This window comes from Dermacentor silvarum, chromosome 7 (assembly GCF_013339745.2).
Source record: "Dermacentor silvarum isolate Dsil-2018 chromosome 7, BIME_Dsil_1.4, whole genome shotgun sequence".
Classification (NCBI taxonomy): Eukaryota; Metazoa; Arthropoda; class Arachnida; order Ixodida; family Ixodidae; genus Dermacentor; species Dermacentor silvarum.
In genome coordinates, this window is record NC_051160.1 from 78,611,133 (window position 1) to 78,683,221 (window position 72,089).

The window sequence follows — 72,089 nt, forward strand, 5'->3', positions numbered from 1 at the left end:
GGCGCCGCAGTCACTGCAACACGTCATCAGCGGACGCAAGTTGCGTTTGCACCAGATTTCCGGCGTACCATGTTCGCCGCGTTCCGGTTTCACGAGGGAAAAAATACTTGATTTTCGCGGGCTGTAGGGCTTTACAGAGTGTCTTTTTCTTTGCTTTAAAAACTTGTACGGCATCGTAGTCTCCGTAGTTACAAACTCGCCATTGGCAATAACCGCCAAACGTCGCTAATTAAAAAGTTCATTAGGCAATTTTAGTTAATTACCTGTGTGATTCACATGTTTCTCATAATTTCTGACGTCCGCCGAACCTGAAAGCTTGCTCCTTAATGTAATTCCTATTTTCCTCAAAAAACCTACCTTTAGGATTTTTTGAAAGTGTTCGCTGAAACACCCTGTATATATATATATATATATATATATATATATATATATATAGTATATGATGCCGACTAACTTAACCAAACTGCAAAATATGAAGCAATCTGAACATGAACTTGAGCAGAACCCGAAAGATTCTTTATTGCACGCCCTGTCCGCCGCTTCACCTTCGCCATAGACAAAAAAAAATGTTCAGCAGATCGTCTCGCAGCATGATTGCCAAAAAAGAGCAGCAGCTGCTCGCTAGCCCTGCCTAAATATCGTAATGAAAGACTTTTTGTTAGCACTATTCATTAACGATTAAGCGTGTGGTGTTTCTGAGCACGGACGATGTCCTTGTTTGCCCCGCAGTTCATATTCAGCCTCACCAAACGACGGGACGAGAGTCATGTTGATTCATTCACTTTCCTTCCAAGTATGGTTAGATACCGTTAGTTACAGTACGGACAGCTCTTTGTGAAACGTTGCACTTGCTGCAGAGTGTATTTATTGGTAACGGCGGTCACGTGGCATTACTTTGGCATGGTGGACCATGGTTGGCGCTCTACGGGGAGTACTGGTAAGGTCAGTTCTGTGCCCGCAGGAACTTTGCGCACCTCAATCTCTGGGAGTGAAGCTTGTGCCCCTCCTGCGGTGGGCAGATTCGGCGCAATACACGCTCATTGTTACACTCTCGCGCACATTCAGGGGACAATATTTGGTACGGGCTTTATTTAACAGAAACTCTGCGAGTGGTACAACATGGTGCAATGTACGAGCCCACAACATGAGGTACAGCAGCGCATAAGAAGATAGTTGTGCGCAATACAAAATAGTTCTTTCGAAGACGGCGATGTCTTCAGTGAGATTGCCCTGCCATCTCAAAACAGAAATTCGCGGCCGCGGCAACTTTTGTGCCTACGAAAATTTCATTTTTGCTCTGGTAATCGTACCCTATCTTCGTTATTGCTTCACTTGTAGTGTAACTTTATGCTTCGAAATAGTCTTTTACTTAGTGCACTGAGAATTGCACACATTACGGCTATTCAAATCTTTTATTGGCTTAGGCAGGATGCGCTCGTACATATTATGGGCTAGAAAGTTAAGAAGGAGGTAGAGCGCAAGATTTGGATTTAAAAATATTTATTATGGGTTTTCTTACGCTTTATAACTAAGCAATGTTTGAACCTGCCCAGAACAACGATTTTAAGCACAGAAGGTGGAAAACACACCTTGGGGAAGAATATTCTCGCAAAATATCGAAGCGATGACAGAACAAAGTGGAAAATATAGTTAATAGAGCCATCTTATCTGAAGCCCTTGGCGAAGGTTTGGGAAGCAAACGCTATTGTTCTAACTAAATTTAAAGGATAGGCTCAGCGGTTAACGGCAATTAAGCATGTCTAACCTATGAAGTGCAAGTCCTGCTACAAGGTATTTATATTTTAAATACATTGGGCTTTAGGAAGGGAGAGGACAAAATGAAGGGAACGCACCGAGCGCTGACTTTTTACTAAGGTTAACTTGACAGTAATAAAAAAAACGCAAAGTACCGGCCATACATGTATGTAGGCACGCTATCATTACCAATATCTTTACATTATGATTCCTTCGAAGCAATCCAGAGAGCGTTATCACTTAAAGGGACAGACGCGTGGCTAACGCTCTTTTATTTTTTCTTGCCAATGTTGGATGCCTTTAGAGGTATTTTGTCTATGGCGTTCGGTCTGTTATTGGGAACCGTCTCTTGGAACTTATGGACGCATTTGCATAAATTGCAGAGCAGCGATGACTTCTTAACCTCATATTTGCACAGAGGCCAGTTTGTCCAATGTTATCGCGTCCACATAGCAAGAATACTAGGTACAAGTCAAATATGGCAGGTGGTAAAATGAACATCTATGCTTATTACTACAACCTGTGGTCACGCTTATTAGCTCTTCTTTTTTTCTTATTCATTTTGTGTCCTATGAGTACCTTTACTCTACTTTCTTCAAGTTGTCTGCCAATATATGCGCATATGTTAGGCGGACTACCTGACATTCTGCTTGGTTTTGCTGGGATTCTCATTCATCTGTCCGACTTCAGTCATGTTATGACTATTCATCAGGTTGAGCTAACAAGAGTATCAGGTACCTATTCTCTGTCTGTGCACATGAAGAGTACGCAGCTGTACAATACATGAAAGCAGATCTTTGCAAGAGCGGCTCCTATGCACACGAATGCTATGCTGTTTTTAGAAAATCTTCGCATGCCCATAATAATAATCTAGCCATGGTTTCTCTTAACTATGAAAGTACCACTAGCACACATGCTCACGACCAAACTTGATCTTACGGTTCAAAATCCTGAGCACGTTCGCCTTTTTATACTTTCTCATGAACCGAGCACCACATTCGTTTTCTTAACAACATTCAAAGTATAACTTGAAGTAGCGCGAGAAAGCCGAGGAAAAGAATCGAAAACAAACGCAACAGGACGAGCGCTGTATGGCCAACTGCAAATTTTATTGAAGCAACAACCAGCTCTATACCTGTACCTTGTTCAGCTCAAGACGTACGCAGTTTTATAGGATTGTGCTCCTATTTCCCACGTTTTATTCGTAATTTCGCCGACATTGCGCGTCCCCTACTGCGCTCCTCAAAAAAGACGTTGCTTTTACATGGGGCTCACGCCAAGCTGCTGCCTTTTCAGCGCTTATAGATGCCCTCACGACTTCCCCTATTTTAGCGCATTTTAATCCGACTGCAACGACGGAACTTCGCACAGATACCAACGGCCATGGAATCGGTGCCGTCCTCGCTCAGTGTCAGAGCGACCACGACTGTGTTATCGCGTACGCTAGCCGCCTCTGGTCCGCACCGGAGAAGAATTACTTCATCACAGAACGAGAGTGTCTTGCTCTTGTCTGGGCCAAGAATACTCGTTTTCAGTGGTGCACAAGTCCGGTCAGCTTCATCAAGATGCCGACTGTCTCTCACGGTATCCCATGGATTCCCCTGACGTCACCGAGCAAGACACCAACGCCTGCGTCTTGTCTATCTCGGACCTCGTTAATATACGGGACGAACAACGCCGCGACTCGACTTTACAGTCTATCATCGCCGTCTCAACTCCGCCACACCCGACCCTTCACCCCACTTGGTCTTCCTTCAGGACGGCACCTTATACCGCCATAATATGCATCCTGAGGGCCCTGAACGCCTCCTCTTCGTGCCTGCCCATCTGCAGTCAGATGTGCTTCGCCAGCTTCACGATGAGCCCACTGCTGGTCACCTTGGTGTCACACGCACTTATGATCGCGTCAGGCGCCGTTTCTTCTGGCCTGGTCTCTATCGCTCCCTCCAACGATTTGTCGCTAGCTGCGACAAATGCCAGCGCCGCAAGAGGCCAGCTATGTTACCTGCCGGTCTGCTTCGTCCTATAGACATTCCCGCCAAACCGTTCTTTCGTGTTGGGCTCGACGTTCTTGGCCCCTTTCCAACCTCGACATCAGGCAACAAGTGGGTCTCCGTCGCGACCGACTACGCGACGCGATACGCCATTACCACGCACCTCCACCAAAAGATGCTACGGGGATAACGTTTATTTAGGGAGTATTTCTATATACAAGGTTTGGACAAGCAGCGGCGATGGATACAAGGCTGTCGCGCGCCTCTGGCCACTTCGTCGCCGTCGTCTTCGTCCGACGGACAGTGGCAGCCCCTTCACTGTCTCGTGGCAATATGTTTTTTTTTGGATTCAAAGTATCCACCGCCAATTTCCTTTAGTTACATAAGCACGTAAATAATTTCGCGTGCGGCAAATGTTAGTTAATTCAGGTTTAATGGCGCAAAAGCGACAAAGGCCATGGTGCGCCAGCCACAAGGTATTAAGAAATGAAATGGTAATGCAGCTAAAGCTGCGTTGCCTTATACTCTATGTGAAAAAAAAAACGGCTTCATCTAAAAACTCGAACAAGTCAGTGAATGGCACTAGCGGATCATCTCCCAATAATAAGGCGGGGTGTATAGGTATGTGTAAGTTACACAGATTCTGCAGAATTTTCTGTCTGTGTGTTTCTATATGCGGACATGTCATAACAATGTGTATTACTGTAAGAGGTTCATGACACTTATAGCAGGTTGGCGGATCTTCTTTTCTAAGAAAGTGTGTGTCAGATAGGTGTGCCCTATTCGAAGTCGACATAGGATCACCTGTTAGAACCGTTGCTGGTAACTGCACGATTTCCACTCGCCAAGCAGGGGTTTGGTTATGTGTACCCTGTGTCCATCTCATTGGGAAGCATGTGGATTAGCGAAACTGGGGTGTTGTACAAATGTGAAGTTAAGGAAGTGCCAAAGAAAGAGGGAGATCCAGATCAATAGGAGCATTTAGTGGAACACGATTCATGCGCGTGCGTTTCTAACTTTTAAAAGACGGTTCTCGCTGAAGGGCATAACAACAAAAATAAAATAATCATTTTGAAGTTTTTGAAGCCCTTTCACAATAGTTGGAACAATGAAATGTGCGTTAGCCACGTGTCTATGACATTGACTAATAAGGAGGCAGAATTCTTCCGCAGCAATCGTAAATGAAAATGTGGTGACAATGACAGTGTTCAGTAGCCTTACGATTCATTTTCTATTTTATTTCTTGTATCCCAAAAATTAGGGGGTTTTAAGTACAAAATCATTATCTGATTATGAGGCACGCCGTAGTGGGGTACTTCGAAATAATTTGGACCACCTGGCGTTCGTTAACGTGCACCTGCACCGTAAATCTAAGCACACGGGTGTTTTCTCATTTTGCCCCCATCTAAATGCAGCACCACAGCCACTAAACAACCACGGCCGGTTCTTATATTCCTAATGTTAAGGTTCGTATGCGCGGAAAGAGAGGGGACGGAGAAGCCTGTTTTTATTACACGTGTAGCTTAGTGGGTCTGCGCCGCTATAGCGTAGAGCTATTTCACTGCGATTGAGCTCGAATCGCCGGCCATCTTATTTACGTAATCGCGGACTCAAGCCTTGTTGGCGCCCACGTACTTTTGTGAACACCCAAACGGAACACTAAACGCTGTCCTCGTTTACACATGGTCTATCTTGCTTGGTACCAATGCTTTGCGAAGTGCAACAGGTTTTCCTCAGAGTAAAATCCGTCAGAAAAACAGCGAAGGATGACGTAACGCCTACCTACAGACATGGTGGCGTCCGATTGTAATTTGTAAAACGTAATTCTGTTACGAGGAACCTCAAACACAGACCCATTTTCCAACATTTCTACCAGGCCTATAGTTGCGCGCTCGGGGAGTTTACTTGTGAAAATGATTTCCAGATGGCGCTCGCATCCTCGGCAGGTCAAATTCGGATTTCACCTGCCCGATGCGTTTTGGACACGCGCGCGCGTCAGGGCAACAGCAAACAATTATTAAAATGATAAAAAAAGGTCCTAGGGCCTTGACATTTTAATATAATAGGACTTATATTGCCCCTGGAAAAACGTCTTCCCAGCAATGCATGTCTACTTAAAAGTGAAGCCCACTTTAAGCTTATTGCTGTAAGCTCGGTCTTTGGAAGCTAGCTTTCCCACGTCCTAGGTTGCAGTGGGAAAGCCAGCTTACAACGGGGCCCGATTACGGCGCTCGAACGTTGCCCGATAACGCTATCGCGTTCAACTCTTAAAGGTGAAGCTTAAGCATCCTCAAATTTTTTATTGTTTTGTAGCGGGCCTGCAACCTTACCCCCAGCGGTCGCCGCCTTCAGTTTCCTCAGGGGGAGGAGGGAGGGGCTGGGTGACCTTCGCCCTTGAAGGTCAGCAAAGTACGCCCAGCAGGCATCTGACGTGGAGGGGTTGGAAGCGCGACCGACGGCCGAAATCAGTCCGATCATTGGCACGGCATCATCATTCCGGTGCATATGGGAAGGCCCTGAAAAGCAGCGTCGTCACGGCGTAGCATGGAGTCATGTGCACGTCGACCATCAGACCACGGACGATGAGGTCGAAACGATGTGTCGCGATGCCAGCAATGACGCGAAATATGGCCGGCACTTCCGCAGTTAAAACAGAGAGGGCGGTTATCGACGTTGCGCCACGCGTCGGATCTCAGAAATTGCGGCCGTCTCGTAGGGTCGTTCTGCGGCACGGACCAAGGCGCGGCAAATGACGGCTGGCGGTATGACTGTATCTGCATCACGGGTGCGCGCCTGAAAGCCTCCTCTTGCTGCGGCGATCAAGGAGCGCCTGTCGGAGGCTGGTGGTACGGCGGTGTAGTTGTAATGGGTGGTGGACATCGGACAGCGGCGGCGTAACTCCTAGGACGCTGTGGTCTTGAATAACGGCAGCCGGGAACACCTGCCTAATTTTGCCGCGTACCACTTCGGCGATTGTCGCATCGGGTGTATCCAGTGTGGGTGTCAGAATCCTGTAGATTTCTTCTCTGACGAGCATCTGATGAATTCACGCAAGGGGATCTGATACTCTGGAGTCAATGCGGCGGTATTGATTGCGGTGCTGGTGGATAGTTGATTGTACTGACTGCATCGTTGATGAAGGGCCCACTCAATAGCCGTAGCCTTTTTGATAAAATCAGCGACGGTGGCTGGTGGATGCCGCACAAGCCCCACCAACAACTGCTCTTTTACACATTGCATGAGGTAGCGCAGCTTCCTATTTTTGATCATTTTCGGGTCGGCTTTACATAAGAGACGGGCATGTCATCGGTGAACATTGTGACCGAGGCATTGGCTTGTGGTACCCGTAACTCAAATAACTGCTGGGTGCGGTCGCGTCGTTGGCACTTGGAAAAGTAGCTCTGATTTTTTGCACAAGGTCATTCCATATTGTTAGGCTAGCTTTGTGGTTATTTTCGGCTATTGTACGGCTATTGTCGACAAGGGCAAAAAAGACATGGCTGAGCTTTTGCTGCTCAGACCACTGTTAATTCTGTGCGACGCGCTCATACTTGTCAAGCCACTCATTGATGTCTTCGAAAGCTGCACCACGATAGCAATCGGGAACCACCGGATGAAGAACGGTTACCTTTTGCGGACTGGGAGACCGGCTGCTTTGGGGTGCTTGCGGTGGGATAGTTTCGGCCATTGCCAGATGTGTTGAGCTCCTGCAAAGAGGTGATGGAAGAGGGGAGAACTGCGGGAAAGGTCTAGCAGTCGACGATTGAAGCGATGCACGGGTGTCGTAACTGGTGGCAATGCGTACGGGCTTCATGAACCACTTCCAGAAGGAGTCCGGAGCATCAGGCGCGGTCAATACCCAGCACCTCCACCAGTGTCGTGGTACAACACGAACGGAAGACAGGGAGACGTTCTTCGAGAACACCAGGACAACCTAGATGTAGATGTAAATGTATAGCATTGGTGGTAGTGGCACACACGCACTGTGGGGCATTGGCCAAGAACCGGTAGTTCGATATAGCAATAAGAAAGGAGAATTATAATATACTGCCAACATAAATTTGGGAATAGGTATGTATATGAGAAGAACAGGTAGATTATATCACATGATTTTATTGGAATAAAGAAATAAATGAAAACTAAAAAATAAACAGCAAGTCATCGATTTGGTAAAAATATAACGAAAGCTTAAGCTCTGATTTTATCGTCTGAATCTTTCTGACCCTGCAATGAAATACTGGATAGCATCGACAATATTCCTGTCGCTGTGCCCAACGGTCGAGGCCCCCAAAGAAAGTAAATTTAACATTTAATTCTTATCTAAGAAGGCGGAATGGTGTTTCTAAGGTTCTTTATTGCTATTCAGTATATCTTTGACAGACAATGAGAAAATGATGTGATGTTTGACGTTGCCGGCAATAGGGACAGTTCGGTGAGGGAACCAGACCAGCTATGTGTAGGTAAAAATTTAGAAATGGAATTCTGGTACATTGTCTAGTGACTCCGACTTCATGTGATAGCGTTTTACAAAGTATATTATTCCGATAATGCGACAATTGCTGAACATCTGAGGAGTTTGTTAAAGAAGGGGCGTAACTTTCACGCAGCTTCATTTGTCTCCGAAATCTATCCCCTATGATGAAAGCTGAAGCTGGTAGGATTTGAATGACGGGGCCATTCAGGGACGCTTTCGACAATGAGTCTGCTATTTAGCTTAGGATTAGGCCCTTATGCCCTGGTACCCAAACCAATCTAGTCAAAGCTAAGTGAGGGGGGTACTAACGACCTGAAAGCTCGTAAAAACGGGGAATAATCGGAAGCCGTGAGGGAGGAGCACAAGGATAAATAATCCGGCACAACCACTGTGGAACGTGCTCATGTATTTAGTTTACGGAGGACTAAAACTACAGCTGAAAATTGTGCTAGAAAGATAGGCATGAAGTCTGGGAGGCGAAGAGAGAACGACCAATCAAGAATAGGAGAAAAGATTCCAACTCCACACTTTTCTTCAATTTTGGTAGCGTCAGTGGCAATAACTGTCTTGATCGGAACGTGCACAATGTAATTATTTAAGATAGAGCTTACCATGCGTTAAGAAAGTGCTTTTGCATTTTAAAGAGAATATTATCGTACTAAATATCGATGGAATTGGTGTTGCATATAGTGTGGTTTGCTGGAGATAGCACCAAACGTGTGTATAACGCTGCTACCCATATTACAAAAATTTTTGGACGATATACCGACCAGCCTAACAGGATTAGATGCCGCGCAATAGCACGGACGTTCTGGTAAAATTGCTTTAAAAGTGACAACGGATAATTACATAAGACCCACCGCGCTTGATGCAAGGTACGTGAATAGCAAAAATTTGATAAAACGCTTTACGTAGAGAGACCTAATTGATGCATATAAGTCATTTTACTTCCACATGACCGTTCAAGTACGTCTCCCATCTCTGATGCCTTGTGTAGTTTAGTTCTGCCTTATCGTACATGCAAATGCTAGTCGACAATTTCAAGAAGACTGTTGCAACTACGTAATGTTTCTTAATGTTTTCTTTGCAGCCAAATATGTTGTCGCATCTTGAAATGACTGGCAGCGTTTGTTATATATTCCCCGCCGGGGTGGCTCAGTCAGCTAAGGCGTTGCGCTGCTGAGCACGAGGTCGCGGGATGGAATCCCAGCCCCGGCGGCCGCATTTCGATGGAGGAGAAATGCAAAAAAGCAGGTGTGCTTGCGTTCTAGTGCACGTTAAAGAACCCCAGGTGGTCAAAATTATTCCGGAACCCTCCACCACGGCATGCCTCATAATGAGAACTGGTTTTGGCTGGTGAAACCCCAGAAAGAAGACGTTTGTTATAAGCAGGTTAGTTCCGAAAACATGGCGGCTTTCTATTTATCGTGTGCTCACTTACTCATTGGACGAGAAGCTGGAGGTTTCAGGTGTGTTAATAATAGATTTTAATAAAAATACAATTTGCATAGCAGAGCGGGGTTTCAAGACGGATAAACATTGAAATTAGAAAAAAAAAAGATACTGTTCAGCATATTGAGATGAAATAGTTTACCATAAAAAATTCAGCAAGGTAACCTTTTTGTGTTTCTACTAAAATTGTAAATTGCAAGAAAGGCATCCCTGTGACTCAATTCCGGCCAAGATGTCCCAAAAGAGAGAATGGTTCGCGAGGTTATATATAACCCAATTTGTCGGAATCAAACTTATAAGAGTTATTTGGTGTATTAAAAATGTCTGGCACGATAGAAAAACGTGCTCAATAAATTCAGGTACATACAAAAATAACATAAAGGGAACACAGCTTGACCAGACCTGTGATATTCAAAATAAAAGTCGGAATATGGCGTCTCAATTTTATAATGGACACTTCAAATGCTTTTGAAGGAGGTTATTTCATGGGGAACAAAGAAAAAAATTGCAGCTGAATCGCAACATGGGCCGGAAATGCCTACTATAGGGTTTTTCAATTGAGGTGGGTCGATGTTGGCAACCTGTGGCGCCTACGTTGTTTTGGTGGCTTCTCTCAAAACTGTTGTTTATTATTCAGTCATTGATGCCTAAATCACCATTGTAAAGTTACACGATCGAGCATCTCCTCCAAATTATACAACTTTATAATCAAAATAACTGTTCTTAGAGCAAACGTTGCGCGCGTTGCGCTCATTTAACGGCAGACGCGGTGACCCTTCAAAGTCGACTCTCCAACCTTTGTTGGACAAACTCGAGACGACCGGTTCGGTAAACAATTGGCTAACACCCGTGCGTCACAGGAACGCCAGATCGGCCGACTACATTGACGCCGGTCCGTGAAAGTGAGCAGAACAAGAACTCTGCCTTTCGCAGACTTCAACTTCGCTAATTTTGCGCCTGGACTTGGGCCTACACCCGTGCAAGAACCAACTGACCCAGAAGCTCAAAGTTAATGACCATCGACAACGTCATTTGTTCGGTGATCGGGCTTCGGAGCGTTTGGAACAGCACCCCAATTGCGGCTGAAAAGTTATGTTAGGCAGGCGGTAGAGGCCAGTGGGGCCCTGGACTGAGGGGCTCCGACCACAGCTCTTTAAAATGTTGTCCACCCAAATAAAGTATCTATATTTAGCGACGAGGCCCATTTTGAGACGAATGGCTAGATTAACACGCATAATTGGCGCATATGAGCTGCTGACGCCAACCCACACGAGGTTCACCAGATGACAATGCATCCACCAAAAGTTACTGTTTGTTGCAGATTTTGGGCTGGCGGCGTCATTGGCCAGTATTTTTTTGAAAACGACGACAACGGCGAGCGCTACAGAACAATGATTATTGATTTCTTTAGGCGCACATTGAACGAAATGGATGTAGACGACATGTGGTCCCAGCAGGAGGGTGGTATACGTGCCACACAGCGGACGCCACGATGGACATTCTGCATGAACGATGTGAGGGTACAGTTATCTCTCGCAGAGGTGACGTGAATTGGCCACCAAGATCGTGCGATTTGACCCCGCTAAACTTTAATAGCGGAGCTGTTTAAGCCGGGCGTAATGTTTCTGCTGAATCCAAAAATGTGGGCCGATTTTGGCGGTTGCATGTGTAGAAAGGGTCCAAGTGCAGTGGCACATATCCCTCTGAACTAGTGAAGCTGAACCTGCCTAAGTCTAGCTAAGCATCATTGGGACCACTTAAGCTTAGTCTGGCATGAATAGACTATCGATAGTGAATTATAATCGATAATCGATCAATAATCAGTAAATTTTAGGAAATGCTGGGGAGGACTTGGTAGTGCTTAGCCTAGCCCAAATACGTGGCCAATACCTTGCCATAACCAATCGATAGCTAATCAATAGCGAATCGATCATAATCAATCAATTTCAGTAAATGCTGGGGATGGCTTGGTAGTGCTTGCATGGCCCAAAAGCCAAAACCGAGAAGCTTAGCCGCTAGGTGCCCATCAGTTCCGCTGTCTCTTTAGCATTGCGCCTCCAGTGCAGAGTACTCTCATTTTACTGCTTGTTTCTTGTGGAGTTTCCTGAAGTCGCAGGTATATGCCAATAAGCCGCAATCGACCGATGCCCTTTAAGTCAACATAACCCAGGCCATCGCTGAAATTCAGCCGGATCTATGCGGCAGAGTTATTGAAAATTCGACCACTCGGATCCATGCCACCTTGAGAAGCCGTGGCAGACATGATATATTCCACACATAATGGTATACATGGCTCTTTCAAATAAAAAAAAGGATTTCCTTAATACATCACACACATCTTGTTTTATTTCATTTCAACGTAGACCCACCCTTATTGAAAAGCCCTTTATATGTCATTAATCAAAACAGGGACTGGCAGATGAAGGAGCACAAGTGGTATAAAGGTTATAAACAGGGATAAGGTGCCTCGAAAAGGTTGCCCAACGTTTCGATAGGAAGACCTATCTTTATAAAAGGTGGGTTCGTCATTGTAGGCAAGTTAGTAGAGTGACGTCACTAAATGAGCGACGTCAAAAAAAAATGAGCTCTGCCGTTTGACGTCTACGGACGTCAGACGTCAAATGACAGCGCTCATTTTCTTTTCGTAATAACAAAAATTACAATAGTTATCATATAATAATATTAACAATAATAATTAGGATATAGTTAAAACGATTACTAAAATTATTGAACCTAATAATAAACATTTGTCTTTCGAGTGTCACTGAGCTACACTTAACAATTTCACCGAGCGCCGTTTGATAAGGTTACAGTGAAAATATTCACCAGGCATGCTAAGAAACACTGTTGCGTGTTGCCTAATTGCTGCTTGTCTTCTGACCTCAAAGCAGGTTTTATCTACGTCCCCTACGTGCTTTGGGATGCCGTGTAAATTGCGTCATCGCCGAAAAAGGCGAAACCTGGCTATTCTATGGCTTCCCGCTTCAGGATGACGGAGTAATCATTCACGGAACGCTATTTGTGCAGACCATCACTCTGCTTTATCTCACGTCACCGGAAAAGTTTGGGCGTTCTCCAAGTGTGTTTTTTTTTCGAAATTGGTTAGATAAATGAGGGAAGGCAGGCACCTCCCTGTTTCACTGCAATGGAATGCAGGCGCCATCCGTCACCACAACTGCAAAAAACGGTGGAATACCGAGGTGACAAAGAAAATACTTGGTTTGATTTCAGAAAAAAAAAACGGTATCTTCTGAGCAGTGTCGCTGTAGATGACACGCAGCTGAGATTGCGTGAGATGAGCGTTGCGTCACGCAGCATACTCCCTCCTATCTCCTTTTCACGGTTATGTATAAATAGCTAGGCGCGTCAAATTTATTATGTCTTTATTTCAAAATTGAAACACGCCTTATACATGAGTGAGCTTCTCGTGGCTAAGCTTCATATTATGATTCGGTGAGGTGTGGGAGAACAATACAAATAATGCGAGGGCTGCTTTGGAGCGGTGGCCGCATCGACGGTAAATAATTCTACGGAGCGCCCTCTGTTGCACTGCCAGAGGTAGTGACGACTTTCTATGTCCTTCCAAATGAGCAAGAAATGGTGGAACCGAACTAGTTACTATATATATGCAGATCTGTCACTACATATATATTTTATTATTCCAATACATATTTCATTGCCGTAAACTTTCACTGTTCCTACGGAAATAGTGGCCGTACATTCGTTCGTAAGCTACTTGGTTCCGAAACCCAATACCCCGATTTCTTTTTCGTCCATCCAAGCGCGCGTGATGCGTATAATAAATTAATTTTTTCAAGACGCTTGCTTTACTATGGTTTCCCATTCCACTCCCTGGGTTGTGAATCAGGCCCCGTATTCGATGCTGAAACGTTATTTCATTTATTTCATTTGATTTATTTCCTCCGAAGCACACATACACACTGCGAAGAATATATTGGGCCAATAGCCAAAGCTAGTTAGGCCCGTATTCGCGTACAATTAGCAGCAGAAAAAAAAAAACGAAGAAAACAGTAAAGGTATTGTAAGCTTTAACACATAGAGTCATTGTACATTAAGTCAAAATAATTGTAAAACGACATGAAACATACAGGAAATCTATTTTCTCACGAAGTCATCTAGCGCAAATATTAAAAGCAAGAAAAATATTTTGCGCAGAAATGGTGAACGCTCAACAGAAAAACAAAAATGATTGAAGTATATTTCTATTCACGTTTTGTACAATGTTACATCATTCAATCTTTGCGAAATCAAATATTTTAATGGTGTCTGCTATGTTGTTCACCAGCTTTATCTCCAGTGACACCAAATTCCATGTCTTTGATCCGTGGCGAAGCAACAAGCATCGTGCGTACATTAGCAGTGTTTTTAGAGCTCCTGGATGGGAAAATGAACAGGGTAATCGGAGGTGGGTGATTGTTTTGAATTTTGATTACTGTATACACATTTTCCTGTCACAAACGATCAATAAAAGATAATACGTGAAGTTGTTTGAACAGCCGCACCGATGGTGTAGAGACGATCTGTAACGTCATTAAGCGCAGAGCTCTGATATGAAGGCGAATAACAGGTTCTAAATGTGTTTTAACAATCACCGTCCACGATGTGCAGCAGTAGATCAAATTGCAATGTAACAAGGGAAAATAGATTATTTTTAACGCAGAAACACCAATGGAAGTCATTGTTGAAAGCAATAAAATGCAACCCAATTTATGCTTAGAGCACGTCTTCATCATACGTGGCTTTCACTTCAAGTTACCAGTCAAATGTACCACCTAGGTACTCGATAGAATCTACCTGTTCGAGTTGACTAGTATTTAAATTAAGTGTAATCGCGACGGGGTTGAAGAATGTGTACTGTGAGTTTGTATGAATGTTGCTGGATTCGAGCCCTGGTTATGTAAACGAGGGCTCTAATCCAGCAACATTGATGCCTTAAGGTAGCTTATGTGGGTTTATTGACCAGTTGCCATCACCCAGAAAGATCACGTACTCGTGACGCCTGTGGCGGAAAGGCTGTTCCGTATCCGGTGCCTAGGTTTGTGAGTGGTGGCGCTGGCTAACACTCCCAGGATTAGTTCTAGTTGTAAAAACACAAATACCCCAAAAAGTGGTTGGGAAAACGGCGCCGCGGTAGCTCAATGCTAAGAGCATGGCAGGCGTAATGCGAAGAGGTGGGGATCGTTCCCCACCTGCGGCAAATAGTTTTTAATACACCTAGCTTAATTTGAAATATTTATAATTTCTTTAATTCACTTAGTAAGTACAAGTAATTTTCCATATGTTGTCCTTGGTGTAATTGTTTGTTGGTTTCTTATGATATGGCTGTATTATCTGGAAGATTATTTTAAATGCGTTAGTGTGACCGTGTAGACACTCAGGCTGAGGCTTTTGTGCAAACGGCGATAACAGCAATAAGGTCTAAGAAGCGGTAACAAAGATGAACGTTTGCTGCTGATTTTAGTGCAGACTACGGAAAAGCGAAATGTTTCTGTTTAAGTCCAACAAAGGGAGTGGTAGCGATGGCTTGGTTCTAGTCACACTGGAATGTCTGCTGTGAAACGTGCGGCGTGATCTTTGAACTGATTCTCAACATGTGATTAAATGGTCTTGTTTGGTTGATCATATGGGACGTGCGCATTTGAGGTTAGGATGTACAAATGGTTGTTAGGCGAACTTCCGCATGGAAGGGGTTATGAAGTTCCTTTTAACAGACATCATAACAGACAGCTGTTATGAAAGACTTTTACAGCGAAGCTTTTAATGGCTCACCTTTTGAACGTCGCGTCCGGAAATAGCAAAAAATACTCTCATTGGCCGCATGCTGTATGTGCGAGTGAAAGTGAGCGAGGGCGAGGAACGCGCGCTTTCACGGGGAGTGAACGCACGGCGGAAAGCAAACGTGACTTCCCAGTGGAAGGGGAAGGGTAGGCGAGGAGGGCATCGAGGCACCCTTTACTGTGCGTGAGCGGGTCCGCTCTCCCGCTGCAGCGCTGACGCGCAGCCTTGCCGGCCCCCGCAACCCCTCCTAGAAAGCTTTTCAAGCCGGCGCCCTGTCACACAAACAACGCGCACGACTCTTGTCGACGGTGGCGGCGTTTTGCCCTCATTCGCACCGAACGCGCGCGGAGTTGCTAACGAGTTTATGAAGAACGTGCCAACCTTTGCCGTACACCCTATGGTGGTGTACCAGAGCGATCATAAGGCCACGATCCCTGTGGTCACGGAATAAGAAAAAAGCCGCCGGATCTTGTATATTTCTGATTCTTTATTAGTTCAAATAACCAATCACACCATCACTTGTCAATAGCCATAATTGTAAATACATAATTCCCACCACAGTACAACTTCGCTGGTCTTCCATCTCCACCCCTGACGAAGGGCTGACAGTTTTTTTTTTTTTCGACTTTTACACCGCTTGTTCCAGACTATTTCTTAACGCCAGACTGATAGCTTACTCAAGCAGTTAACTTAATAATACTAGATCAGCAAGGCACGAGAACATGCGTGATCAAACGACAAGTTCACCAACAGTTCAGAAGTTCGTGGAACAAAAAAGACATTTCGCAAAATGTTCACGCAAATAGTGACGTGACATTCGTTTCGCTTGGTTAGGTCAGCATGTTGATCTATCATATTATACACAGCATGTCATATGCATCTATTATTCATATTGAAGAAGGGGGACCCGCTGCTGGGAATGACAGTGACCTGTCACTTCACAGGAGACTCCTTCAACAAGTGGCTTCCCAAGAAAAGTGGCAGGACGGACACTTTTCTGTCCATTCTTCTTTTTTCCACTTGACGCATTGGGAACCTATGCTCTATACATATTTGTTTGTTGAAGTAGGGTAATTGAAATTGCCGAGAGAAATTCAACTTTATTGATAAGAAAAACAACTAAAATATGTTTACAAACCTTCCTAAAAGCGATAAAGAACTAGGTTGAAAATTTCGTGGCCAGCCATTTTCTGCCTCAATATAGTGCGCCTACGAATGTGTATGGCCGTATATTCGAAGCTCCTACAGTCATATATTTAATTTCTGGAAATGTTACAATCCGAAAAAACGCATTTCCTCTTTACAGAGAACAATGCCCCGGAATGTTCTCGCTAAAGGCAACTGCTGACGGCAGGAACCTTACAGGGGTCCTCAACCTTATTTGGTATTCTACGGCGTTTTAGCAGAGTTAGTGTGCATATGAAAATTCAGGCACAATGAAATTGCTACCCTTCGAGAAGATTTCAAATGAAGACTGAAATTATTGCGTCTGGGTTCCACATAAACGTTAGCAGCATCTGCTTGCTAAAGGCTGCCCATCCGCTCTGCAACGGTTATCAATACCTGTGTATTAGTGGTAGTTGCTATAAAAAGTTGCCGTCAATAGAGCGTTCATTGAGCGTTCAGCTTGCCAGCGATTTTGCTGTATAGAGGCATGAAAACACCTATTGAGACCTAAAGTACGATGACAGAATACAAGAATGCTGAAGGTACTGGTTCATGTCTCTCTACATAATAAACGAATATTCATATATTACGTGTGACGTAGCACTTCCGGCCGACCTTTCACTGAGCCAAAGAAACATGGCGAAGGCTCCCAGGCACAGTCGCCGCTAAGGATGCGTCCACACAGGCGCTGAAGAAGGGCACACGTATAGTTATGATGATATACAGATGAGGAAGAAGTTTATAATAAATGCCCACACTAATTTGCCCCAGGAGAGAACGGCCATTCAGGCCCCAGCGGAAAGAGATGGAGCACGCCACTTGAACGAGAAATACTTCAAACGAAAAAAAAAACGACAAAGCTTGCACTAGGCCGCGCAAAGTTCGAGACACAGCGAAGCTGGTGGATCGATTGCGTTATAACCTAAGAGATACCTAGCATACCGAAGCTCTACTCAGGCATAGCCAAGGCCGAACCTAGCTGCTACCAAGTTCAGCCTAGATGCAACCAAGTTCCCAACCTCGACTTAGCCAAGTTCAACCTAGCTACTACCAGGAGACGCAATCGATTGGCCAGCTTCGTTGTGACTCGAGCTTCGCGCGACCGTAGTGCAAGCTTTGGCTCCCAATTACGACGACAGAAGAGAAGCGAAATTTCACGTTGGAATGATTAGCGGCCACGCAGCCAGCTGTGGAAGAAGACGAGCGACGAACGCGGGAGCAGTGGCAGGAGCGCCTGTCGAACACGAGTTCGAGCGCTAACCGAGGGGCGCCAACGAGCCAGCTGTGGAAGAAGACGACGCTCGAGCCAAAGCTGACGATGATAATTTCGTGAAACCCGCACTTTTTACGGCTGGCTTAAACACCTTCACTGTTAAAACGTGAATGACTGCTTTAGCTCGTCAGCGGTGGCGAGTTAGGGCAATAACAGCAGTCGCAGGATAATTGACGGGATATGTCTTGGTGGCGGGTGTCGTGGTAGCGGTGCTGCCGCACGCGTGGTAAGCCTAGCATACATAGCCGGCAATTGTTCCACCTCAGTCTCCTATGAGTTGGAGTCAGGGGTGTGTCACCAAGTGTCGATAAGCCCCGTGTCTCGCAGGAAGGAAAACAGCAGTCAGTTCGCTCTGCGGACATTTGTATGGGCCGATGAAGCCGAACCTAAAATTTTCACTCAGGACGGGAGTACATTACTGAGCAGAACTTTATCACCAAGCCGAAAACAAAAATGCGATGAGAAGTGCCCAAATAATTCTTTCAGCCGTGTCGTCTGGCTTCGGTGTCTACGCGAGCACGAAGTCAAAGCGAGAATTGACCCAGCGAGAAGTATATTCTTCGCAGGAGGCTGGAAATGAATAAACGGAGGCAGTGAAGAAGCATCGAGAATGGATAAATGCGAACGGCCGCTAAGAAGGTAGAATTGCGACTAACTGGTTGTACGTTGAACGGCGGAGTTATACGCTGAAGTGACCAATTGAAAAACGTGGCCTACGAGATTACCTCGGCGCATCTTTGCTCTGACCATTCAAATTGCCCGGAAAGAGCGTATAGCCGCGGAAGAGGCAGTGGCCGGCTCTTTCTCCGCGTCGCTCAAAGCCAAGGGTCACCGCACTGTCACCGGGGACGCGGAAAGGCCGAGGAAAGCTACGCGCGCTCTTAAAATGTCTGGCTTTATAGTCTTATCCCGTTGTAAAACAATCGCGTTATCGCGTTGATCAGTATTGGACCTTTCGGTGGTGGATTGTAACTTGTAATGAATTACCTGACCGGCGTCCTTTTTCAGTCAACATATTTTTCATTGTTTCTTCTGTGGTTTGTTTAGCCAAGGCAGAACGTACAATTTTCAAGCTGGAAAGAGTAATGAGAACTAATGAGCCCTGTGAGGAACAGCCTGTGAAAATGTGCGCCATTACATTTACCTAATTGCGTCCGAGTTTATATGATATGGCTGAATAAGCCATTGGTCATTGGATGATAACTGTAAGTTATTCTGTGGATGGTGTGGAAGGCGTGGAGCGTTTCGTCTACCAGTAGAACACTTCATCTATTTAAGAGGCACTTTGTCAACAGTGCGATGCCTATCCAGGGTGCCTCAGGAGGACGCGAAGGGCACCATGACAGGTTTGTGGCTTGAAGGACGAAGGCGAGAACTTCCTAAGCAGAGTCAGAACAAACAAAACTGTTTCGACGTAGGACGCCACGTGGTAGCCAGCTGTCGCCATTTACCAATCACCGGGGAGACCCATGGGTGTGGACCAAGGAGGTTTAAAAAAAGGCGGGAGTGGAGCTGCCGTCTCAAAAGTGAAGCCGGACCGCCGCCATCTTACCATAGGCAAGCAATAACGTTAGGAAATACCTGACAAGGAAATTTATTTACCCGTAGGCACGCGTAAAACTGTTGTATGAACGTATACAGTGCAATATAACGTACCACACATGCAATACATCGTACTTCATATAAACAGAACAGAAGAGCAAACAAAATAGTAAATTGCGTCTGCTTGACATTAACTTTGCACACATCAAAAACACTACGACAGTGTACATGCAAAATCATAAATGTCAGCCTCGGATTCATGAATGACATCCGAAGCACAGACAGGTACAGTTTCTACTCAGGCAAACAAAGTTTGGGCATTATTTTGGCTGTAGCAAAACTTTGCCTCGAGACACGGTTAGGTACCGCGTAGACCAGCGGCGAAGAAACTCGGCTTCACCGAGCTTGAAGAGCTGTTCTTCAAGATGACCCCATATTATCACCCTTAGTTTGCGCACTCTGGGGTACATTGCTCTATTTGGCTGCCGGGATCGTTCTGCAATGTTGCGGAAGCACCACAAAACGTAGCTAACGCTGTAGTAGACGAGACTCGCAAACCAATCTCGCCGCCGTGGTGCCCGCACGATGGATATTCCAAATAATCTTCCAACCAGCTTCCAGAAGGTGCGCGCTACAACGCACTCCTTTACTACATGCGTGTTGGTCTCTGTTTGTGCGCAATGTATGCATATATCATTCGCTACCATATCCCAGCGTTCAAGCCTGTCTCTTGTAGGTAGAATACCCCACTGATATTGCCAGTGAAAATCCTTCACTTTAGAAGGCAAATCAGGTGAAGAAACGGCTGTCCATGTTTTTGTAGTAGCTGTCCCTGAAGGCCCAGCCGTCTCACACAACATTTCACAAAGCCTTGAAACTGGTGTCGTACGCCACTTTGTATTCCTTACTTCCACAAGCTGGCTCTGTAAGCGCGCAGCCGTCGCATACTGTGGTGCTGGCGTTACCGCTGTCGGAAGCAAGTTGCCTGAACTTTGTGGCATGAGCGTTCGATGGTAATGACCCAGCCAATAAAGAAGAAGTGGCCTACCTGGGTACTCATCATCATCAAGTAGGTTACATGTACTCTTAGTGCACAGCAGTCTACCAAATGTAACTATACACGGCAAGCTCCATCCTCCGCTGGCTTTCGGCAGACGCAAAAATTGCTGTGCTACGTATTGTGTTTTGTTTAGCCAGAACCATGAGAAAATAATTTTGTTTACTACACGTACTGTTGGTGACGGCGGAAGAGCCACTCTTGCAGCAAACCACAGTTTACTGCACAATACATTCTTAATAAAGAAAGCCCTTTCTGCTAGCGGCAGTGGTGACGCAGTCACTGCTTCCGACTGTGCTTTAATACAGCTGATAATGTCTCTCCACGTGTGAGGTGAAACATCACTTGTAGAAAATTGTATGCCTAATATTTGCATATGCTCGGTCTGTTTAATATTTCCTGGTAATGTTATTGCACTGCGTCCTAAATTTAATGCTTCTCATTTCCTGATATTGATTTTACGCCCTGACAATGATGCATACTGATTATAAATACGAAATACATCTACAAGACGGTCCCCATCCCGTAAGAACAAAGTAATGTCATCCGCATACGCTGACACTTTTATGCATCTATTTCCCGGCATAGGAAGACCCCTTATAAGCGAGCTCTCGCTAAAACGCCTTAACAATGGGTCAATCGCAAGCACAAACAAGAGAGGTGACAAAGGACAGCCCTGCCGCACTCCCCTTGTCACATCAAACCTAGGAGTTAAAGTGCTGTTAAGTAGTATCTCGGCTGTTGTTCCCGAATACAACATCCGCAGGATATCTACAAACTCTTCGGGGAACTTATAGCATCGTAACACCTCAAATAAGTACACGTGTTCTAAGCGGTCGAACGCTTTGGCTTGGTCTAAACATACCAATACTCCTGAAGCTTCACGCGCTGTTGTGTATTGTATGATATCACTTGTTAAGTGGAGAGATGAAAATATACTCCGACCAGGCACGGAACATGTTTGATGCGCACTGACTTTTTTGGGCAATAATACCTTCATGCCATTTACAAGAAGGGTTGTGAATATCTTATAGTCTGTGTTGAGCAGCGTTATGGGCCTCCAGGATGAGGGTTCGTCCAGGTTGGAGTCTGGCTTTGGCAAGAAAATCACGCGGCCCCGATTAAACGATTTAGGAATACCTTCCCGTGCAAGAATTCCGTTAAGAAGAGATACCAAGGCCGTGCTTACTTCTGGCCAGCAGGACCGGTAAAATTCGACTGGTAAGCCATCTGTACTGGGTGTTGATCCACTGTTCATAGATCGGATAACATCAAAAACTTCTTGCGAATTTGTTGGAGACAATAAATTCTTGCCTTCTATGTAGTCCACGTGGGGTAGATTATCACAAAAATCATATATTTCTTCACCTAAAAGTTGGGCATTGTAAATATTTTCCGATGAAAATGCGTCTGAGAACCAGTTCCAAAATATTCTTTCGATATCTCGTCTCGCACCACTCTCTGTGCCATCCTCTATTATAACCTTTTCAATACATGAGCTGCCATTTTGCCTCCTGCTGGACGTACGAGCCAGCCGCAGTACCTCAGGATCAGAAATTGGCCTGTTTGTCAGCCACGCTTTTGCAGAGGTATGAGAGTACCTGCTCATAAGCCTACGGTATCGTTCACGCTGGTGATCTAGGTACTCGTACATTAGCTGTGTTTGGGAGCCACCATCTCGTACTATTCTTATCCTTCTCAGGCACTCACAAAGCTGCTCAGTCTCTTCTCTTTTGCGTTTCCTGCTAGCTGCTGTACATGCCGACCTCCAGATTTCCTTTAAAGTATCGCACGCTTTGACATTACATTCATAGTCACTTACTGATGTAACTATTTCGGTTTTGAGTTCGGTTAGAGTCACCTGGTCACGCAAAGAAGCAATGTCTAGTTTCCACATATCAGTGCGTTCACCTGGCCTTCCTTCGAGGTTCAGCACGACAGTGAAAGCTCGATGACCTGAAATGTATCCTGCGTCTGCAGGAAGATCGAGGATGCTGCATTGGACAATTTGCGATGTTAATTCAGGGGGGAAATACATTCGATCTAGACGACATTGCGATTGCCTTTGCTGCCATGTGGCCCCAAAATTTTCGCCGTGCATTTGTACCCAGGCATCTGATAAATTGTATTCTTTCAGTATACGAGATAATTCAGCTGCATGCGCATTGGAAGCGTTCTGCCTTGCCCCTGGCTGCCCTACCCCACCTGGCAGGCCCATGGGCCGGGCCAGGCCGGGTAGCGCAGCTTTTCACGTGCTTAGGCCGGGCTCGGACACGGAATGTGCTTTTTGACCCGGGCTGGGCTCACGTATTTTGACGCGGGCCCGGGACGGGCTCGGACTTTCTGGTGGTGTGCATGTAAAGGGCAGCGAGTTATCTTCGCTCGTCTCGACTCTGAAAAACCTGTGGCCCCGGCACAGCTTGAAGCTATAGCAGAGCTACTCCTGTGCACTTACCTTTTCTTCTCCATCGTAACCAAAGGATGCCATTGTATTCCTTACCTAAATCAATGTAAATAATGCTTTCAGCGCCGTGCAAGCCCGTTCGCGACTTGCTGATTCTTCAAGGGCGAACTGGTAAAACGATGACTGGTAAGATAAGATAATTCGTCATGGGGCTGAAATATGGCACTGCGTCCATCAATGATTGCACGCATGTTCTCAAGAGGCCGCCTAGCAGCAGCGCATTACGCTGCACCATTGAAGAACGAGAAGCGTTCTTGCTCCATAACAGCCTTATCACTCCTCATCGCTTAGCGATCCGCACAGATGGGGAGGTTGACGCAATATGGAAAAACTGTGGCAAAAATGTCAAAAATACCATAGCAACCCAAAGACACATCTTCTGGGAATGCGAGGGCCTTCCTCCACCCAGAGATCTTCGACCAGCTCCCTCTGTAACGACATGGGAGACCCTAACACGGTCCCCAGAAGAAAAGCTACAAAAAGGAATCATTGCCTGGGCGGAAGAGGTCGCCGCAGAGGAGCGGCCATCTAGAACGCCCTGCAATTTCTCTTATTAGAGTTGTTTCCTCCTCCTGCTCCATTTACTCCATCCATGCACTGCGTTCACGACCGGTCGTGGCTGCGCTCTGGCTATAGTATACTAGAATACGGTTGAGTGGGACGAGTGGCTGGAGCGGCGCGTGCTTTGCAGTGAAGCGCGCGACGGGAAAAAATACTGTGGCGGCGCTGCGATAGAAGTAGATTGGGCCACATCAAGGTCGCGCTGTTGGAAAGTGCGGGCGATACTGCTCGGCAGGGTCATTCGTACTACTTCGCGAGCTGGTATTTGCGTTCAGACCGCTCAAATGGTGTTCATAACTGCATGTGACATGTATTTATTCCTTAAGAATAAATTCCTTTCATTCTGTTCTTTATTTTAGTTTTTTAATGCCACTCGGTGATCTTTTTCGGTCTCGGGCTGGGTTCGGGCCGGTTCCGAGCCGGGCTCGGACCTAAGGTAAATGGGTGGTGGGCCGGGCTGGGCGGGTAACGTAGATTATTTCCGGGCCCGGGCTGAAAAAATCGGCCCGTGCAGTGCTCTACTTCTGATGCGATAGTACGTATTCTTAAAACCAATGTAGCCAACAGTAAAATTTTATGACAGGATATGAGCGTGAAGAGAGCAAGGTAGAACGGCCACCCAGGGTTGACCGTCAGGACGATAGATATGGTGGTACCTCACCAAATGTTTCACCTTGAATTGCATAACCTCTTGAAGAAGCTGGACGTTGGGCGACCTTGAAGATCCCCGAAAGCGGTCTACATTACATCGACAGTACGAGTCATTGAGTTTGTGAGACGAGATTCATTCGTTGTTCTCCGAAATTTGCTGGTAAAGAGCGGTGGGATACGAAACCACTCTACAGGAAATGTCCGAGATAGCTGTGAAACCGTTGAGCGGGTACATAGGAAGCGGGCTGCGCAGAAAGATCTGCGTCTAGGTAATTTCATCAGACTTGTAGATGATATTAAACTCATATTAGTCTGGATGGTGAGTCCAGCGATCAAGACGTACCGACAATTTCTTGAACGTGCAAAGCCAGCATTAAGCCTGACGGCCCATAACCGTAGTAAAATGGCAGCCGTGATGTGTGTGTGATATTTTCCTTCTCGAGAGCTGTGAGGAACGCGGCTGGTATACGCAACGACCCTTCTACTCAATCTGTTGCCTCACTGCAAGAATACAAAGTCAATGCCGTGGCGGCCAGCATCCGTCTGCAACGTGCACGGTGCACCATCGTCAAAAGGTCGAAACGCAGGTTCAGATGTGAGAGTGTTGCTAAGTTGGTCCAGCGCAGATCGACATTCCGGCGACAACACAAAGGGAGCCTAACAAGCAAAACTCTTGTTCAAAGGAGCAGCTATGGAGACGAAGTCGGGTATAAATGGGCTAAATTATGAAGCGATGCCGTAGGAGAAATTTACGCAACTATTGGGAATTTTTAGGACGAGGAAAGCAATGGATCGCATGAATCGTGTCGAGATCAAAACGAATCTTGCTCACAATATGATCGGACGCCTGAATTGCCTTACTTGCAAATTGCTGCGCACTTATGCTGAGCGGAAGACCAGCTTTGGAGAGGTACGTGATAACTTTGTCCAGACTTTCCAGATGCTGCGGAAATGGTGATGAGAAAAGACTTAGATTGTGCAGGTAGCACAAGGAAGTCTTCCACTTCATGCCACAATGAATAGCGTAAATCATGCGCTTTAAAGTGACGGGAGCATTGCAGAGCCTAAATGGCATGGCGTGAACTCGTGAAGGCCATCTGTGGTTGCAAACACTGTTTTTCTTTCTCGTGTTCATGAACATGCGATGAAAAAGGGTGCACATATGATCAATAGATAAAGATATGAGTAAGAAGAGCATATTAAATGTCCACGAATGTTCTAAGACTGCAAAAAGGCTTGAAAAGGCACTTTCCTGCAGAGCTTCGCATAACTTCTCACAGGATCATCAAAATGCGTAGAGGGAACCTGTTTCGTAAATGGGGTATATTGCTTTGTCCATTGAAGCCGCGAAACATTTTAAGGAATATGTTCTCCACCCTGAATGCCAAGGCCCGTCCAAAAATATTTCGCTTCAAGCTACACCCACTTGAGTAGCTATAGTCCCAGGCAGTGGCGTAGCCAGGGGGGGGGGGGGGGAGGTTCAAACCCCCCCCCCCAAATTTTTTCCGCAACCCCCCCTCCCCCCCCCCCCCACATACCCGCCCTTTGTTTTCGTCGCTTCGCGCTGACATAATTCATGAAACCGGTGCTACTATCACAATTTCATTCCTGGGCGCTTCCGTTTGGTTGGTAATTTACAGCGAATCATGTCTGCATATGGAAAAAACTGTCACGGTGTTTGTCACGGCTTTGACACTCTGTGAAGTTTTGGGCGAGAATGTGGCGGCCGCATTCTGAAGCAACAAATGAAGCAGCAAATGCGGCAGCTGCATTTTAGATGATGGCGAAAACGCTCGAGGCCCGTTTACTTAGATTTAGGTGCACGTTAAAGACCCCAGGTGGTCGAAATCTCCGGTATACATTTCCGCCGCTTCCCTTCAGGTGCCGGTTAGGCCGCGCTCGCGCAGGATCTTAGGCTACGTTCACACTTGGTCTCGAAGCTGTAGGAAGCGGCAAAATCTAGCAAAAATCCGCCCGCCTAGGCGGCAAAACAGGCAGAAAAACAGGCTGCGAGCCAAATCAGTCTCGGGCCGATTTTTTCGCCATGGCGAAGCGGAAACGCGGCGGAAAGTCGTTCTGCTTCACTGCAAGCTACACTAGCATGTAAACAACCGGTCGTAAAATTGAACATGGCACCAGAAGTGTAGGCTGTAATGCTGATCGACGCGATCAAGAACCAGCCCTTGCTCTACGACAAGAGTGGCCCTAAAACGTACTGTCAGCAGTACTCGCGATAGTATTCAACGTCGCACGACCGCAGGTGCGGCAACGAAGCCTTGGCGTGACCCAACTTCTCGCGCTTTTGCAAAGCCAGGCGAACCCACCACCGCCGTTTCCGAGGTGTCCGCGTCTTCCGTTTATTCATTGTCCATTTCTAGAAAACAAGTAGGTAGAAGTATAAAAGCCATTTCTTCTTCCACTTCCACGGCAGACAATAGTTAGGCAGATTCCTCGTTGGCGCTCCATAATTCTCCTCGCACGTGTACGGTATGTTGCAGAAGTCGCGGGGTGCTTTTCTCGTCGCGACGATAGATTGGGAGCGTAGGTCTCACGTAGGACGCGCAGGCTTTGGCGAGCCCCAACACAAGGGCCAGCCCGGGTTTTAGCTGTGGTGTTCCCGTTGCCCCTTTGGTGTCCTGGAGGCGCCGACAATACGAAATGATGAAATGTTATTACAACTTGTAAATAAAAGCTATAGTTAAAGGAATATTCTCACGCCTATAGGCACCAACCTGTGACTCAGCGCTACCGCGCCCGTGTGCGGAGAATTACGGAACGCCAACGAGGAATTTACCGAAGGTCGCAGATGACACGCGAAGTTGCGTAAAATGGTCACTTTTGATGACGGTACGTGGGTCAAAGAATGAACATACCGCTCGACATAATGCGATAATGAGCGCCACCACGCCGACAAACGTACGCAGACGAGATGGATCTGGACGAAAACGGCAGCGGCGGCCGCGGCGGTAGCAAAACAAATGTGAACAACTTGGACAGGTGCGGAAAAAATTTTCCGGCCGCTTTGGCCTTTCCGCCCGCTTGCCGCTTCCCAAGTGTGAACGTAGGCTTAGTCTGCGCGAGAAACGTCTCTTGTTTGCGATTGCGCCCCTACGGAAGGCTGGTAATTACTGTTGTGTTGTTGAATCACAAACCAGCAGTTACGGAAGGCTGGTAGTTGCTGTTTCAGTTGTGGAATCCCAAACCAGCAATGAACACACGTAGGGGTTGATGACAGCAGTTAAATTCCACCGACTCGCAATAGAATGCACGAAACACAGCCGACAAGCATGAATTACTGCTGTGCGCAGTACAGCGTAAGTAAACTCTTGTTGCAGGCGCTGGCAGTTCTCGTCGGAGTTCACGCGTCCTGCGAAATTGATTATGTGCACTATGCACTGAACAATACCGGAGTTCATTCCTGCATCACTAGTACATCAATCAGTCGAGATTCTGTGAGGTACAAGGCCGCTTCCTGTTTGCACCGGCGTAAGTGAAGCACAAATCAGTTGCACGCACTACTTAAAATGCGTACACATGCCATATCTATGCTGTGCGGTGAAATATTCTGTACAATTCTGAATCTGTTGACGTAAAGGCAAATGACGGCTGCACGCTCGCACACAGCGGATGACGCAGCGGCCTATGCCCTTGCCGCAGGAAATGCAACACTCTCCTTTCAGGGAGCAGGGCGACGAAAGCTTCGAGAAAAAAAAAGCATTACGCGTTTTTGCGCGTATTTAAGTTTTCTAGCGCAAAGACGCAGCGAACAAGCTATTGCTATGGGAGTAGGTATAGCCTGGTCACACGTGCATTTTCACGCGTATAGCCGTCCCTGACTTGTGAAACGCACTTCGCCCCGACGAGGACGACGCCATCTACGCTTAACGGAAATGAACAATTAATGATGTTTTCTCCGATCACACGGGTCGTCTCAATGATGCGTTTTCGAAGACTGGTCCATTCAGTGGCGCGATGAGAGACCGTTGCGCCAAACGCCCACTGTACCTGTCGTACTTACTGTATTTACTGAGCTTACTGTACTTTTTGCTTAATTTCTTCACAAGCACACGCACACGCGAGGGGGGGGGGGGGGGGGGTCCCATGTCTTTGATATACATGTATAGAGTGTGCTTAAACTCCCGACATTTATTATCGATCACGTGACCTAGAGGAAAGCAGAAGCTTGCCCCCCCCCCCCCCCCCCCCCCCCCCCCCCCCCCCCCCCCCGCAAAAAATTTCTGGCTACACCCCTGGTCCCCGGCTCTGTGAAGATATATTCACAGCTAAAGAGCTGACGTCTAATCAGCAAGGTAAGTTCTGCAATCTATGCCTGCCTATCTATGGGTAGATATAATATTGTTATGTGGCAATATCATCGAAAAATAAATGGTCGTGTAAGCTTATCAGTCCTGGCTGACACCACCATGAAACTTGTCAGGAGCTGCTGCTCATCAAATATTCTAGTATTATTATTTCTCATCTTCCGGATGGCGAAACATCATTCGTAAGAGCTAATGTATTGTGCACTGTTATTATCATCATCAACATCATCAGCCTATATTTTATGTCCACTGCAGCACGAAGGCCTCTCCCTGCGATCTTCAATTGGCCCTGTCTTGCGCTAGCGTATTCTAACTTGCGCCTGCAAATTTCCTAACTTCATGATCCCATCTGGTTTTCTGGCGACCTCGACTGCGCTTCCCTTCTCTTGGTATCTATTCTGTAACCCTAATGGTCTACCGGTTATCCATCCTACGCATTACATGGCCTGCCCAGCTGCATTTCTTCCGCTCAATGTCAACTAGAATATCGACTATCCCGGTTTGTTGTCTGATCCACACCGCTCTCTTCCTGTCTCTTAACGTTAGTCCTAAGATTTTTCGTTCCATCGCTCTTTGTGCGGTCCTTAACTTGTTCTCGAGCTGCTTTGTTAACCTCCAAGTTTCTGCTCCATCTGTTAGCACCGGTAGAATGCAATTAGTGTACACTTTTCTTTTCAACGACAGTGCTAAGCTGCCAGTCAGGATTTGGCAATGCCTGCCGTGTGCATTCCAACCCAATTTTGTTCTTCTGTAAATTTCTTTCGCGTGATCAGGGTCCCCTGTGTGTAATTGACCTAGATAAATGTACTCCTTTACAGACTGTTATTATAGTGATATTCAAATGCATTCACGGAGGCATGGTACCATATGCATTATCGAAATCGGGGGCAAGACATATTGAACTTTCACCCAAATGTAAGAACGAGAGGAAGACAGGGTGCAGTATTAAAGTGCAAATAAATTACACCTTAAGGTTAGCTGCGGGATTCAAGTAGTGATTGACCTGAACTATCTGTTCGCAAGCGCCTATCGCCACTCCTCGGAAAGTTCTCGAGAAGTAGGCCACAAAAAGGGACCCATTGCACGTCGTACACTATACCATTTAAATATTGTCATATGAATTCTAGAACAGATGGCCGCGGTTTAGAACAAACCAGCGAAATTGGCCCAAAGGAATCAGTACACTATCTCATAGTAAGCACCTCATAGATTACCAAAATTATAAAATGACTTTTTCATGAGCTTGCTATCCTATATACTAATTGTCTACTTGCCTGCATCTTAGGATCGGCTTCTAATAAGTAGTTCTGTAACTACTTCTTTTCCACATTTACGGGTATGAGTAACGTTCAACGTTCTGCAGATAGGAACCTCAGAGACAATTATTCTAAAATTATCAAAATATGCGCATTTTACATATTTTTAGGAATCGGTTTCAGCGATCCTTGCATTATTGGTTCTTAATAACACTCTTCCTATTTATCAACCATTTGCAAATATAAAGCACACGATCATATTGGAAGCGTTTTTTTTTGTTGAAAAACACCTCCTTGTGCAAAAAATTGTGGCACTCGATTGCGGAACTATCAATGATCAGCAACAATTCGCAGGTTCATTTCATGATCAGTTGTCATGGGGGATGAACGGCCCGCGGCAGGGCATCGTGCGTGAGATGGATCGCAGGTAGAAGGCTGTTCCCCTTCGCTATGCACGTCGTCTTGCTCACCCGTGTGTGCTGCATTTCTAAACAGTGACAAACCTTTATGAAAGCAGGAGCTCTGGCGGAGCAATTGACATAATGCCTTACAAGGATATATCATCCCAGAGCCTTCAACAGACTCCACCACCTCCTTCCAATGTGCGGATTTTCTGCATGCAGACAAGAAAGTAATAACGTAGTAAGAACAATACCATGATGGCAATGGGATCACGGAAATAGAAATACAATGACGGAATGACAAAGACGGAGCGACCACGACGGTAAGACGACGACAGAGTACGACGCGATGACGACGATATGAAGACGCTGACTGCATGATGACACGGGGATGACTTACCTGGTATGACGAGGGCGGAATGACGATGACGGCATCATGACGATTTTATGCCTCCCAATGCATGCTGATCACTATATGACAAGATTATAATTAGGACGATGGAACAACCACGATGGGATGACGATGAATGACGATGATGGTATGATGATGGAGAAATGACGACCATGGGATGACGATGCTAGACTTATGAGAATGGCATGACTGTGACTGCATGATGAGAATAGGATAAAGACAATAATATCACCTCGACAGCGGAGTGATGACATTACGACAAGCGGATGATCAAGCGAGTATGAAGAAAATGAAACGACCATGATGGCATGACAGCTAATGTACGACGATAGTGTATAACGACAATGCAATACCAGCCTATTGAAGAGGACGGTATTTTGACACTTGAGTAAAGACGACGGAATGATGACCAAGAAATGACCATGAAAGGATGATGATGGCTCAAGGACAAGAGCGTTATTATGACTAAATGACAACGCAGAGACGACGAAAATGTAAATACAGCGGAGCGATGGTGACGTCATGACGGCGAAGAAATGATCAATGTGGAATGAACGGAATGAACTGACCTTAACGGAATGACAGCCAAGCAGTGTTTGTGCTGGAGCCCAAGTCGACGCTTGCGTGCATCAGCCCCAACGTCGGACGGCCTCCGTTGGCACTATATCGGGTGCGTGTTTGCAGTATGTCCGGTGCCGCTCAATTTTGCAAGATAGCCAAACGTCAGCACGCGAAATGAGGGAAGAATAGCCAAAGAAAGCTTCGCATGAAAAGTGAGTAGTCTATTCATCATTGTATGTTTCGCACGCAGTATAGGCCGATTTGTTTAAGGGAAGCCAAATAAGAAACATCTTTAGAAGCCAGCACAAAGGCGAATTTTGGCGCACTATGATCATTAAGGCAAACAATACGCACTAGCAATCATAAAGGTGAACTCCCGTTTCATGTGCAAACAAGTTCATATAACCAAAATAAAATAATGCTGTGCAAGACTGCAAGTAACACAAGAATTGTAAGCAACTAAAGTTACATTATGACTCCGGTTCCTGTGCGACTCACGGCCATAAAAGGTGCATCTACCAGGCTATTTTCGCACTGTTTTACATCGCCCCGATCAAACGTAGTTTTTAAACCCTTCATTTTAGCCCAGCGATGAAGTACCTCAGTGAGGGGTGTTAACCTAGGTTTTTACTGCTGGAAATTTTATAAATTTGTTTCTCAAAAAGTGCTAAAACATTTGCAATGTGCGGACACAATACTGAAATATGTAGAGACTGCTCATTCATGGTACTATATAGCAAGTCATTGCACTCTTGATTGTCATCCAATTTTATATTGGCTGAAGCACAAGAGGATTCTACTATACTTATGAATAGCTACCCCTCCCTTGCACCCATCGGCTCCGGCTTATGCTTCTAAGTTTTCCAATCTCATCTCACCTAATCCTCTGTCACGTAAAGCAGTGGAGTTGGCAGTCGCCTCGGAATAAGACATACCATACCTTGGCATTTCTCCGCCTTGCTAAATAAACTATAACACACGTGTCGGATCTGCAACATATACATACGCTAAATGAGCATGTCAGCACACACTAAATGCCCATATTTTAAAACGTTTGTAACTTCATTGTGTTGAGTTACGTTCGTATCTTCAAAGAGCATCGGAAATTCGTTCCTTCGCAATGTCGAATGAGTTATAGATTTTGTAATCAGGACATATACATCTTCATGACACACATATATGCATATACATGCCTAGAAATATCAAGTTATTTCCAGAAAGCGGTAAACAGAATTCAATACAGGGCATAGTGTACAGTATAAATTTGGACGGGACATCTTTCATGTTCGTATTTATTGTTTTGCGACTAAGTTGTTGATTCATTGTTGATTCTGTCGATAAATTACATGCTTTATCGCGTGAAATTGCAGTGAGACATTTCAAGAACATTTCTTTCGCAAGCAAAGTTCTATTTTTTGTAACAGTGAAAAGAATTTGGGAAATACAGTACAGGAGATGCAATACTCCCCTTAGGACAGCAAGATTGTCACTGTAGTGACCAGGCAGTCAGAAAATTAAGCCTAACAGTAAGCTTCCAGGTCGTGGCTTTGTCTGTTTACTTCAGGGTGCTGACATATTTTCTATTTATGCTTGTCTTTTTTTATGTTCGGGAAGTGCATGAATGACAAGAAATATACAGTAATGGGCCTGGACAGACGTAAAGCACTCAAAAGCTACAAAAGTATTTTTGAACTCTTCTTTAAGATCAGCAAACGTTCTTTACGTCAAATACACGTTCTGTTTAATAGTAGAAAAAAAGTGGGAATTTAAATGTTGTTGGAGCTGAAAGAACACTTTGAAAATTCTTCATTAATTTTGACATTCTATTTACACTGGAATAAAGTCGTAGTGACGTATGTGCTTCAGTGATATTCTTCAAGATGGTTGACACTCAGAATTTAGAAAAAAAAACAAGACAGGACTTGAATGTCATAACATTAAAATATTGACGTGCGAAACGGCCACTAGAATTTCAAATCAAGGTGAACATCTAATAAAATGATCATAAAATAAATGTATGCGAGTATATATAGACACGTGCGTAGATGCGATGTGCTTCAATTTCAGTCAACAAAGAAGCAATGCGTTTGCATCTGTTGTTTTATGTGCTGCATTTGTCAATATCTATGCCCACGGAGGGCGGCTACAATGGAGATGAAGACGGATACAAGACAGATTACGACGAATACGAGACTACAGAGGCTGTAGCTCTACCTACCAAAAAAGGAACCACACGAAGGTTAAACAACCGTGGAAAAAATAAAAAGGAAAAGGAATATACTGATATACAACAGGTAAACATCGTTCCTACTTTTCTTCCTAATTATTGTGTCACGCTATCAGATCAGTAATGTTACAGATATCTAACACCTAACTCAACTAAGCATGCTTTTAAAGAGTCATTCATATAATATCCTTATATCACATATTGTATAAACTCGTATACCTGATAAGGATATATATTATTTCTACAGCCTCGTGCAATGAAACAATCATTTCTGTTGTCTCACATGAGAAATTGTGATTTGCAAGAATGTCACATAACCTTTAATAAAATTTAAAAAAGGGCTGTATACTCGGAAGGTTAGATTTAACGGGTTAGTCAGTCTATGCCTTTACAGGCAGCCACCAGTGACGACTGCGAGTGACGTCACTCTACTAACGCGGCAAAAGTAACCTGCCGAGGATGACGAGGCCGCCTTTGACGAAGATAGGTCCTCCTATCGAAACCGTGACCAGCTTTTCTGAGGTACCTTCTCCCTGTTTATAACCTTTACTAGGCGATCGTCAGCATTCTTAATATATCCACTGCGTTTCTGTAGGCATTATCCACATTTTCTCCACTGTTGCTTCTAAAGAGATTGTTAATTGTAAACTTATTTTTATTTCCGTCATACAAAGCTTTGTTGACGAATTGGATAAAGGTATTTAAGGCGCCTATATTAGTAGATTGGATGAAATGGTAAAAAACAGGTGGAACTTGGGATTCAATATTTGGTTCTTCTCTTCATAAGATCAATATCTCTTTTGCACAGTTTCCAGTTTTTATCTTTGGTAGCCTTCACGACCCTAAATTTTTACTGTAATCGACAAAAATGCTTCTGTTAGAGGCAAGGCATTTACTGTAATATGAAACTGCTGGTATCGCTAGGCCTACAAACCTGTAGTGGGGCGGTCTGGTAATTATTTAGAAAAGTCCTCAACTCCTAAGATTCTCATAGTTCAGTGGCATGACTCTCCATACTTTCACAAATGCTTGATCTGAAATATTCACGCCACATATCAAGCATGATGGACGATATTAGGCGATCAGCATTTGTTATAACGCAAATTATCATAGACGGTCATTCAGCTGCAGATATGTGAGTTTTACGGCAATGTTGGTACGACTACACTTGTTCGAAGACATTGTCTGCCTTTTCGTAAGGTGTCGTAAATTAATCATTGTTGACTAAAATTATTTTTAAACTGAATAGGGAGCTGCTATGGGCTGATAAACATAATAATTGGCAAGGCCTTGAACACGCAACTATTATGCAGGGGAAACATTTTAAAGTTTGTGGTATAATTTCAGGGAACTAAAACAGCTTCGTTCAAAATTGTGCTGTGATTTTGCAAGGCCGAAGAAGTGTGCAGTTTGTTTTTTAACCTAATGCTCATTTTCTTCTTGCACTAATACTTCATTGACCAGTACTTGTATTCTGAAAATGAGACTGTACGCTTTATTATACTACTTTCACTCGCCGAAGAAAGTGTTGGAAAGCAGTGTTTGAACAAGTACGTCAAACCTGACGTACTAGTCAACATCAAACCTGACGTTCTAGTCAACGGCATCTGCGTGACGAAAATTCACTCACCCGTGTAGTTTACGCTCTACCGGAAAATTGGAAAAGCACATCGGGTCATTTTAATAACGTAACCAGCTCGCAATGTACTAAAAAAGGTAAGCGCAGCAAACCCGATTCAAATATTGGTGAAATAAAACTGATATCTAAAACTGTAAGGTTCGCCAGCACTTCAGAAGACACTGCCACTTCTCGGGTCGAAACTATCACAGCGAACAAGTTGTACAGGAATGCCTACTGGAAAAGCTTGGCAGAATTATGATTCGCGGTTATGAGAAGCAAGAACGAATCTAGGAGGTGGGCGTAGATATCCTGACCTCCGTTGGAATTTTATGTCGTGGCAACACCAATCATTTCATTAAGTGAGTTGGCTATATTTTATGCCCTTTTACTAGGCATTGACGGTAAATAATTTATATTTATTGAAATAACGCCAGAACTGCCGTACAAGTTCAATTTCATATTCTTAGACCACCATAGTTTTCAGCTCACGACGTTGGAGAACGGTTTCACGATGTTCATGGTGGCAACACTGTATGGGCTGCATGTCGCTATGTAGATTATGTCAAACGTTTAAATTAGTTAATCATACTGTTTTCATTTACGCTGCACGTGTATCACGCAGTTCTTACCAATGTATTAGAATGCATTTCCTTCTTTGGTATGTCTGTCGCAACTCCCTGCCCTTTCCAACTGCACAGGGGGGATTGTCGAGCGGTTTATCGCTTTTATTGCAGCCCCCTCCGTCAATTCTAAATGCATTAATTGAAAATAAACCAATATTATAAATATTAAAATGGTAATATCGTAACATAACGGAGCAGAATACCAAACACATGGAAAGAGAGAAAGCAACTATTCGCAATACATATATTGTAGGTACCACGCTAGTTACCCTGACTTGAGCTTCCCAACCAGGGAATAGCGTATGAATGCGTGTATATTAATACGCCATTGAGCCGACATTTCTAGTTAGAAGGAGAAGAATAAAATTTGCTGCCCCCCCCCCCCCCCTCTTTGTTCAGTGGTCAGTGTCGAAGTGTTCGTTTTTCTGTTTTTTTTTTCCTTGAAGCGAACATGAAACTTTTAGAATTCCACCCCCTCCCCCTCCCAACCAACAGGCACTTTCGACCATATTTAATTAAGAATATCTGGCAATATCGCGCTGTTTGTAGAAAGTTGCGCGTTGTTGTGAAGTCAGAGGGTCCGAGCGGCCACGAAGGTTCCATGTTTGATGCCGTGCCAGGTGCCGGGAGAAGGAGAGATCCAGAGAGATCAGAAAAAGGTATTGTTTACAACTGTACATCGTATTTTACATCGTATTTTACATTGTTGGAGCCGTCTACATGCTAACGTCTTTGCATGTGCTCGTGTTTTTCATCTCCGAGCATTCACAGCACTCAAGTCGCGCTTTTAAAGCGAAGCTTTGTACCTCTACCAGCCAAGGGTTCTGTCGTGTCCGTCGTTGTAATCAAAAAACGATCCCGACGAAACGCTAACAATTGCAGGTATAGCAGTATAGCTTACTTGAATTCAGGCATTCAGTGTACAAGTAAGCACTCGTTTTCGCAAGAAAAACCACAAAAACAAGCTTCAAAGTGATGAGCCAACATGATGGATTATAAGGGCTGCGGGCAAACAACGGAAACAGGCTCGGCGCGGTCCGTAAGATTATATTGCCGCTGTTGCAAAGCTTATGCAGCTGCTTGAAAGAGGGTTGACGTCATTCGAAACCCTTCCAGCCTAGTAACTGCTTCGGTTCATTTTCTAGACTACCCCACTATGGGGTAGTCTAGTTGTGTATATCACACCGATCATAAAGCAGTAGTGAACATTGTTGTGAAGTAAATAATAATAAAGGCCGTGGTTAAAGTTACGTTGTAGTGTGTGAAATATCAAGTGCACCGCAGTCACCGTGAGGGTGGCGTAAAAAGCTTCGCTTTCCAACCACCTTCACAGGGTGGATTGGCGGGTAATTTTTTTATCCTTTTTTCTTCCCTCTTTCAGTCGACGAGGAAATACACTTGAGTTCTTATTAGCCAATGACAATCTTCAACACGTTTTCAATATCCCGCCCATGATGTGTCCCCGTTCCGCCGGGCTCCACCTCCAATGTTGCCTGATCGCCCCCACACACAAGGCAAAGGGTGGTGCCTTGGGAACTAAATGTTGATGTGGTTCCCATGGGAATTCTCGACGCTGGCCCCTTGTAAGATTTAGTCGCCTCTCTGTGACAGTCACTTTGACAGGTTAACCCTTTGATGCCCAAAACTTTATTTCAATAAGTAGCATCACAGGAACATCACAGGAGCATGCATAAAGGACGGACAAAATACGCGAATTATGCTGTCAGAAATAAATTATGTTTATTCATGGCTGCATAATGAGGTGTTGCTCCAGAGCAACGTTGGGCATCTGTGGTCCTACTTCACATGGAATGCCTTGAAGCAGTTGCGGCTTGGAAGGAGGCATAGGTCACTATTTATTATTCCACTATTATTTCACTATTACTTTATTATTAATATTTATTTTTATTAATTTTATTACCATTATCTTTATTATTATTATTATTATTATTGTTGTTTATTATTCCATTATTATTTATTGCAGTCAGTGTCATCAACCGAATGGTCTTTTCTCCAAGTTCTGCGAACGTTTTCTTTTTCTTGCGCTGAGCCACCGAGTGGGCGCGAGAAGTAACCGGCAAAGCCTCAACATTATCGCTTGTCATTCCATCGTCATCCTCTACGTATGGCTCTTTATCGTGAAGATTGGTTACCATTTCTAGTGGAAATGTGTCAATCTATTTTTGAGCATCTCTCGGATTATAACCGGGGTCATCCGGGTCGCTGTCCAGCGTCTCGACAATTCACCGTCCGGAAGAAAAATAAGCTCCTGAATTTCTTCATCAGTCAGCCACTTTTTTTTTCTTTTGACATCGCCATGAATATATATGAAAGACAAAAATATGACCTTATGACGAACCCTCATTCCATTCGGTAGAATGAACACTCTAGCTATTGCTTTGCTTTACCTTCAGCAAAGCAAAAAAAAAAAAAAAAAACTCCCACAAACGATATCTCCCTACATGTGATCACGTCTCCGCATATGCCCGTTGTTGCTCCTGGGCAACACCACTTTTGGCGAGTGAAAGTGTGTTGTACAAATTGCGGCCACACCGTTTAGCCTCCTCATAAATCTCGCACAAGGCCTTATGAGCTATTCTAAGTCTGGCAGTTGTCATAGTTGTGTCCTATATCGCGGTAGCTGAACAAATTTACTCACGTGTGCGGTCCTTGCGCTGGCACGTCTCAGAACAGTCAAGAAAAACAACAACAACGGGGTGGTGCTGCCATATCTACGTACGTACTTCAAGCTCAAGATGCTCGCTAGACCTGGTACATTCCATAGATGGCGCCAGCGGTACCGTTCAGCAGGATGCGTTCAAGAAAAGATGTTGTTTTTAGGCTGTTGCTCCTGGGCAACAGTGGGCACCAAAGCTTTGGTTAAGGAGACTGGCCTTCGCGGAAGCCATCGTTTCCAGGGAGGGCGGCGGCTGTTGTCGTCTCGGAAAGGGGCTCCTGCTTTGCGCGTCACTGTCGGCGCGGGGCCTCCTCGAATTTCGGGCGGGCGCTGGTGCGTCACGGAAACACATCAAGAGCGACGTTGCCGTTTTAGCAACGCTCTAGGCCGATGAGCCATTTCAGCCTGTGGACTAATCACTCGTCGTCAGTTCCAGGTGATGGTGACGCTCCCCGGCCGCGAGAAACGACAAGCGTGAACAGCACTCTAGAGCGGCACGTCTGTCGCTGAGGCCTACTTTGTCCCGAAGGACCACCAGGCACAACAGCAACCCCGCCGCCAGATGATGCATTGGGAGGTCGAGTTGTTTGGTTTATCTCGGCCGGTTTGATGCCTGCTTTGCTCAAAGCCATGAGGCCGCAGCTTACAGGAATGATTTTCCAGCCAAAGGTATCTTGGTAGGTGACCTCTTTCTGGACTGCAGAAATGCACGATGACAAGCTCCAGGGAGCGACATTTGTCAGCTCACACAATGTCACGCCACTGCAAGCCACTCTCTTCGCCAGACTCTACCAATTGAAATAATCTCACAACACCCTATCACAAGAAAACCCTAAAAAGCTAGGTGCGCGTTGATCCTGAGAAGTACCAAGAAACTTCCGATGATGTGTCTTCACACACAGACACCAACTGGGTTTATGTAATGAAGCTAAGTAATTGTGAATTAAAGCTTTCATATATCAGGAAGGCGAAGGGAGAACTGACCTTCAGTAATTCATAATCCGTAACACTTAGCACACGAGAGCTACATAAACATTACGCAATGCAGAAAATGCCAAATAAACAAATGCAGAACCATCTACGACTTACCACGCACCCAATTGGCTCAGAAGGCCTGACTTATTCAGCATTTCCTCTAGCGCACATCTAAATTGTGTTTTCTTAATGCTATGGTCCATCTGAGCAGGTGGCCGTATTTATTTGACATACCCTAACGTTATTCGTTGAAGAGAAGATAAATCTATCGCTAAAGGGCCATCCGCGCAACCAAGTTCTATGGCGTGGTCCTCTCCACGTGCGTGCGGGAACAACCATCCGATGCTTTCCAAAATCAGCTGAAGTAGACTGGAGAATAACCAATATCTAACCTGATACAGCGTTATCTTTAGAAATTGCGAAATCCGAAAACTGATGCTCTTTATCTTCCGCCTATATCTCCGAAAAAAATGAATAAACGGAAACACTGACGTTTTCCTTTCTCGAGTGTTCAGCTGTCGCGTTTCCAAGAAGGCAAACATCAAATTAACTCCCAAAAACATGTGTCTCTACCACAATGCGGATAGACAAACTATTCTCTTTACTTAACCAAGGTTTTTCAAAAAAAAAAAAAAAAAACGTCGCTCAAAACATATCCTCGAACAAATGAAAGATAATGAAAGCAAACTACAAAACGTTCCTCCAAAAAGCATTGCTGTCAAACAAAATGTGACTCGTTATTAGCGCGCGTAAAAGTCATGGCTCATCAACTTGTGCAACTTGCGCAACTTGCGTTTAACCTTTCAAACCGTATGCAACCCTAACACTGTTTGCATTCCAAGTCTATACCTGTTGACGCGTAAAGCTTCCACATGAAATTGTGTGTCTAGCGTGAGACTCAAAGGCTTACAACATAACAAAACAAATTGAGGTATTTGTTACGCCTGTCAAATGTTCAGCGCGCTACCAATCTCACGCCAAGTCAATGCAAAAAAAGAAAACAACTTGCAACGCGTCTTCCAGATTTCATTCGGGGGCCTAAAACACACCCGCTTTTTTCAGGCGAGTGTGAGAGGGTCGCGTATTTCGGAGTTATCGCAAGGTGCGGTCGCGCAGAAGGCAAAGGCCACTAATGCGCCTCACTCACCTTGTGGCTGCGACTCTAGAACAGCAGCCTCCAAGTTCTGGGAGGGGGATACATTCACAGACCCGCGCGAGCACTGTCCCCTTCTTTCCTATGCAGTCGCCTTACTTTGCCCCCGCGGGTGATCAGCTACTGTGGCGACATACCGGACTCTTCCCTTTGTCCCTCTGCTTACAATGCGCTGTACGGGATGCGGTTAGGCGACATTTCCACGCCTGAATCTTCGCGAAACTCTCTTTGATGCTCCTCTGTATGACAACTGGACTCCGCCGAAGAAAGGCCACTCTGCTTTATCGCTTATGGCTAGGGGTGGCATTCACGAAATCTTATTCATTTCTCATTGGAATGGCCGACAACGCACTTTGCAATACCAGTCTCTGCGAGGAGATGTTAAACACATTTTAGGCGACTGTCCTGAATATAATGTTGAGAGGCAGTCCCTGTCGTCTGTTGTAGCGCACCATGACAATATACCAATGTCAATTGAAACGATTTTCACATGTCGTCGACAGAAGACGTCGCCGCTGAAGGCGACGAAAGGATGGCTTAAGTTTTTGAAAGAAACGGGGTTGAACCAGTGGCTGTGACATTGATGTCACGTACCACGCAAGAATGACGAACTGTAACTGACGATGTGTGTGCTGTGCTATGTGCTCTCTCTTTCCCATCCCCATCTTTCATTCTCCCCCATCCCGCTCCCAAGTGTAGGGTAGGAAACAGGTTGTGCTAAACTGGTTAACCTCCCTGCCTTTCCTTCTCCACTCGTTCTTAACTTCAGTTTCCTTCTCCTTTTCGCGACCTTCATCACGCCGATCCTCGATCTCAGCAAACGTCTAAGCTTGGGATTTATCCTCCTTCGCCTTTTCACAGCCTCTGACTGGATCTTGACCTTCGCTTATTAGCTCCTGTAGTCTTTTCGCTTCGCACGTTTGGTTCTAGACGCTTCTACAGCGCCCCTTTTCTCATTATGCGCCTATGCCTTTTCTGTTTGGCATGCTTCGTAGATCCTGCGGCATCGGCACACGCACTTAAAAATTCGTTGCCCTCTCGGGTTTCGCAGTGTGACTGCCATTAAAATAGGGCATGACCGTAGTTACCCTTTCAGCAAGTTAGCTCGTCATGTAGTCTCTCATCAGCTAGCCTTGCTCCATAAGTGCCATCGACAGCGTACAAAACTTGTCGCTGGCCTACGAAGTCGGCCTTTGCTTCAAAAACAGCCTCACTAAATGGCGACAGAAGTTTTTGTTCGCGCTTTTCACTGTCTCCGTTAACTACTGGTATCACAGCCCTCTCAGCGCTGTCTGAACAAGCTTTGTTACTGCCATCTTGGCTTTGTTACTGCCATCTTGGCCATCTGCCATCTAGGCGGGAAAACCCCCGTTCTCTTCGGTGGCCACATTCATCTCACTTCCGGCTACTAACACATTTGACTAGTCAATGCTTGCAGCTGCCTCTGGAATCGTACCTTGGTCCTTTGATCGCTGTTCAATCGGGTACACTCCTATCAGTTTCTGAGTTTCCTAACGTGTTTGTGTCTTGAAAGCTCCTTTACTGGAGAGAGAGGTCTCCCTGTTCCTCCTTAGAGAAAAACTATTTTTGTTCCTCTTTGGAGAAATCACTCGTCTTTCCTTCAGCATTTGCTCTGACCTATTGGAAAATAAATAGGGGAACTTATCGGGCAGGCCGGCTGAAATTGCCGCCGCCATATGCAGTTGACCTAAAGAGCCTACTGTTACTGAAGCGGGCAAACCCCCGTTATCTTTGCTTTGTGTATGCGTCACTTGCATCACACCCTTTTCAAAGCTTTTTACACTAGCCATGTCAGTGTTAACGTTACCATCTACAGGGCGGGCTTTTTCTCTCTCATTTTGGCTTTCGAAGTCGGCCTGCCATGCCACACCAAAGCACCCGAACAAAGCCATCTTAGGCCTGTCGTAGTCGCGGGCTTTCTCATCGGACAAGCAATACATGAAACACGCAACGACACTACAAGTGAGCAGTGCTCCTAATCGCTCGGTCCACGAGTACCGACTGACACCCTCTTTCTCACAAACTCCTTCAAACCCGGCGAGGAAATTAACTATACCTTCGTCTGTCCTGAAAGTGTGGAGCTGGCATCGTGCTGTCCGCCATCTGAGCATCTGACTTCCCCTTACAAGCTATTTCATCCTAAGAACGTGCCGTTGCGCTGCCTCTTGATCGCGCCTCTTGCACTCTTCTGCTTTCTGCTTTCTTTCGACGATGGTTTCCCAAGCCTCGTTAGCTTGCTCGACCGTCACATATGCTGTCTTCGTGACGACGAGAACTGCATCTTTCGTTTTGGTGGAGTCGGCCGAAATGCCTAACTCCTCGTAAATGTAAAAGAGGAACTGCACTCTGAATTTCTCCATAGCGTTCTCGTTTGCCTTCCAAATTCCCCCTTCCTTAAAACTACACTTCGCTATTTAAAGAAGGTGAATTTCCAAAATCGTGCCCGCCAGAAAACACAACGTTACTTTCCTAGCAACTACGTACTTGTACTACAGAATGTTCTGGCGACATCAATAGCAAACTCAGGCACTACCTAGCCCATCCTTATTGCTATCAGATAGGGAGATTACAGAATTCCTCGCTCTTCCCTCCTTCCTTAAGAAACAATTTTCCTGGCCTCACCGGCCTTCTCCGAACTCCCCTCCTCATTCTGCAAACGCTCTAATTGTTGCATTTTGCGTTTCGAAAAGCAGGCCGTAATGCCCATACTGCTCACAAACTTCGAGGAGTTCTTGGATTTTTGTTATCCGTGTTTACAGTGCACCCTGTGTTTCTTCCCCCAAGTAATTCAGCACCCGAGACCCTATATTCTTGGTCTGCGAGACAAAATGACTAACAATACCAAACACGACTACCAACTACCTGTGCTAATGAGTCTGGCGAAAACTTGGCTTAAGCTTCGCCTTTAAGAGTAGAACGCGATAGCCTTATCGGGACCCGTTCGCATTGCATCGTTCACATACGGCAAGTAGGCTTGATTCTCTGCCACACTGAACGTGGGAAAGCCAGCTTAAAAAGAACAAGCTTACACCGATCCCCTTAAAGTCGGCTACACTTTTAACTGAAATGCATTGCTGGAAAGACGTTTTTCCCGGAGCAGTGTAAATGGTCTTATATTATTACCTTTTTATTATTTTATTAATTGTTTGCTATTGTCCCGACGCGCGCAGGTCTGGTAGAAATGTTTGAGTTTCCTCGTAGCAGAATTCTGTTTTCTCGTACATTCAAATTACAATCCGACGCCCATTGGTAAACAATCCGACGGCGAATCCAACGCCGAATGGTTGAGTCGTACTTTAGCATTTTTCTGACGGCTTTCACTGTGATAAATTCAATTTTTGTTCACCAAATCCTTGCACCACGTGAAGGACCTGCGCGGTCAATGTGGTTGGATGTTTTTCTCCGCCACCCGCGATCACACGCCGGTTGCCGACGCCGGATTTTCTGCGACACGGGGCCTTAAACGCTATCGTGTTAAAAGAGAAGCAAAGACGTAGCACTCACCACACCGATGTAGCCAACGCCGACTGATCCCATGAGCCGCCAGCCACTGTTGCGAAGTCCGAGGGTCAGAGCGGCCACAGAGGTTCCATGTCTGGTGCCGTGCCAGGTGCCGGGAGAAGAAGAGATTTAGAGAGATCAGAAAATAATTTTATATCCAACTGTACATGATATTTTACACGAAGGGCTCCATGATTCTTCGAGCCGTGGCAGAGGTACCGTGGCAGAGCCAAGGGCTCTCCTGGTTTGCGCGTGACCATCGGCGCCGGGCCTCGTTGTAGTTCGGGCGGGTGCTGGTGCTTCACGGAAACACACAGTGATGTTTCAGCGAGGGAGCGACATTGCCGTTTTAGCGACACACAAGGCCTATGACCCATTGCAGCCTGGGGTCTGATTGCTCGTCCATCAATCCCAGGTGACGGTGAAGCACCCCAGCCGCGAGAAATGACAAGCGTGAACAGCACTCCACAGTCGCACGTCTGTCAATGAGGCCTCGTTTGTCCCAAAGAACCGAAGGAATGAAGTGGTTTGTGTCTCTGAGGCTCTGGGTCTTATACCCTGGAAATTTAACATATTATAAGAAGTTTGTTAGCGGTGTCCTTGAATAACGCTACGAGTTCAAGGAACGGCGAAGCAGCGTGTGGCACCGTCTCGAAAGACGCCAGCGGCCAGCAGCGCGAGCAGAGTGAGTCGAGAATTGGCGATGCTGCTGGACGGAGGCGCATCTTAACAATCAATCGCCCCCGCAGAGAAAGAGCGACAATGGCGACCTGAGAGGTTAGAGGCGGAGGGTCGTGGTAGGGCATGAGATGCGCCACGTGAACGAGGTCAAGTTCACGCCGGCGCATGTCATCAGATGGACAAAGTTGTTCGATGAGAAAATTCACCGGGAACGTTCGCTCCAAGACGCGGCAAAGCCTTTCGCACTTTGGGACGCATTTCGAGGAAAGCCTGGGAGTCTGCCAAGGAACTGCCGGCCATACAAGAGAAACAGGGGCATAAGGAGGATTTGGAAGTCAGTCGGCGCGGCCGTCTTCTGGCGCTGTTGTTCTTGTGACGTAAAGGTGGGCGCGAGCTCGCGGCACTCTTCGGCTTGTCGAGCAGTTTCGTACACAGGTGGGCACTCGGAAGCGTCAGGACGGTATGGAAGAAAAGTGTCAATGTATGCAAAGGCTCTCGTCCATAGAGGATGAACAAAGGTGAAAATCCCGTAGTAGCTTGTATGGCGGTGTTGTATGCGAACGTTACAAAAGGAAGTACGCGCTCCCAGTTACCATGATTAGATGCCACGTACATCGCGAGCATATCAGCGAGAGTGCGGTTAAGCCAATAAGTGAGCGCGTTAGCTTCCGGATGGTATGCCCTGCTCATTGGATGAAAATGTGGCATTCCGAAAGTAGAGCTTCGACGACGTCGGAGAGGAAGGCGCAACCTCTATCACTGAGGAGTTCTCGAGGTGCGCCATGTCGAATGATGAAGCGATGTAGGACGAAATGGGCTATATCACGCGCGTAGCATTCGATATAGCAGCAATTTAGGCGTAGCGTGTCAGATGGTCCACAGCAATTATGATCCACCGATTGCCATCCTGCGTGTAGAGAAGTGGGCCGAAGAGGTCAATGCCGACGCGATCTAAGGGTTTGGACAGGGCTCGGATGCGACTGCAAGGCGCCAGATGCGCGTAAAAGTGGTAATTTGCAACGCTTACAATCAAGGCAGCACTGAACAAATTTTTGTACAAAAGTGTACATTCCCTGCCAGTAGTAGCGATGAGAAATGCGTTCGTATGTCCTAAATAATCCAGCGTGCCACATTGCGAATCGTCGTGAAAAGAGGCACAGATTTGCGATCTTAAGCTGAGGGGAATGACCAGTAGCCATCTACGGCTTTCGGAAGCGTAGTTGTGTCGGTGGAGCAGCTGATCACGAATGGCGAAGTGAACAGCTTGGCATCGGAGCGATCGCGATACAAGGGTGGTCGATGATCCAGAAATATATCCAAAAGGAGAAGCAATCTGCTGTTCACGGCGTTGTTCCGTGCCAATCGAGTCAAGGTCAATAGATGACATGGAGTGTGCACAAGTGGTTCCGCAGGGCGAGTCTGGAGGCAGAGGTGAACTGTACAGGGCGTCTAAATCAGTGTGCTTGCGTCCGTAGCGGTATACGACGCGAATATCCTACTCCTGGATTCGGAGTTCCCAGTGCGCTAATTACCGGATGGATCGTTTAAGTCGACGAGCCAACCATGCGCGTTGTGATTCGTTACTAGGGCAAATGGGCAGCCATATAAGTATTGGCAGAACTTGCCAAGTACCCATGCTAGAGCCAAGAACTCTTTCTCTGTCACAGTGTAATTGGCCTAATTCAACGTAACTGCCCAATGGGCATTACGTTCAATTCGTATAGGCCGTCAGGTGTAATAAATGCAGTTTTCTGGCGATCGACTTAGGCCATGGAGACCTGCCAGAAGTCGGAAAGCAAGTCAAGGGATGAAATGAATTCTGCTCCCTGAAGGCTGTCAAGAGCATCGTCGGATGAACTTCTTTGCGCGTTACCTTATTTAATCGACGGCAGTCAAAGCAAAAACGACTAGGCCCGTTCTTGTTGCGAACGAGAATGACAGGAAATGCACATGGACCGTAGGATGGTTGAATAATGCCACGGCGTAGAATATCGTCGACTTGGTCGCTAATTACGCTACGATCTTCGGCAGAGACGCGGTGCGGTTGTTGACGCAACGGGTGGTTTATTCCGGTGTCAATGCAGTGCTGCAATTCCGACGTTTGGCCCAGTTGCGGCTGAGAAACATCTAAAACATTTCTAAAGTGATCTGGAAGCTAAAGAAGCTCTGAGTGTTCGGCACGGGTTAGTGTAGTAGCGATGGAACTCGTGAACATGTCACTCGACGGCTCTTCAAGCATTGAAACAGCATGGAGTTCGTTGCAGTCAAGATGGCAAGATTCATATGGCATGGTAACAAACAACGAAGACTAAAGGTGTTCCACGCGGCCCCAGGTCCTCCCAGGTGGTCCAAAGAACCCCAGGTGGTCCAAATTTCCGCAGTTCCCCATTACGGCGTGCCTCATAATCAGATCGTGGTTTTGGCACGTAAAACCCCATAATTTAAATTTTAAGCTTTCTGTGTTATTTTGCTTGGCCTGGATTAGCCATCCAGGGTACTTGGGATCATCCCTAACCGCACTGTGGGTATGCAGGTGGAGCGAACAGACGCACCGGAAAGCACGTCCCAACAACAGAATAGATAACCTTACACATGCTCACATACGCAGCCTGCATCGTTACAGCTGCAGTAGTTGCTTGTGGTGATGTAATAAACGCGCCTAATTCTTCTATTGCATCTCTACGTGCGAAATAAACCATGCCGCGGTCTATATTGGCGGTGCCCTTGGCGGTGACCTTTTGGAAACTGCACTGTGACAAAAAGCGGCCGACGCCGCAAGAAGTGCTCGCATTGACGTCACATTTATCAAGGAGGTTCCAGTAAACAAAGTAAATTAGTGGCTTTGAAAAGGAAATTGTGGCACATTTCGGTCTGTCTGGTAATCGAACCCGGGTGCGAGACGAGCACGCTTCTACTAGCCACGGCTGCTCCGCGGTTCTGGCTTACTAAAGGTGTGCCGCACGTACGTTAGCACCCGTCACGTCGTAGCCATATCGCTGACTAAAGTTGTGGCCTAGTGCTTGCACTAACGTGCTGCACTTTAGGTACTACATTAAGTGTTCATGTGTGGCGTTAAGAAGGTCGCCTTAGTGCCACACGTGTACTTCCCAATGCGGCTCGTTATGTCTTGCAAGAAGTCTAGCCAAGGTTGTATAGATTGATGCATTACTTATATGTCTTACAAACAAGCCTAACCCCAATTGTATTACTTCATGTATTACCAAATGTGCAGCAGGCTTTTGACTTCCTGTGTTAGAAGGGTGCAACACCTGCCGAACTTTTTAGGCCAGCGTCAATCGTGTTCTCAAAAACATACCCACTATGACGAACCGCGGTAGGATCACAAGAGTTTCCGCCATGACAGCAAGTCAGGCTTACAGTCATGGTCAGCTGCATTTCGATAGCGGCGAAATGCAAAGCACCCGTGTAACGTGCATTGGGTGCACGTTATAAAAATGTGGGGCAGCTTGCAATAGTTGTGCAAGGCTGGAGTAAACAGCGGAGCTGGTGGTCGACCTAGCTTATGTCAGGTTTTACTGAGCTTGGCTCAGTTTTGCTAGAAAGTGCTAAGTGCTGCTAGGGATGGTATTCCGAATGGCCTCGCCGCCGACGTGCAGATCCTCGCGTGGCTGAGCGATGCGCTACGAGATGAGCGGCTTCTTCTTCGAGTATCTGGATCTTCTTTGGTCGGCCCATGTTAAGGCTACATGTACTCGCCACAAAGTCAACGAGAGTTATGCCGCCGTGGTGGCTCCAAGCTTTATCTGCCCGCTGACGTCACGGCCAAGCTGCATATCCACACCTACCGGGACGAGGCTGGTCGAAACCTACGGAGTCGACGCCAGAGGCGCGTGCTGCAATCACGGACACCGCGCGCGTATGGCGCGAACGCTGGGAAACGGCGAAACGTGAACGGCGTCGGCAGCAGCTCCCCGTGTTGCCTCGTTGGTGCTGCTACAATTTCTTTAACTTCATGACTACAACTTCTTTTTCCGCAAGGAGTTGATGATATGAAATGAGAAGTTTCTGTTTGCTCATCACGAACTTACTTTCAGTTCCTTAACACAACTGAGAAAATATGGGTATACCAAAGCACTGAAAGAACTAAGGAAACATGCAAGGTGGACGATATTGTTTACGTATATGAGCTCGGTGCCTGCATAACCAGGTATCACACGTCTAAAGGATCTGTGTAAGTTTTTCACGAGGAAGAGAACTATATCCCTATATATAACACGAATTTCCCCTTCCGACTAGGAATAAAACTTCTGCTGAGGTCCAGTTCACATTTCATCGGGCTACTAAAGATTCCAGCCACCCTTACAATGAAATGACAGTTCTAAAGGAAGGCAAGTAAATATACGTCGATCTTTGAATTCCTTGGATAACTGATGTATTTTGGCTAACATTTTCACCTCATCGAAGCTAAAGGCAGATCAGACAGTTATAGTTTTTGTCAAAGTTTGAAATTTACACATAAAAATTGTCAAGGAACAAACTAGCCTTTTCACCTAGTGAAGTTCCATTTTTAGATGGCTTATAGTGAATGATGCTCTCAAAAATTAATGTAATGGTGTGGATATAATGAAACAAATTGTAATATAGTGAGTGCTTTTATGTTACCCCTGCCGCCATTCAGTTTCTTTGAAGAAACAATTTCAGTAATATGCTTAATGCATATTGACGGGATAGTTGGGTAATCATGATGGAATATGGCAGCGCCCTTCAAAACAATGACGTAACACAGTGGAAAAAGACGAGCGCTATACAGCGCTCGTATTTGTTCACTTTGTTACGTGCTTGTTTTGATGTGCGCTGCCATATTCCATCTTCAATAATAGAAAGCCTTACTAAGCTGTCTATTTTGCGTAGCCTGCATGCAAATAGAACAAACCTTTATAGAGTATCGAAATCACACTATCACTGATGTTTCACGTCACTTCAGTTGAGCTTGAAGAGGGAAACTGATGGGCCCGTTTTTATTGCGATGGAAATTTTATGAACACTCCAAGTGGATTCCTGCAGTCGCCGTCGCCGTGAGGTTCCGTATAAAGCCCAAGGGCGATATAATCGTCGCCGCGCGCCGCATGCTGTATATGCGAGTGACAGCGCGCGCGGATGCGCGCTTTCGCGGAGAGTCTGTGGGGTGATGGGAGAGAGAAGGGGGCGGCGTTATGCTCCAGCACCAACTTCATATTTCGCGACCGGGCGCCAGGGGAATTGGAGACTTTACCTCGCGCGCGAAAGAAGTAAAGTGGGAAGGCAGCGAGGGAGGGAGTGGGTGCGACTTATACTCTACCAGCAAGTGCGCGCGTACTTCTTCTTTGCGCGGCCCTGCGCGGTCGTGCGTGCTGTATCTTGAAAGCGATATCTGCAGACGGCTCGTACCTTTGCGTGCGCTGTCCTTTCGCCACCCAGTTTCTGTTCAAGTGATAGACTTCGCTCGCGGCTGCTGCCACGCTTGCTCATGCCTGAGTTTTCACAACGAGTGTCCGGGGTCATGGAGTGTGATGTGTTCATGTTTGCTTGTGCACGCTGAAATAATGCTTGGCAACTCAGTTGGTGAACGAAAGCTTCCAAGTTTATACGGTCAATAAAACTACTATTCTTACTTACTATAGCTGTCTACTAATTTGCTATCGCAATTGATGCTTCGAGTTTCGTGCGAAACTGCACCTTTTTTTGTTACTCTCGTCACAACGTGACACGAACCGCCATTTGCACATGTCCCATGCTAAGCGTAATGCAAGGGCTGCTAATACAAACATATTGTGAGCCCTGTAGCGTTTCCAGGGTTTTGAAAAGAATAGATACAGTGTGGTAAAGCTCGGCGCCTGAATTCACGAATACGTTCTTACGCTAAAACTATTCGTAAGAACCGATGCCGGCCAATGACAGTGTTGGAAATATTAGCTACAGCGGCCGACCAATTACAACGAGCACATACGAACAAAAGCTTTGTGAAATCAGCCCCGCGTTTGTAGCAATTTAGAGTTCTCTTCTCAGTATAGCTGCAAATATTGTCCATGCAGCTCGCAGCGTTTCTATGCAGCAAACATTAATGAAGCTATGCAAGAAACTAATCAGCATCAATATTCTCGTACTACAAAAAAATCGCAGTTTCACCCGAAAGGCGAAGCATCACTTGCGATACCAAACTTTGTACAGAACTATACGGAGTAAGGATAGTAGTTTTTTATCGGCTGCATAAACTTGGATATATTCGCTTACTAACTGAAATAATAAGAATGGTTGCAGCGCACACAAGCAAACATGAAGAGAACATACTCGATTACCGCAGACAAGCGCTCTCAAAACACTGCGTGCGCAAGTGCCGTAGCAGCAGCGAGTGAAGGTTCGTGCGGTCTATCGCTTCAACGGAAACTGAGCGGCGAAAGCACAGCGCATGCAAATGTTAGAGCCGTGTGGAGATCACTTCCAAGATACGGTGCGCTCGACAGCCCGCCGCCGCGCAAATACCAGTACGCAGTTGCGTGCAGAGTAGAAGCCGCGCCCCCATCCTTTCCGCGCTGCCTTCCCGCTTTCCTCCTTTCGCGTGGGAGATGGAGTCTCCAGTTCCCCTTGCGCCCGCTCGCAAGATAGGCATTTGGTGCCGCAGCTAAACGCCACCTCTCCTCCCTCGCTCCCATCCCCCCACGGCCTTTCGCACGACAGAAGACGTCGCGTTTGCTCTTCGCCGTGCGTTCGTTCTCCGTGAAAGCGCGCGTCCCTCGCGCGCTTTCACTCGCACATACAGCATACGGCACACGGCGACAGTTGTATCGCCGTTGGACTTTATAGAAGATTTTATATTCGATTCATGGGTGCCGTCATGTTGAGCTGGTACATAAATAATTTCTTAGTTTTTTGAGAAGTTAGGTCACGTAACATGGCCGTGAAACGCTGAACGCATTTCTACAACTGTTTTCATGCTTGTGAATCGACTGTAGTACCGTAAACTTCGTTGTTAATTGCAGAAAACAGAAGTATTATTAGCCCAACATGGCGGCATCTAAACGTTTCCCTAATATAGTCTATACGGAACCTCACGGCGGCGACGACGGCAGAAGGGCTGCAGGGGGTGGTTTTAATGATGGAAAAATAAGCAGAAACAATTATGCGGATTCCTCGCAATGTATACAGGAATCGATGGAAGCTCAGTTTTCGGGAATTTCTCCCGTTGATTAAGATAATTGGCTGTGATGTTCACGGCGAATGGTTAAGTGCATCGTCATTTCATACAATACTTGAGCGGTGACTGGATGTTAGATGTTTGTAGAGTGCGGCACCTTGTGTTTGTGTAGTACACAGAATACACAACGGGATGTGCTTGATTGAGGCGTTGTTGGGCATTATTGTTCATAGCCTGCGAGAAGGTTAGCCCTGTCATTGCCTCAACCGACGCAATGCATCGTGGAATAAGTGTTAAACTTCAATAAAAGCATTCACTTTACGTGCCAAGGTCACAATCAGATTATGGGACACATGAGATTATCGGACTCCGTTTTCACTTTGATCCCCGGGATTTTAAAATATGAGTGCAAGAGCGTTTATGCATTTCGCCCCCATAAAAATAAGGCTGCCACGATTGGGATGGAACCCACGACCTTGAGCAACGCCATTGCCACAAGATTACCATGGCGGGTACTAAATTGTTTATTCGATGCGTGACCGCTTCTATAGTGCCGCCTAGATACTATGGTCCTTTTATGCGGCTTCTGTCGGTATTCTCTGCGTCCATTGTCCGCTTGACAAACTTGCGGGGTGTTTATTTTCCAGGCATTGTAGAAATGTACCGTCGCGTACCTTTAATTTTAATTCAACTAGCTTGTCCGAAACTGCGGCCTTTTCCATTTGTAGCGCTTCCTTGCCTTCTTACGTGGCCTTGTCCTTTTCCAGCGCTCTTCCCATGTATGCGAGCTGCGAGCAAAGAGTGACAAGGCTATTTTTCACTCAATTGGTGACTGCTGAGGTTCTACCAATCCTCGGCCTCTTCATATTGCTTCCTCTCTACTATTCTATCTTCCTCGCCTATGGGCTATTCCTCTTTAGTACAGCCTTGTAGGTCAGCAATACTTTTCCGAGAGTCACGGATGTTTATTGGAGTCGAGATGGTATTGTGGCAACGCCCAGGGATCTCCAGGAGGCATTGTAGCGACGCGATGTAAAGGCCGAAACGAGCTTCTCGCGCAGCCTTTTGTCTCTGCCGCACACTGCCACGTATATACACGCTCTGAATTACCTCGCGACGCAGCGTGGAAGACAGCGGCAGCAGCAGCAGTGTAAAAGTCAAAGTAACAGGCAAAGACAGATTCGCTTTGAAAAAAAAAAGCTGTGGGGAAAATCACTCTCGTAAGAAACCGATAATTAGGTAAGCACATAAATGCAAAACGAGCTGTTTTACGTGGTTTATGTGTTAGTGCATCACCATCACTAAACCCAATGGCTACACTTACAAATTCGTTACAGCTGATCAGCTAATATAGCTGCTAAAACTCAAACATCCCTGCGTCACCGGCATAAAGGACTCTGAGGCGCGCATCTCTCCCCCCCCCCCTCCTTTGTGTGTGTGTGTGTGTGTGTATTGCTTTTTCACTTACTTGAAATGTACCGGCCGCATCCTGGTGGATCATGCGTTCTGGGTATTCGGCGGATCAGGTTAGGATTGTGGAAACCCGCGCTTGCGACGCCGGTACAAGCGCTGATTTCAAACTCCCGGCAGAGCCAAACAGAGCCATTTTGATCCACGAAATCGCCAGAAGAAAGAGTACAGGATCAATGTACCGTACAATAAATTATGGCGTCCGCGAGCAGTTTGGGAGATATGACAGTCACGGTATGACAAAAAGAAAGTGTGAGAGATGGCGTACATGGCAGGACAGAGGTTTGAAGAATAGAAAGCAGGGAGGGACAAGGTCACTCAATACGATTCGCAGCTGTAAATTTCGCACTAGCTTAAAGACTTTCACCGTTGGTTTTATTTTGCCACACCCACGACGTACTCGAGCACGTTCATTTGTTTCTTTCCTCTTTTCATGATTGGGATAATTGTAATCTCTAAATAACATGGGTTTACACATGCCGGTGAATACAATCACCGCCTAGGTTTCACTTCCTCCTTCTTATAGGCAATACCTTGGATTGACAGAGAGACAGAGAGACAATGAACTTTTATTGAGGTCCTGAGGCACTAGCCGGCGGCGACCCGTTGGGGCCCCCGGCTCGCCGCTGGCTGCTCCCATGTCGGAATGGGGCAGCCAAGGCTCTCCGCTGTTTCACGGGCCCTCTGGACGGCCATGGACTGGAGCTTGAGTTCCGTACTAGAGATGGCCTCGTCCCAGTCCTTTTCGCTGGTGAGTGACGTATCCCGTAACGCAGGACACGGCCAGAGCATATGTGATTGAGTGCTAAACTCCTCCCAAAATCTGGGCACTGTGGATCAATTTGTGTGTTTATGCTGCTTAGGAAACCTCGCGAGGGATATGACCTCGTCTGAAGCATCCTAAGCGGGATTGACTGAGCTCGACATAGATTTGGGTGTGGAGGCGGGAAGCGCCTCCGTTCCTCTTTATAGTGGGAGGCGATCTCATGGAATGTTAATAAGGGGTCGCTGTGGCCGACCTCCTCCGGATCCAATGAAGCCTCACCGCCGTCACGGCGCGTGAATTCTCGCGCACGGCGGTGAGCAATCTCATTGGGGCTCGGGCGGCCCGGCAGCACGTTTTCACCTATGTGAGCGGGAAACCACGTAATGTAATGCACGGGGTCAGAATTAGTTCTGGACTTGCTCTTCAGAAGCGCCTCCACCTGTCTCGCAACCATTCCCGAAGCGAAAGCCCTGACGGCCGCACGTGAGTCAGTGTAGACATACGGCCTTTTAAAATCCTGCATCGCCGGCGCAACCGCCACCTGCTCTGCCACGTCGGCCGTGACAGCGCCTACCGTGGCCGCAGATAGGAGCTCGCCCTTCTCGCTGACCGCCGTGACCACGAATTTACCGGAGCGCCCATATTGAGCTGCGTCCACGAAGGTTTCCGTGCCGACCATTGTCTTTAAAATCGTCCTGGCACGAGCTGCTCGCCTGCCCGCATTATGCTGTTGGTGAACGTTTCCAGGGAAGGGACCGACGACGTAGGTCCCTCTGGAGTTCTCGTCCTGCTGATCCGCCTCACTGTGACTGTAACGCGGCCGCAAGCCCACCGCCTCCAACAGGCGCCCACCCGCGCTGGAGATCAAAAGCCTCGTTATCTGCGCCGCTTGTTGCGCCTCTATTAGTTAGAGGGTGGTGTTATGAACGCCGAGCTGCATTAGCCTTTCCGTGCTCGCCGTGACAGGAATACCCAGTACCTTCTTAACGCTTTTCCGCAACAACGTGTCAAGCTGCGCTGTCAAGTCATGCGACACGGTGTCGAAGGCGTTGGACAAATCTAGTGCAAGCATTCCCCGGACGTCTCTAGTCCTGTTGTCAATAACCTGTCTTTTAAGCACTAGCATGACGTCCTGCGTAGAAAGTGATGGTCTAAACCCTACCATATAGTACAGGAACAACCCCTCGCGCCCTATGTGTTTTGAGATCATGTTGTGTATAACGGGCTCGGCAACCTTACCTAAACATGAAGTGAGCGAAATGGGCCGGAGGTTGTCCAGGCTTCGGGGCTTTCCTGGCTTAGGAATCAGTACCACCATCGCCTGCTTCCACGAGTCCGGAACATTACCTTCCTCCTATACCTTGTTGATTGCCTTCGCAATGGTGCTAATGGACCGGTCGCCTACGTTCCTCAAGACCGGGTTGGTTATGCCACCCGGCCCAGGGGCCGACTTGCCATTAGATTGTGGAGGACCTCACTGATATGTGCCTCCGAAAACGGATCATCGAGCTTTGGTGCGTCCTTCCCCACGTATTGAGGGCATTCCCGTAATTCCTCCTTCCCTATCGGAAGATGCTTCCGTGCAAGATCTCGGAGAAGGCACGCATCAGAATGACACCCCTCTTTTTGCTTATGCACTAGCCTATCTACGGCGAGCATCTGGTTACCCTTGGTCTGTTTATCATCGAGCGGGTGCTTAAGAAGGTTCCATTTCCCCCCCGTGCACATTCGCCCGTCTGCTGCCGAGCAGGCTTCGTTCCATTGTTGTCTGTTGAGCTCCAGACAGTGTGCCTCTATGCTGCGATTAAGCTCTGCGATCTTCTTTCTCAGCCTGCTGTTTAGCCTTTGCGTTTTCCACCTCTCCAGCATATACCTCTTGACCTCCAGGAGATGCGCCAGGCGCGCGTCCATCCTGGGGGTCTCGAGGTCCGTGGATATTTTCTTGGTGGCCCTTTCAACGTCTCTCTTGACCTGCGCGAGTAGATCTTCCAGTGCACTGTACTCCCACTCATGCTCGTCCCGTATCTTTCGGAAGAGATCCCAGTCAACGTACTTTGATATCCTAAGTGGGGAAGCTTTGATCCTGATTGATTTTCCTGCAAGTTAGTCCAGGCTGCGTTAATGTTTCTGACAAAGGCCAAATCTGGCATTGTGTCCCTCGACACCAAGGTACCTATCCTCGTCGGAGAGCGGAGGTCCGCTACTAGGGTCAAGGCGCAGTCTTCTGCGGTGCTGACTAAGTTCACTCCCTTCGCCGTTTGTCTATCATACCCCCAGGCCATGTGGGGGCCATTGAAGTCCCCTGCCACTATCAGAGGGCTGTCAACCGCTATGGCGACTGCCCTGCCTAGGAGTCCGCGAAAACTTTGCCTCTGATCTGTGGGAGGGCTGTACACATTGAGGACGAATATGCTCTGTTTGATCCTGCCACTAGGGATTATCTCAACCAGCTGCGCCTCCAATCAAGTGCTGGCATCAGCTCTACCTATTGTGATCTCGTGCTCCTGGAAGGTAATTGCTTTCTTAACCATCGTAAGCTACTTTAGCCTCCATTATCCCCATTCTGCGGTTGAGGGTAGCAATGGCATCAGACTGTTTCTTGGTGGTCTCGGATTGTTGCTCGATAGCTCCGGACTGTGTCTTAATCGCCTCCGCTAATCGATCGAGGAGTTCCGCAAGCCATTCTTTCGCGATGGTCACGGTGGGGGTGGAAGCGGACGCGGGCGCTTCTTCCATCAGCTCCGCCGCAGCCTTGGTCGACTCGGGAGGGGGCGCTTTACGCTTTGCCTGACCTAGCACTGGTTTTAGTGTGGGTGCGGGCGACGTGCTGCCATGACCGCTCTGTGCTTTCCGAATCATTTCGAGATCTGCCCTCGACTTACGCATTTCGGCCTTGAGCTGCGCGTTTTCCTGCTTTAAAGCCGGAAGATGCGGATCCTCCGCCTGTTCTGGCAGTGTACCGTGCATTACCTTCTTTCCAGTCGTCGTCGCCGTGACCTTTTCCACCCAGGTAGGCCCCTCCTGGATGCGAACACTGGAGCGCGAGCGCCCCCTGTAACGGGAGCGCTCTCTGCTGACGGGGCGCCCCCTGGATCGGTAGCGCACTCTGCTGCAGGAGCGCTCCCTGGATCGGGAGCACCCTCTCATTGCCGACCGGCCCCGGGAATGGGCCACGCTTTCCACGCTGGCATCACGTGATGCTGCAGCTACTTGCGCCTCCCGGGCGCGTCGCCGGCGCCGCCGCCTCCGAGGCACAATGTACGGTACCTGGAAGCGCTGGCTGCACCGGCGGTCGCCCGTCGGGTGCGCGCCTGCGCAGATGGCGCACTTTGAGTCACACTGATGATCTTCTGGTGGGGAAACCATGCAGACGTCTGCTCTATGGCCGAGCTCTCCACACGTGCAGCAAACGTCTACTTGCCTGTGATACAGGGCGCAAGGCAACATGACCGTCCCGCAGACCACGTGATTCGGCACCCTTTGTCCTTCAAACAGCACAACGATCGTGGGGGCCTTCTTGATTCTGCGTACTTCCAATGCCTCGGGCTTTCGGTGGTTGACGATGAGCGCCTTTAGATCGGTGTCGCTTATCCCGGGGTCCACCCCCCGCACCACTCCCTTGCAGGTGCCATCCGATGCCGCAATGTATGCTGCCACGTCAAAGGGGCCTCCTTCGTATGGATCCTCTCGATCCTGGTGTAGGCGCGCGCATTCGCCTCATGCGGAGTGGAAAGAACTAGAATGTTCTGGATGCCATTGGCGCACACCATGTCATCCCACACTTGTTCCGGCGCCAGGGCCGCCGCCATGACCAGCGCCCGTGCGAGTTGGATAAAATCCGACTTTGGACTGAAATGGATTGACAGTTTCATAATAATCACCTACCTACTCAAAGACCGGTCGTAATCCGCATGTAGTATGCCGCCTTGCATTTCTGTCTAAGAATAAAGGGGTGCTTTCCTGAAATATTTCATGGACATTGCTGCAGAACGCCTTCGTCTTCTTTTTAATATACCTAAGGTGGTACCTCGCGGTCAAGCATCGCTTTCGTAATGGCGATGCTACGCCTATTCACCAACGACCATATCGCGCTTCTGCGTCAGACCGCCGCCTAATTTAATCCTCAATAAAAAAATAATTGAGCAATCAATCTTTGATGAAAATCATTGAATCATAAAAATAATAAAAGTAAATATAATAATATAATAAAATAATAATGAGTTTTATTTAAGTGTGACTTTTATTATTTTCAACGAGCAGCTATATCTGCAACGCCGGGGTGTCTGTATCGGCTCATGTGTCGCTCCTATCTTATGCGACATTTTTTTGTCTTTTGTTGACCGATCTTTGGAGAATGTTTTTAATGGGGGGCCAGTTTTACAGGTTTTTAGGTATGTTGATGATTTTTTAGTGCTTTTAAACAAAAAGGGTGACCTTACATCCCCTGCTTTAATTTTAGAAGCTTTTAACAACGAAGGCCAAGGGCTCGTTTTTACGCATGAATTGCCTGACGCCACAGGCCTGCAGTTTTTGGATTTAAAGCTGACCTTTGGTGTTGGCCACGTCTGCTGGGCGTATCAACCGCGTGCTTTGAAGCAATTACTGTCTTCTGATTCTGCTCATTCTAAGGTGGTGAAGCGAGCAGTAGGCAGTCTGTGCTTGGAATCAGCCTTGCGAAAATCGTGCGAGCACCAAATGCGGTCTAGTTTCGCAAACCAAGTAGGCCGCCTTTTGGCTGCTGGTTTCCCTTTCGCTGTCGTCAACGCCATAGCCGAGTCTTTGTTACAAATAGTAAAGCTTGGAGCACGTAGGGCAAGGGCAGAGGTCCTACAACCGAAGTTGAGGCCGGAGGTTATACCTTATGTGCACAAAGTGTCACACAACCTTAAAAAGGTTGCTAACCGACACGGTATACCTCTTGTTTTTTCTGCGCCCAACAAGCTTTCTAAGCTGTGCTCTCGAGTTTGCTGTGAGAGTAGGCGAGGCTGCCGTACTAGGCACGAGAAGCCCTTTGTGAAGTGCTCCAGAGGGGTTGTCTATGCCATCCCCTTGCATCCTTGTGGGCAGTTGTATATCGGCCAAACTGAACGTTGCGTGAACGACCGCTTAAGGGAACATGCGCAAAAGATAAACAAAAAGGAGGATAAGGGCGCGCTTTTGGTGGCCCATGTTACCGCATGCGGTTGTGACGGTCGATTTCATGAGACTACCATTATGGGCAGGAGCGGCAATGCCTCTTCTCGTCTTGCACTGGAGGCCTTCTTTATCAAGCAGAACAGAGATCGGTGTGTAAGTGAGCCGTCTCTTTACTTGACGCCGAATTTGACTTTTTGCGGAACCGTCTTTAATCTACACGTGCCGTTCTTATCGTCTGGCCTGCGCATGCGTGACAAGAGGATATATATGTGTGTACAATCCTTCCTTTGCATTAAACAGTTGTGAGTAGCGCTTGTCCTTCTTTGTCCTTTTCTTGTTTCTGTCTTTTATATTGCGCTGAGTTACTTGTTCAGTTATGCAGAACCAACTAGCCCAACAATTAACTATTCTACTCTCCACGCGCCTTGAATATTTAGCAGCACGGGTGATGGCGCTTTCGCCTCCGGGGGGGGGGGGGGTAATATTACGACAGCTTCGACAGATGCGAAAGAGACGCGCCGCCGCGAAAACGACGATAAAGTCTCTGGGCTCTTGGCGCGAGCTAGTCTGAGCTAGCGTGGCGGTCTGATTCCAGTGAAAATGGCGTGTCAATAACCTCTTTTGTCTGTTTCTTTCCACACGTGACAATATTACAACTTAGTACAACTATTTTTAACTCAAACTAAGGAAGGAGGAAGAAATAGAAAGAAGGCAGGGAGGTTAACTTGAATAACGTCCGGTTGGCTACGTTACGTTACACCGGGGGAATGTGAAAGGGAAACACCAGGACGGCAGGGAGAGACAGGAGGGAAGGAAATTAGCGGTGAATTCGCTAACGCGTGTGCTATTGCACTATCCGTGAAAGAGGTTCGCACAAGGGCCGTCGTCCCCAAGAAGCACAAAAGTGTCTTCAACACTTTGTGCGCCGACGAGCAATGGGGGCGGTGTTCTAGCAGCACCTGCACGGAAAGCGGCCGATTGTCCAGTTTTTGTAGCGCATTTAGCAAGTTTTCTCTTTCTGAGGCATATCGCCGACAGTGGCACAGGAGGTGGTCAATAGTTTCTTCGGTGCCGCAGTCCTCGCATGCCGCACTGCCGGTCCCTCCAATTCATGTAGAGTATGCCTTTGTGAAGGCAACTGCTAATCACGTCAAGGAAGAGCTTTACGTCGAGGAAGAGATTCAATAAAGCAGCATGTTGATTAAGAAATCTGTGGTACCATCGCGACTGTCTTAAACTTATTTACGAGCCGGGATGTTCGTAGACATATCAGCAATATCAGGGTATTATCAACTGTAGGCACTGACGGCAATAAATAACCCTGCTCTCGCGCAATCCCAAATATTTAATCATCGCCCTTTTTCTTTCTGCTTTTAGGCGTTTTGACCCCTTACGAGACATTAGTATACCAAAGTAAAGACAACGAATGTGGAGTGTTTTACATAAATTTCGACCGTGATTACACTGGTATGTATGCATACGCTATCTCGGGCACTGCTGTATAGCCCCCCGCATGCACAGCCATTGTTGTCTCTAGCCATCAACATTAATCATATTTCTCATAAAATACTGACTTTTATTGGACCAGGGCGGGATGGTAAGCATACTTTGTCAGTTTATACTAGGGGGACAGCACATGTCCCCGTGTCTTGAGTGCAAAATAATATTTGAAAGAATTTAAAAGTTCACAAAAAAGGGAGGATAATTAAAATTTTAAATGATGTTTCAATATCATTATGGATAATAATAACCAATGCTATCAGTATGACAACAAGGCAAAGGATAAATTTAAACGTTCGTTTACTGAGTTCTCCGTCTTGCGTCCAACAAATGAAAATAGAGTAATCTCTTGGAATATTTACAAGCTCAATCAAGAATTTAGGTATTCAGTCTACAATGGTTTGTTTTATGCATCATGTGAATGTTTTGCCGGCATTTCCAGGCTACAAATACTTTTGTACGGGAAGAATACCCAGAAAAACGCCAAGTAAAGCGACATAAAAAGACTACGCCTTGATTTGACTGATACTAGCTTTATTTTAGCTACATATAAATAAATTACGCTGTAAGATTCGTAAAAGTAGCTAGCTTCGTCAAAGGCACAAATAGAATGCAGCGTGGTCGCACGGTCATACGACTGCGGAAAGAAGTCCGAAGTTGCTACGGCCATACATGTATCGCGCCACCCAAACGTTTGATAAACGCGCCGTTTCAGAACGAAACGGCGCCGTGCCGGCCATGCGTCGCTCCGGAAGTGCTACAATATTTAGTGATTTCTAAAAAAAGTTATTGTACCCACCGCGGTGGCTCAATGGCTAAGGCGTTGCGCTGCTGAATACGGGGTCGCGGGATCGAATCCCGGCCGCGGCCGCTGCATTTCGATGGAGGCTTAATGCCAAAACGACTGTCTGGTTGCATTGTAGTGCCCGTTATAGAACCCGATGTCGTCAAAATTAACCCGGAGCCCTCCACTATGGCGTGCTTCATAGCCAGAACTGGTTTTGGAACGTAAAAATTCAGAAAGAAAAAGAAAAAAAGTTATTGTACTTCCGCCTTCTGGCTTCCGCGAAAACTGAGGTTTCGTTTTGCACTGTGATGGCTGCCACCATTCTAGTAGGGGATTATTGCAGCTTTACCTAGTTTACTGAGAAGTACTCAAGTCTGCGATGGCTTGCTTTTATTCCTAATTATCGCATGTATCGTTCCCAGTTACGGGCGCCGAGAAAACTGGGGTCTATCTAGTTTCTTATCACTCTAAGCCTAGCTCTCACGTAGGCATGCGATGACATTGTTAACCGGTAGACGCTGTGAAACCGGGATTACTTCCATGCTTACATATAGTTTTGTGAGGAGTGCCATAACTCATTGAATCACGTCTAGCTATCTTACAACAGATGTAGAGCCTAGGCGTAGATGTTACTGACTCATACCCACTCTGGGGAATGGGAAAATAACCAGATAGTTCGATATAACTATGAGAAACAAAAATAATACGACCCAAATTTGTGAATAATTATGAGAAATAATTATAGATTATATCTTATAGGTTTAATTGAATGCAGAAGTACATGAAAACAAAAATGCTGCTAATCTAAGCAATTTTGTAGAAAACAAAGGTACTTTAAGTTCTGATTTTACAGTCGAAATCTTTGTGACCCTGCAGTAAAATCCTGAATGGCATCGTCAACTTTCCTGTCACTGTGCACGATGGTCGAGGCCTCCAAAGTTGGCAAATTTTCAACATTTAAGTATTAACTAAGAAGGCGGAACGGTGTTTCTAAAGTAACTTTTCACAACTAAGAATATCTTGGACAACCAATAAGAAAATGATCTACTGTTTCATGTTCCACGCAAGTGGGATAGTTCTGTGAGGGAACCACACCAGCTCTGTTTAAATATAGAAATGTAATTCGACAGCGCTCGCTTTTGACATGGTTTGCTATTGCAATAGTGGGACAAGTACAGCCCATCTGACGAGTTTGGTAAATAAGGGGCGTGAAATTCACGCGGTGCCATTTGTTTCCGAAATCTAGCCTATATGATGAAAGTTAAAGTCGGTCGGATTTGAATCACCGGACCATTCAGGGACGCTTTCGCTGCTTCTGAGAAGCAGTGAGGGAGGAGTGCAGAGAACGACATTACGTCAAAATCACTGTGCAACGTGTTGATGAATTTAGTTTACGGAGGGCTAAAATTCCAGCAAAAAAATCTGCTAGAAAGAACGGCACGATGACTCGGAGGTGAAGAGGAAACGACCATTCAAGAAAAGCAGAAAATATTAAATTCCACACTTCTCTACGTATTTGGAAGCGTCAGTGGCAATAACTGTCTTGAATGGTATGCGCAAAAAGGAATACTTTAATAGAGCTTAGAATACGGTAAAATAGTGCCTTTGCAATTTCAGGGAAAATATAATCGAATTGAACTTTATACTACTACAATTTTCCCGATCGCTTTCCGTTTTTGACGTGTTGACCACGGAGTTTATTTGCGGTGGCTATGGCATGGCACAGTTTTGCTATCACCGCGCGTCTCTGAGGCCGTATTCCCTAATGATGGACTTCATTCGCACATATGAATAAAGTGACACGTGAAACGAAACGTTTTCAAATGAAGGATTCAGTTCTGCCAAATATATTTAAATCACGAGAACACATTGTGCGAGTTTCAATACATTTGAAAAGAAAATAGTTCGCGCAAGCTTGCCCTTGTTTTCAATAAGAAACAATTGATGAGACTGCGCATGTTTTTAAAATGTCCCTGTAATATCCCCTAAGCATTTATTTCCTTGCTCTTTCATGAAGGCACTGACAACGGTGAGGAGGCCCATCATAATAATCTATACAATATTATGACAGGACCCCTCATCCTAGGGTTGCTAAAGTGAGGGGGCGCCTTTCTGTTTCACCGCATGTTATGCTTATAGATTCTCTTGGCATTGGTTGACACTTCTCGCAGGGGTGGCACTATAACAACGCAGCGAAGCGTCATTATTCTTCGGTCAGCATCTACCTAAGCCCCTCGCTATATCTCTCTGTGCTACGCAACGGGTCGCTTCGCTCCCCTTGCAAGGGCCATCCGTGTCCGGCGTGGTGGTGAAGCATATGAAAAAACAAAAACAAGGCAGAAGTCAAACAAACAAAACTATAATGCAGCAACGCAACAAAAATTTCATAAATGCCACCACCGGACTCCACTGAAGACTCCACAACCAAGAGCCCTACGCTTTTCCACGGCGCCAAGAAACAAGACAAAAAGCTCCACTATTACAGAGGTTCTCCATCGACTGCTTTTACCCCGTCACTATAGTGCTATAGCTATGGTGAAGGGCACCCTCACCATAGTGCGTTAACTTCATGAAATAAGTCACCATAATTAAGTTAAAGTGGTCGTGAGCCACCTCTCGGGCTTGGCGAAAAAAACAGTGCGCGGACAGCATACGCTGCTGTGAACGTTTCAGCAAAGTTTTACAGTCGTGCGCGGCGCATGGAGCTCGCACGAGGAGCGCGAGGTGAGCTTTCTCTCAAACGCTGTATTTTCAACACAAGCCTGCTCCTCACTCTTTTCTGGACGCTACATTACGTAATGAAGCATCCAAAAAGCACGGCTGCTATTGGCTAATAGCTGATGCTAATCAAGAAGGGTGTTCGGTTCAGCGCGTTTCTTCCTACTCTTAGTGCCTATCTTTAGATGCCTCACTGGAGTGAGGCATTTCTCACTCAAGAAATGTGAACCTCGGGTGATTAAATGACGGGATTCTATTCTTGGGTTATTTGGCAGCCGTTTTTTCCTACGGCTTCGCGCTTGTCACAATCGACCTCACTGCTTCGCAAACAAATAAATAGCTGCGCCTACAAGCATTGAGCTCTTTTGCCTACGTATACATTTCGAAAAGGTAATGAAATAGAGCAATATACTTTAGGGATAAAATGAACAAGCCACGATGGACGTTTCTTACTGCATGGGTTTTCGTGTTTCTGTGAAATCTTTGGTATATAGTCTCTACAACATGATTCGCGGGGCGACGGAAACTAATACATGTACACAGTAGTATATACCATTCAGGTTACGGGAACGGGTGCGAAACTAAAGTGCAGTTGATGATTGTTAATATTGTTAATTCCTTACTCATTGTCTCATTCCCTTGAACGCATTAGTTTTTGCTTTGATTCACCCTATTTGCTGTGACTGATCTACGTGCTTGCGACGAATACTAGCATGAGTGAATCTAGGGACGCTGCTGGAACTTTTCTGTTCAACAACGTGTGGAACAGTGCACGGCGGACAAACAGGCTGATGTCACAATGGCTTCGCCAAAATAACGACAACATAACAAAAGCAATGCACAAATATCTGAGTGTTATTGTAACGAGTGAAGACGAGTCATGAGTAAGACAAGTGCAAGGTGGTAGGAAAAAAAATCTAACAGAGCAGAATTATTAAGGAAATTATTCGAAACGACTTACGACCACATTGTCAGAAACATTCCAAAGTGCACGATTTTTTTTGTAACTGCTAATCAAATGGGGCACTTTTCCTTAAGATGTGACCACACGCACTTCCAAATCACATTCAACACTGAACGAGACCGCCCAATATGTCTTTTTTATTATGCTTTGAGGAAGTTTTTTTAGCACATAAAGATATTTGTATGCCGTAACAATAAATCAATAATTTGTCAGCGAAGCGTGCTGCCCTTCTATGTGATTGCCTTCGTGCTCCATTTTGAGTTGTTCACACTTAAGAAAACTATCTAGCCTATGAGTGCATGTAAATAACTAGTAGAGGTGTCAGCGTATTCAAAATTTCAAATACAAATTGAGTAGTCTTTGCTATTCCATTCATGTTTACTTCGCGATTTCCATATTCGAAATTGCTGAATATTCCTTTATTTCGAATAAAGGAGGGAACACTTACCGTAGTCTGAAACGGCAGGTAACGATGGAAATGAGCGTGGCTGCGAAAAGCTTCTGCTACAGGGGAGCTGCACTTAACGCTATGTTGCGCCAGTTCATCAGTAAATGAACTCGGTAGAATAACTTGTACATTTTTTTCATTCGTTCCTTATGAATTCCTCACTTAGGAAGCCTGTATAAAAAGTTGCCGCCATACTTGGCATTTAATAGTAAACGCCATTTATTATTTTTGGTTTGCAACATGTTTCTAAATCTTTAGAACAATGTGCTTACTGTAGTGTCATACTTCCTTTATTTACCTCAACAATTCGTGCGCATCGACTGGTGACCTGCTGATTTGTTTTTCATTTTTTTTCTAATATTTTGACGTTTTACCAGGTAAATTTAAGATGTTCCGCATAAAATAAACAAATTATGGGTTTTACGGGCCACTTTCACCGTCTGAATATGGTGCACGCCGTAGTGGCGAACTGCCGATTAATTTGGATCACCGGGGGTTCTTTAACGTGCACCTCAAAGTGCACGGGAGTTTTCGTGCAATATCGCCCCTATCGAAATGTGGCCGCCGTGGCCGGGATTCGATTCCGCGGCCTCGTGCTGAGCAGCCCAACATCATAACCACTGAGCAATCGCGGCGGGTTGACTTTCCATATCATTTACAAGCTTCTCAGTTGACAGGACGTTCAAATGCCTTTAATTATGCCTGTAAATAAGCCATAGAGATATTGTCAATATGGCTACTTTTTAATTAGAGGACGCTACCAAAACAATGCATGTCACTGTTTTTAAAAGTGCAATTTATCGCATTCGATTTACAATTCGCGGCTAATTTTTGTGGAATATTTGTGTTTGATTTGAAACGTTCACTACTCCAACACCCTTACTATTTCAGAGCTCATGTTAATTATTAGAACATATATGTTGCTGTAAAACGATAACAAAATTATGAGCTTTCCATTAGTTTGGTTGTTTGTACTGACCTGTAAAGAGTACGAAGCTGCACAGTAAATTATGCTAGTCATCTCCCAGGAATCATTCCTACTTGAAAAACAAGACGTTTAATACAGGGCTGATTTTGGCGACGTCATGTTTTCTTAGTATTTGCTTGCCTGATGGCCTAAGGACTCTCACAGAAGGTGGGGCTAGATCGAAGAATTTGACAAGCAGGAGGAGGAGAAGTTTCAATAGGAATAAGAGGCGAGCTGTCCCGTCTTTCTCAAGGTGTATATAAAGCGGTGTATAATCTTAGCGTAAAACATAGAAAATCTATCTGCACGGTCATTGCTTGGTTTATCACTTATACTTCAATAATTTTTTGTGACTTCATATCTTCTGTTTGCACGAGTTTAGTACCGCTTTCCGAACTTCTTGACAAGTGCGAAATGTCGTAACTGAAGAGATAATTAAACATGGTCGCAGTTGCTTATTTTGTATTGCCCTATGAATCATGGGTTGATTTAGATCTGGAGCGGGATACCATATATATTTTTTTAATATTTTAATCGAATAATACCTTTTCTGTAGAGGAGCTGCTAACTTTATAGCCAGCGGCCTGGTGGCAACATTATGCTTTTGAATAAATAAGAGGCTTGCGTTTATTACATCTACAGTCATGATCATGTTTATGATTGCTGCAATATTTTTATTTTGGGTATTGCATCAGTGACCTGAACTCACGCCATATTTTGAGCGAATCAAATTAGTACACAGGAAAGCTCTCGGAAGCCGGTTAAGTACAATACGTCGTTACGGTCTTCTCATACGAAGGAATACTCGGCGGAGATAATCATCAGATACGTGTGAGATTATTTCCGTAATAATTTTATTCCTTCGTGCACTCTTGTTTTCTGATTTCAGATCCTGATGTTTGGTTTGAAATGAGATTAAGAAACACCTCATTGCTAAGAGGACCAGATGAAGAATGCTTGAATCATTTCCGAGACTATTCTCACACTCAAAATATAACCTTTAACTATACTTCTCAATGCCAATGCATATTCCTTCGCCAAACCTATTAAAGGAGTAACATGAAAACATACCCAAAACAAGTTCCTTGGGCTTTTACTGACCACGGCACCAGAGCGCAGCAGTTGCAGCCTACGAGGAGTATGTTTTTGTTGAAAATCCCAGAACTTCCTCGCGGAAGCATCTGCAACATCGTAGCTATTACTTAAGCCGCTCATAGAACCAAGTCGTGCACTCAACCTGTCCGAAGTATGTCTATATGTAACACTTCTTCGGCTATGTAAGTTATATATGGGTTGTAACATTTGTCTCGCATGGCTTACATAAGTGTGCTGTGTCACGCTGCGAAGGTCTCTTTATTAAATAAGGTATTTATTTTATCTGCTGATGCAGCAGTATCTTTTTGTACCCCTGCTTGAGTGCGGTACGCAATGATTAGCTCAGCAATGACAAAAGACTAAATTTTGACAATATTTAAAACAACTATAAACAAAGAAACATAACGAAATGCACAAAACTAGAAATAGTTGATATTCTTTACATTGCTACATGCATATTGCGGGTTTCTTGTGGACGATTCGCGCGGGCGCCTCGACGAAGAAGACGAACTGTTGCTTTCTCTCGAGCTGTCGGCTGAACTAGCACCCGCTGCATTTGATTTTTGTAAATATACATTGTAAATAGTGTCTAGTGCATATTCCTTCGTTCGCGTCACATTTTGGTGGAGAGTGCCGTTCCCCATCCTCGCCACGGAGCTCCGCAGTGGCTGCACCGTCCTTCGTTATAGCGTAACAATATATTCGGTAAGATATTCCAGTGTGGAATAGTTTTACCAGATGCGTCAGGTAGTTTTGTATTAAAAATAGCCTAAGGAAACAAAAAAGTATTTCTGGAAGTTTGTATGGCTAAATTGCTGGCGAAGGGTTTCCCTGTTCTTAAGCCTGGGGGCGATAATATGTTTCGGCACTCTTGCAAACTAAACATAATTATTAGCCTAAGACGTTTCAACGGCCTGCGACTTTGTTTGCACTGCTATTTTGTACACCTAGAAACAGTTGATCAGAGAGAAGAGAAATGCATTTAACCACACTTTCGCGGCACCTCGTACGCACGCTACTCTTCAGGTGTCCTCACTATACCTGACATTCCAACAGCAGTGTCACAACACAAATCGGTTAATAGGCGGGTTCTTCTTTTACATACGAAAGTGCAGTTACGTCACTCCCTTCCACGTACGCTACAGTTGCCGCTTCCCGGAAACTGCCTGCACTGCCAAGTCGCATTGCTCGCACAAAAAGTTTGTCACTCCTACTGCGCAACAGTGGATCGCCTTGCGCCGACTGAGTGTGACGCGTTAATCATGCCTTGCCAATTTGGGAGTGGCATGGTGCCTGCTGGGCTGCCAGGTCAGTAACGCCGCACAGCCATTTTGTTACCAATGAAACTACTTATGTATGAGGCATGTACTGGATCGGGATTCTCCTTCGTGCTTCCATAGCAGCAGTCGGCGTAATAAAGCGCCACCCTGAGCCTGACTTCCGAAATGCATGGGGCGCCAGTGCATGCGAACGCTGAGACTTGCGTCATGCGGCAACCGTGATACTCTGTCACGCTGTTTCCTGGAAATTCTGCGTCGTCTAGTAGTGGAGCCGAGGGCTCCGGGCTTGTCCTCCGGGACGATAAGCATGGCGTTCCGGTGCCTGTTAATACTGACAATTGTTCCCCTGCCGTGCCTGACACTCAGTGGCACATAATCAGTCACAAGTTTGCGAGATGTTCATGGAAGAGCGGCTCACTAAAGCGTTGGCGTTAAAGCAGATCATTGAAAGAAGGAAAAAAAGGCAGGGCAATGGTGGTGCAGCTTGCTAATGCGTCGTGTTGCGGTCATTGAGGAACCTTTATGACGTGGGTTGAATTACAATAGCATTGAAATATCCGAGAGACATGTTTCGTCCTTGCAGAGCGGCGCATTCGCAGTGGTATATTATCAGCTATCCAAGTTAGCGTAGAAAGTGTTCATTGCGGAGCTGATCACACACACTGGGCCATACATAGCGTTCATAGTTAAATATTTAGCGCGCACAATAGGCTAGGACACAGTAAAGGGGGACGCACGAGCGCTTACTCACAACTGTTAATTTTCGGAAAGGAACAGAACAGAAATACACAGCTATCTGCACCAGCTATCTGCATATGAATACGTACCAACTCGCCCAACTATCAGTTCTGCTGCATACATAGCGACCCAAGTTAGCAATAAAGAGGTTCACTGAATACGAGGACAGACTCAGTGACTCATACCCAGTGTTTCAAATCGGCGTCAAAGAGTTTGTTCGAATAGCAGTGCCTACCCAGACTCGCTTCTACAGTGGCCCTTCTCGACGTGAAGGACCTTTGTCGAAAAGCAGCACGTATGTAAACATTTCCACATACTCACAGACCCAAGTTGGTGAATGATTGGTTTCGAACTTTGTTACCTCTGCATAACAACCCGATTTGGTAGCCATTCGATAATGGACTACTTAGTGACCCCGGCAGTAGGGAAAACGGTGAGGTCCAAACATAGGTTATTCATAGATATTCTGAAATTGCGTGAAGCTTTGAAAGACTGCAAAGGCAGTGCTCGACCCTAAGGGTGGCCGACCCTTGTCCCTCATCGTCGTCCGTATCTCTGGTTTTCATGGAGACCGCTAGGGGCGCTGCGGTGCACAAGGGCGTTCGTTCCCGCGTTCCCGACGCGCGCTCTCTTTCTCAATCGTCCGTAGCTACAATGTAAAAAATTTCCGTTAATATACGGAGGATTTCCGTCATTATACGGAAAAATTGCAGTAAGAATACGGAAAATATCTCATTTTCAGAAATACAGCAAAATTTCCGTTAAAATACGGAAAGTGCTCCCCGTTTTCAGTTTTACGGACATTTTTCCGTAATAAATACGGAAAAATTGCAGTAAGAATACGGAAAATATCTCATTTTCAGAAATACAGCAAAATTTCCGTTAAAATACGGAAAGTGCTCCCCGTTTTAAGCTTTACGGTCATTTTTCCGTAATACTACGGTGACTACACTGTTCTGTACGAAACAGACAGAATTCCGTATTTTTGTTATGCGATCATCCGTATTTTTGCAAGGAAAACTATACACGCTGTCTGCGTGAACGCTTGTACTCACAAAGTTTCCTCTACGAATATTTTATTGCAATGCAAATGGCGCCTGTGTTTGTACTGACGTTTATTTGGTGTCAGCACTATATATATATATATATAAAGTTTTAGTGAACGAAGAGTGGTGGCCATACATGAGAACGTAAACAAACCTGCGCCGTTCAGGTGCTGGTGCATTGGCAATTACATTGGTGCGCTATGCAAAAATTGTGCGCACTCTAAATCAGTACCGAAACGCAGTATAATGACCACGATTGCGTTTACATTTAACAAGAAATGGCCGCGAAGAGAACTGGCGGCCTATAAATCCAAGTACTGCGGCTATAGATGAAATTTTAGACGGAGAGAAAGAATTAACTCAGGAGTGGAAGGGTTTTACTGAACTGTACAGTATTTGGTTTCAATTGCCCCATAGTATTTGCAAAATATCTCATCTCTGTCAAATGCCATTCATTGACACACCCCCATTACGCATATTCTGCACTGTTCAGTTGTTGACAGTGTTGTCAATTTTTGCGGTAAGATGTAATCGCAAGCATTTCTTCTTTTTATTATTATTTAGATACCCTAAGGGCCCACAGGGGCATTACATAGGGGGGGGGGGGACATAAAGCAGAACACAATTTTCACAAATGAAGGAGCATCGCAGGTGGTAAATACAGCACTTTGGGGTACAACAAGTCGTGAAACATATTAACAAGGTAAATATTCTTACAAAATTCACACTCAACGAAGCAAGAACAAAATAGCCAAAGCGAATAAGTTCTCTGGGAGAGAAAAATGTTACTAAAAGTGCTAGGGATTGTAAATACGTTAGTAATGCTGAATAAAATAAGGAAGACTGTGTGTTATCGTGGCAATTCTGGAGGGTAACTGATTCTATTCTTTTATTGATAAGGTTAACGGCGAATTGTTGGACTTTTCCGTCCGGGCAAAGATAGGGTTAACTTTGTAGGCATGATCGATGCGATGTGAAGTATGAGGTGACGGTAAAATGTGTGACCGGGCAAATGATGTGTTGCTGTGATACAGTGTGTGAAAAAAGCATAATCTGGCGAATTTTCTGCGCATTGCGAGTGGCGGTAGTTGAGTGTTTGCTTCAAAGATGAAACGCTTTGAAATCGGGAGTAGGATGACATGATGAATCGCGCTGCTTTATTCTGGACGGCTTCGAGTAGATTGGTAAGGGCGATCTGGTAGGGATGCCAAATGACTGATGCATATTCCAGGGAGGGACGCACGAAGAAAGTGTACGCTTGAAGCCTGGTGTCCCTGTCGGCCAGATGCAAGCGTCGCTTCAGAAAGCCAAGTTTCTTTTGCGCTTTAGTTGTGATATATTTTACATGGTCAGTCCATGTTAAGCTAGAATTTATGTAGACACCGAGGTATTTAGCCGATGTAACCGAGTTTACTATGCTAT

The 72,089-nt window shown here is 46.0% G+C and overlaps 2 long non-coding RNA genes across 2 annotated transcripts; both read left to right on the plus strand.

Annotated features, from left to right (window-relative positions):
• Positions 1–33,225: 33,225 nt before the first annotated feature.
• LOC125946517 (uncharacterized) lies at positions 33,226–48,972 on the plus strand. The gene is made up of 3 exons (XR_007467637.1): positions 33,226–33,435; positions 48,676–48,812; positions 48,878–48,972. It is a non-coding gene; the product is annotated as an uncharacterized LOC125946517 (long non-coding RNA).
• An 11,523-nt stretch (positions 48,973–60,495) lies between these two features.
• On the plus strand, positions 60,496–67,559 carry LOC125946518 (uncharacterized). Its single transcript, XR_007467638.1, has 2 exons — positions 60,496–60,591; positions 67,398–67,559. It is a non-coding gene; the product is annotated as an uncharacterized LOC125946518 (long non-coding RNA).
• Positions 67,560–72,089: the final 4,530 nt, after the last annotated feature.